The sequence below is a fragment of the Schistocerca gregaria genome, chromosome X (assembly GCF_023897955.1).
Source record: "Schistocerca gregaria isolate iqSchGreg1 chromosome X, iqSchGreg1.2, whole genome shotgun sequence".
Taxonomy (NCBI): Eukaryota; Metazoa; Arthropoda; class Insecta; order Orthoptera; family Acrididae; genus Schistocerca; species Schistocerca gregaria.
In genome coordinates this window covers 638,791,180-638,852,127 of record NC_064931.1, presented here as the reverse complement: position 1 = coordinate 638,852,127, position 60,948 = coordinate 638,791,180, and the positions used below count along the sequence as shown (strand labels likewise).

Below are 60,948 nucleotides of genomic sequence, written 5' to 3'. Positions count from 1 at the left end.
CACCGTCAGTCCAGGTGTGCAGTTCCGCTGTGGCCACTGGTGGGCACATGGCAGTCAGCATGTTAAACATTCATATGTGAATGGAATGGGATGAAGCCCTAATAAATAATACAGTGGGAGATACCCTCAGCCGTGCACTTCATAGTGGTTTGTAGAGTATGGCTGTAGATATACATTACAAGACCAATATGTACAAGCACAAAATGGAAGATAAAATGTAAATATTATTAGCTGCAAAAAATAGGAATAAAATGTGAAAGTTACAGAAAGAAGAGAGAGGACAATTTCAATATACCAGAACAGTAATTTACAAAAATTAATCAGAATTGAGCATGGCCTCCAAGTTTCTAAAACAAAATATTATTGAACTAAGAGATTTATTAAAGTGTACAATTAAAAAGTGAATATTCCTTCAAACCTCTCCAGTAAACTCAATAGAAATGTAAAAAATTTACTGTCGCACTGCCTAATCTTTGCTCACAAAACTGAAGACCTAAACATTCTACTAACAGATGAACTCAGTGGTATATTAATATGTTCCATTGTAGAGCACTGGTTCTTCATCAGTACAACAAAGTTAATTTCACTGTCAAACTTCAAATCATGTGAACACTACTCCAGAACCAATGATAAAGGTATTTGTGTGTTGGTTTGTTTGTTTCATGCTCTATTAGTTTGCCTGTGATAAGCTCACAGAGATATAGAGTGTGTTAATTTATATTTTTGTTTTGTTACATTTTATATGACAATTTGTGTGATTTGACCACCAAGTTGTCGTACCATATGTTGATGTGAACAACGATACCTCAAATTAAATCCCACCTTAAATATTATGAAGGTATTTAAGTAAGGATAATAAACAAAATGGCAGTCTAAGTAAAGAAAAGTTGTCAGAGATGTATGCAGTCAACAATGTCAACAAAAAATGTAACATATTGGTCACCGTTTCCACATAAAAACAGTAAGGTTAAATAACAGTAAAAGAAACAAGAATTGGATAAGACCAGCTAAAATAACCTTCTTCAAAAATAGAATACACCACAAAAGCTGTGTAAATAAAGTAGGGTTTCTCCTTAATTACATGAATACTATAAAGATTATACATGTATCCTAATAAGGGAGATAGAAAACAAGGCAATACACAAAAACAAGAAACAAAACACAACAGTGAAGTAACAAATCCTGTAGCTGTAGTGACCACTTTCAGCAAATTCTTTACAAGCATAGCTGAAGAATTGGTTAAGAATCACCCAAACACAAAATATCAGCCAGTAAACTAGAAAATCACACATGCACAGACTCAATATTCATTAGTACAGTCACCAAATATGATTTTGTAAAAACCCTTGGATGTTAAAAAAAAACTTATGCAATTGGCATTGATGTTATTCCAGCAACTGTCATCCAGAAATATGCATAATTATTGAACCACTAACTCACCTCTGTGAATATTCTTTCCAGGCAGTTGATTCCCCAGAATCACTGAAAATCTCAAAAGTAATTCTTGTTTTCAAAAAAGTGAAAAAAACATGGAAAAATTATCAGCCTATCAGAGTCTTGTCCTCCTCCTCTAAACTAATTACAAAATTATACACAATAATCTTATGGGCATGAAGCATGAATTACTTTTGAGATTTTCAGTGATTCTGGGAAAGCAACTACCTGGAAAGAATATTCACAGAGGTGAGTTAGTGGTTTAATAATTATGTGTATTTCTTGATGACAGTTGCTGGAATACCACCAATGCCAACTGCATAAGATTTTTTTAAACCTCCAAGGGTTTTTACATGATCTTCTTTGGTGATTGCACTAATGAATATTGACTCTGTACATGTGTGATTTTCTAGTTTAGTGGCTGATATTTTGTGTTTGGATTATTCTTAACTGAACACTTGATGAGTATATCTCAATATGAGTTAGAAACAACAGATGTACAGAAACTGCTGTATATGACTATATTAATACGATACTAGATCTTTTGGATACAAAACAACCCACTACAGGCTTATTTCTAGATCTATCAAAGGCATTTTACACACTGAATCATAAAATATTGCTGATAAAAATGGAACAGCAGAGTATCAGACTATCAAGAAATGAATTTGCTTACACCAACCAATTGTCACAATAAATCAGCAACCAACAGAAACTAACACTGAATTCAAATTCCTGAGACTGAAGTTACAAGATAATTTGAAATGGAATAACCATACTGATCAAGTAAAGGCTAAAATACACACTGGCTGCTATGCTTTGAGTGTGCTGGAAGCATATAGGTACAGAAAACAGTAGAAAGTGCATATATACATACACAGGCTCACCTAAGATATGGTGTGATATTCTGGTGTAATTCTCCAGCTGCCCTTAGCACTTTTAGAACTCTGAAGAGAGACATGATCATCAATGGAAGCAAAACTAGGGAGTCTTGGAAACCCACTTCAGGAAGCTGGAGTTCCTAACACTACCCTGCATGTATATTCTCAAGACTGTCATATTCTTTTAAAAAATTGCACAGTGCCTACTGAATGCAGACTAAGGAAAACAATGAAATTCATAAATGTTGCACTAGAATAAATTCAAACCTGCGTGTGTTACATGCTAACACACTACATATACTTTGGCAAAAGGGAGTAGTCCACATGGACCTTCAGCTTTTCTATAAGCTCCTGACAAGTATAAAGTCTATTGAAGACAATACACAATACTGTAAAGCTATGAAGCAATAGTTGCTGTGTCAGTGCTTTTACTCTATACAAGAATACCTAGATCAGTAAACGTGCTGCATATGATTAAGTGTAACATATGAACTACTGAATGAAACAAATCTTGTATAAGCTTGTTGCAGTCTATTGTAAACTATAGTCAATCCAATGTATAGACACTTTCAAAAAAATTGTAACACCAAAAAATAATTGGTGCAGAATAATGAAATTTTGGGAATACATTTGTCTAGGTAACATATTTAAGTGATTAAGATTGGTAAGTCACAGGTTAACAGAAGTGTGAGATAAGCCTTGCAACTATGAAATGCTGCTACATTAATAACTGGTGTCACTGTCAGACTATTTGTTGTAACCATGCAGATGTACATGTATTGTGTTGTATAGGTGCTGGATGTCAGTTTGTGAGATGGAATTCCATGTCTGTTGCACTTAGTCAGTCAATACAGGAACAGTTAATTCTGTTTGTGGATGATGTTGGAGTTGTAGTCTGATGATGTCCCATATTTGCTCAATTGGTGACAGATCCAGTGTTGGGTTACAACAGCAGTATGTGGGCAAACATCATCCTGTTCACAAACACCCACTGGAATGCCATTCATGAATGGCAGCACAACAGGTTGAATCACTATAATCTAGACTGTCACAAATTTGCAGTCAGGGTTATGGGATAACTATGAGAGTGCTCCTGCTATCATACAAAATCACAACCCAGACCATGATTCAATATGTAAGTCCAGTGTGTCTAGCACACAAACAGGTTGTTTGCAGGCCCTCAACTGGCATCCTTGTCACCAGCACATATCCACCACTGGCACCGAGGCAGAACCAGCTTTCATCAGAGAACACAACAGACCTCCATCCTGCCCTCCAATGAGCTCTTGCTTGATGCCACTGAAGTTTCAAATGGCAGTGGTTTGGGGTTAGTGGAATGCACACTACATGGCATTTGGCTCAGAGTTGTCCTCGAAGTAACCAATTTCTAACAGTCTGTTGTGTCACTGTAGTGCCAACTGCTGCTCAGATTGCTACTGCAGATGCAGTACGACATGCCACAGCTATACGCCGAACAAAGTGGTCTTCCCTCTCAGGCAGTGTCAAGTGGCCATCGGGAGCCTTGTCTTCTTGCGACCATACACTCTTGCAAAAACCACTGCCAGCAATCATGTACAGTGACTACATTCCTGCTAAGTCTTTCTGCAATATCACCAAAGAAGCAACCAGCTCCTCATAGTCCTACTAAACGACCTTGTTCAAACTCAGTTAGGTGTTGATAATGGCATCTTTATCGCCTTATAGGCATTATTGACTAATATCAGCTCACCACATCCAATCTGAATTGTAACTAATGCTCATGACTGTTACAACATGCATTTAAAGCAAACCTGATTCGCATCCTCATAGTGGTGCTACTAGGGCCACTCTTATGTCACTGATGTGAAATTTGAGTAGATATCTTTCAGATATAGAAACATGCCTACCAACCATCATTTATGTCACACAAATCCTTCTTTGTGTTGCAATTTTTTTCCATCAATGCATTAACATGACTTTGACATCTTTAGCACAATATGTAATGTCAGATCACATGGATCAAATAAATAAAGAAAGACTATTACTTCTGCACTATCAAGATTTTGTGTTGTCTGTCAAAGCAATTGTATATTTTCCATCAAGGATACTAAGCTGTCATTCACAGATACACAATTTGAATAGATAGTGAAAAGTTTCATGTAATGGGCTTCTTACAGTAAAGATAAAAGTTTCAGCAGTGTGTTGCTACATCTGAGTATGCAAAGAAATGTACTCAGTTAATATGTAAATACTTTGTACATAGTTCATTGTCACAATACATTATGTAGATATACTGAGTGTACAAAGTTTATAAATACGAAGTCATTATAGGGCTTGAAGGGCATGAAGAATGTATCTGCAAGTCAAGATATCTGGTAATGTCTGATGTGTAAAATGTATTGGATGTTGACTGAGTAATACAAACCAGAAGCACCATGGTGATCAAAATTCATAAACAGAGTATAACATTATTATCTCGTATTACATTAATTATCTACATAATTACATAGCTCACAAGCCTTTTTATGGTGCAAGGCAGAGGGTACCATGTCCACTACCAGTCATTTCATTTCCTATTCCACTCACAAATAAAGCAAGAGAAAAATGACTATCTATACACCTCTGCATGAGCCCTACTTTCTCTTATCTTTATGATCCTTATGTGACTTAATTCACTTAATAATACAAAATTCTTCCTTATATGCATGATATCACTCCAAAAGTGCAAAATAAATGAAAGCGGTCCAATGAGGATACATACACAATAAATTTACGAGATGATATTTAAAATTATCTTTAATATGCAAAATTACAAATATATACATATATGATGAATACACATTAATTCCATAGACATAAAAAAATAAAATACTGTTAAAATGACTCATCACAAATCTACAACACAGTTAAAATTATTTCTACTTACATCAAATAAATGTTTATAACTTTCAAATAATCTTGTCACTGACTGACACATTTTTATCAGGTTCTCCCATGCTGTTGTAAAATACATAGTTTAAAATCCAAGCTGAGTAGTTTTACAGGTACATTCATGAGATCATACTCATTAGAGTACAGTGTTTGTGGCTGGTGATTCTACTTGGTAAATACAAAATTGTTTGATTTAAATAACGTACAGGCATTGACTACAACAAAAGTCTGCTTTTCAAGCACATACTGCTTCTGTACAGTATTGTTGCAGATTTCTGAATTATTTATGTTTGAGAGTGACACTGAAATATATTTCTGATTTGTTGTTTACATAATTTATCTTAAAAATTGTAATTTTTTTCAGTCATACCTCAAAAGCCTCTCAATTAACAGTATTGAAAATATCATAGACAATGATTAAAAACGTGTTTATTCTGTTTATTTCATAAATCATCACTTGCTCAGACTGTAGACAAATAAAGTGAGCATATCTTCCAACTGCACACTGAATTAATATTCTGAATTAATATACATGTGCAAACAATTTAAAGGGATACTTTATTAGTGAAAGCACCTGCTTTATGTGGGTAACTTTCTTTCATTATTATTAGAAAGTTCCACATCTAGGAACTATGTAATTGAGCTGCTATTTAATTCCTTTTGGATACTGAGTGCTGATGAGCAGATAAAAAAAACGGGAGTTCAGCTGTCTGTATTTTTCGTGTATTTATTTTTTATTTTTATTAGACAGAAAAAAATTTAATTCAGAATTTATGGATACAAATTAATTCAATACTACTCAATATAATGGAGACCGTTGGCAGCTTGTGAGGTAAATTTTACTGCTGTCAATACAAACTGTGGAAAAATTGTGTTTTGAGATTTGTCATTAGCTATATAATTTCACCTTGAAAACAAAAGTGAAAAGTTTCACGTACTGGGCTTCTTACAGTAAAGATAAAAGTTTCAGCAGTGTTTTGCTACATCTGAGTATTCCAAGAAATGTACTCAGTTAATATGTAAATACTTTGTACATAGTTCATTGTCACAATACATGATGGAGATATACTGAGCGTACAAAGTTTATAAATACGAAGTCATTATAGGGCACTTCACAGTAGAGACATATTTGACCCTGTATAATATAATTACTGTCTATATTAATTAAGGATCCATCTGTTTGATATGAGGTACTTAAATATTCCTGGCCATTTGATGAACATTATTGCTTCTCCAAGACAGGTGACTTAGAAAGGCACACGTGACACATTAAACAAAATACCTGAACTATGAATGATCACTCAAATGCTGACTTAAAAAAAAGGTAAAAAATTGCAGTTGTACATTTCATGCACTGCATTTAATAGTGCTCGGGCTCCTCTGAATATCTTTTTTCTACAGAAACAGTGTCATTTTCACAGCCAAATTCCTAAGCTGAAAAGACAATACTACTTTAAATTTTGATTATATTCTTCAGTAGTGGACCTGTTGTCTAATAACTAGTCAGCAGTTACACTACTGTCAACAATGAATTAAAAATTGTTCAAAAAATGAACTGTGCTGTTGGATCTCCGATTAACAAATTCAGATTAAATGACAATTTTACTGTCATATCAACACCAGTCTCAATGTGATCTGTATTTGGTATTATCTTCTAATAAAGTACAGCATGTTTATTTTTCATGTGTTTTCTACTAATTATAAAAAATTAGTTACTACTTCACAATGTTACACAGAAACGTACAGTCAGTAATAAATATACAACATTTAACATGTGATTGAAGTGTTTCTCAGAAACACTGAAGAATATGTGTAAAGATATTCACACATCAACAGGCTAAACCTTGTATTAAAATAATACCACAGGTGTACAGATCAAATTACATAATGTTGCCCTCTTTCTTTCACTCCTTAATACTGCTGGCAGAATGTGAATAGAGGATACATTGAGTAAAAATAATCTGTACAATACAAATGGAAAGCACTCTGGTAACAATCACATATTCAATTAAAATGAGTCATACTGAGATTGAATCTAAAAACAACTCTTGAATTATTACACAGTGAGGTCTTCCCAGTCCTCCACTTCCCTTACACTCACTAGTATGTGAGGAGAGGTGACCGCCTCCAGTGCTGTATGCGTCCTTGCACTGAGTGGGTTATTCTGCAGGTCTACCTCCTGCAAACTGGGTGCCTCCTGCAACCTTTCTACCTCTACATCTGCAACATTAAAGTAAAATAAATAAGTTACATTTTAATACTGAAATGGGCAGTGGAGGTGGTGGGTGGGGAGGGGGGGGGGGGTTACTTTGTAGTTGGTAACACACTACTTGGTAGCAACAGCATCAGTATCAGTATCATGTGAGCATTAAAAACCACAATGAAATTATTATTCCTTTAATATTTACAAAAGCAGTTGGTAATTGTGGCATTGAGAGAATAGGCTAGCTTGCACCTGGCATTTTGTAAGGATTGGCTGTCAGCAATACACATCAAAAAGAATGTATTTGAATGCACCCTATACTACTAGAAAAATAACAATTAAACACAATTTTAGTGCACCATTTTTACTAAAATGTTGATTGTTTCACATTTTAAAACTGTGACTAATAAGTACAGTACTGTGTAAGAATGTTCATTGACAAAATTCAAGAAATGATTCTGGTGTGCCAAGGAAAATCTGATTTTATTTTGCAGCGTGGAGTGTAACTTACCAATAATGTAGTTGTTGTGCGCACTCAATTTCACCAGCTTTGGCATTTTGTACACAGCATGGGGTAGCGTTGTGAATGAGTTATGGGAAATATCCAAATGAATCAGCTCATTTAGGTCCGCCAACTCATCTGGAAGCCTGCTCATCTGATTCCTTGCCAAGTTTAGATCTGTCAATAATAAAAACTCATTAAAATTAAATTCTTTGGACACTACACCACTTGTAATGCATACTTAGTTTTTTAGTTGTCTTTGTCAGTAGTTCAAACAGTGCTTCAGTCATTAAACAAACTGAAATAACCAACAACCAAACTTAAAGCACATTAGGATGCATGTAAAATACATTATCTGCAAAGGCAGTATGTAATGATATGATGGGCATAAAATTATGAAAATTTAAAAGCTAAACCAATATTCTAAGTAATAATATATTCATCACAGCATTGAGAATACAGGCTAACTGTGGCAGCAGACAGAAGATAGGGCTACTAAATACTAATTACAAAACTAAGTCATTTTTGTCATCAGACATCCACAACACTGAAAATGCTTTCCCACTCAAATGTGACAAACATCAAAGCATACTTTGGTTGTGATTTTGTGCACAAGTTCATATGCTGTACTTAGTGTAAGGTGTATTCCATTTTACAAAACTTCAACAGACACAAAATGGCTAGGCCAAATCTGGTGAATAAAGAGAATAATCTATGAAAAGTAGACTGTAGTTACTGAGTAACAGGGATTAAGCTTGACTGTAATGTAACATCAACATGCAGAGTTATTCCTAGAGAACACATAAATGTTACATAACTGCTTTTCATTTTCATGTTTCTTAATGGTTCTGTGCTGATCTTCATGTAAGGGAGACTAAAACTCACCCAGTTAGCTGTGCAGTCTAATGCATTGCTTTCTGGGCGGGAGGGCATGCCGGTCCCCAGCGTGAATCCACCCAGTGGATTGGTGTCGAGGCCCAATGTGCTGGCCAGTCTGTGGATGGTTTTTAAGGCGGTTTTCCATTTGCCTCGGTGAATGTGGGCTGTTTCCCCTTATTCCACCTCAGTTACATTATGTCAGTGATTACTGTACAAACACTTTCTCCACATACGCATACACCTTAATCATTCTAACACGCAACATTGGGTTTACACTCATGTGGTGTGAAATGTTCCTGTGGGGGTCCACTGGAGACCGAACCACACAATAACCCTTGGTTCAGTGTGGGATGGCAGTGGCGTAAGTGGACTACTGTAGCCTGTTCTGTGGTTGTGAACCACTGAGGGCTACAGTGGAGATGAAGCCTCTCTGCCATTCCTTGGTCCCCAGTTCCATACAATAAAATACAATACAATACAAGGGAGACTAAAATTCTGTGACTTATGCAAATCTTCATCATCAGTCAGTGTTCATATGATTTATTTGTTAAGTACCTAAATCCAACAATAATTTTTGGTCACCATGCTGCTTAATAAATAGGTAATCAAGTTATCACAGATATACTTACACAAGTCTACTAAAAAGCTCCATTGCTTTGTACATCACAGTCAGTAACTAACAACTAGCATTTCAGCCTCATCTACTACATTCAAGTGAACGTGTAATACACCAGTAATGCACCAAGTTTGTACATCTCCACTTTTTCTAAAATATGTAACTCATATTACTTTTCAAAGTGAGTCAATGACTCTAGGTTGTTCACTGGTGCTAATTATTCCGTGGTATCTGCAGTATGTGCCATTGACACTGTATATTTCTACAACAGTAATTTCTAGTATATATTTTAGACATTAGCTAACATAACCACAGACAATGTATTACTGTGCTATAAGTTTCAATGAACAAACTCAGTAGTCATGAGATGAATGGGTGTTCAAACCAAAAAGGTTGAAATTCTGTATTTCCCTAAATTCAATCTTATTTGTGATCAAGCTATTCCAGACAATTTTGCATGATGATTGCTGTGATATACCACATATCACAAGAGGAAAATGATTCAGGCAAAATTATGTTTAAGTTAGGTGCAGCTCGGTAGCCTATTTAATGTTAGACAAAATATTTTTGTAATATCTTTGGTCAATATTATTTGCTATTCATTTCCAAATCTCTATAGTCCCTTATCCCTTGGCTCAGTGCCTCTGATATCTACTTGTGGATCTATAACCTTTTATACCACGTTATGTTTGACAGGACTTATTAAGGCATGTTTTGTTAAATACACATAGGGGACTGTTTCATACAGCAGAGTAAGGATACAGTCTGTACTTTCAGTTGTGCTGGATGCAAATTGTGGATTCTGATTATTTAACGTGTGTCAGAGAGCCGACTCGTACACAAGATCATTAAAAAGTGTTGATTGGCGACTCCATGGCATGTTGTGTGCACCACGACCAAATAGTGGATAGAAGTGGAAGGAAAATCACCATTGGCCGTATTTTGAGTTTATGTGATCGCTCTAAGCCTGTGGTTATAGCTTGATACCAGTGCCTACCAATTTTAATTGTATATTACAACACTGAGGATGGTCACTAAGTGACCGACAATCGATTTTTCTGACAATAAAACAACAAAATACGGCCAATGCTGATTTTTCTTCCAATTCTATTAAAAAGTGTTTTGTTGAAAAAGTTTATTCACTACTCTTTTTCCATCATACATTCAGGTTCTTGCAGTTACTTTGTTCCCATTTGGAGCTGGCCGATCAACAAAAGCTTAATTGTAAATCAATCGATGCGAATTTTCCTGGACAAAAAAAATTGAATAAACTGAAACGTCATTGTCAACAGGCACAAATCAATTTGGTGTTGGAGGGTTGGTGACACTGCAAGAGGATATCAGTACAATACCCAACTGATTGCCTAAGTCAGTTATAGTCGAAAACAATCAGAAAAAGGCTGCATTTTCGTCATTTATGTTCTAGGTTAACTGCAACATAGAACTTTTCTTACTAACTTCGCTATAATGTCAAAGCGAAAGCCTGACCGGTACCACGTCTAATGTGAGGAAGAAAGATTTTTAAACTGAAGGAAGTTTAATTGTAGGAATTGAAAATATTTGAAAACAACGTTAAATGTTTCGTTGTATATTGAGGATAATCTGTTGGAAATTTCAAAACAAATAATATTAGATTTTGTTGGAATGTTGATAAAATGACGTCACAGGCTTGCAGTATACTCCAATCCTGTGACGCAATTCAGTCATACTAACCAGTTTTAGTTTTGTAGATCACTGGTGCAAATATAATTCTACCAACAATTTTATTCTCACGTAAAAAATAATGTCAGTTTTTTTGTAAAAAAAATTTGAAAGTGCATAACTGGATGAAATTGGAGAGTATATCGATATAGGGCAATTATCTCGGCAGTTGTGTGTGATCTCGACTTATATAACTGTTCTGCACAGCGTCCTTAGATTGCTTTCGTAAGGCAAACAAATAATGTTGCGTCCTTTGGCATAAGAACACTGAACAGAACCTCGATTGGTTTAGCTCTAGTATGGTGCAATGCACCTGCCTTTTAAAATTAGAACCTATTAAACATCTGCCTCTTCCGTCGACAAAGACGGGACGAAAATAAACGGGGCTACTGCGCAGTTGAGGCACTGCAGGAAGCGCGTGCTACATGTAGCCAATGCTGATGCGCTCAAGACACTGTCGTTCTTGCTACAAAACTATGGCCCCGGGGAAAGAGCCATGTGTATGCTCACGTGTTTATTTCAACACATCTGTTAGACTAGAATAAAATGTTAGATAGCAAATTTGTTCGTGGACTTCCATGCCACAAAAGAGGTCAGTTTCTGTTGGTCATATTTGTGTCCTGTAGCCATGGTACGAATACGTTATTCATTTCTACAGTGTCCGAATTCATGTATTTTCTTTCCTATGCACTTTCTTATACAGTGGAATTCTGTAGCGCCATCTAAACTACATGAGATTAACATTGTTGATGTAGATTTGTGTACGATTTTTCACTACGTACCTGCTCGCTTTTCTCGGATTTGGTGAATTTTCAAGCCATCTGTTTCGAAACAGTGGTTCGCAAGACGGCCAACCTTAACATTCTGGCCAGGCTCGACGCCAGTTTCTAAAAAAATTGATCTGTGTCCTGCGAACTCCTGTGCCGTTCTTTACTTAAAATGACGTTTTACTGAATCACATTTCTGTCACTTTATGTAGTTACATTCTATCTTCCACCTTTTCCGGGAGAATACGTGCGCATTTATCTTCCGCCAAAACTCCGACACACAAACATGCAGACTGCTACCGCATCCGCGGTGACCTCGATATCGCCAGCACCTAAGATACGAGACAACGCCACCTGCCGCTGGATACGCAAATACTAGCCGGCTAAATCAGGGCTCTGCTTAACCTGGTTACAGTGCCTTAGCCCTACTCACAGCGCTTCGGTAATATTACACCAACCCCAACTTGTGACACACTTCGAGACTAGCTACACTGACACTCATCCAACGGGAACATTTAGCTTGTCAGCAAAATCGTCGCCAGAGGAAACACACGAATTACAAGCGACACACCGATGTGTCACAGCCTCTAAGACCGGCCCATAGGTTATTGGCCTTACAAAGATGTCAGCAGTTAAACTTGTTTAGTGATAACTACAGCATTTCAACATTTGTCCTGTTTCACACCAGATATACATTATGAACTCACTTAGAACACAGAAAACAATAAGTGCAATGATTACACGAGAACACGGAACTATAGCATGCACGACAAAAATAGCAAAAACAAGATCTTCAAGAGATGTACTGTAAATGACGATTTAAAGTGCTATTGCTACGAATTGGCACAGTATCTTGTTCATCATTAGTTGCGGGCCTTTTTCATGAATTCAGACGTTCACCAGAAAAAAATAATGAACTTCCAAAAATTGCTCCTACAATTAAACTCTCACTTTGCAATGAAAGTATGCGTTGAAATGAAGATTCAAAATGTATACTAAACAGGGACTCGAGATTGAATTTGATTTTCGTCGGCACTGATCGATCATGTCATTTCCTCATCATATTGCCACAGAAGTGAATCCTCGGCACCCACATGAGTGCAGAAATTGATGACAGAAATGCACGCCATATACAAATGGATATGTCACTTGTTTCGCTTTCGTTATAGGTGAAACCTTCCACCTACATTTAAAACAACAGAATAAAGAAGTGGGGAACCTACGGATGTGATTATTAAATCAGTACCCACAATGCTTAGACACGGAATTAAACGCTACAATCTAATTCTTTATTTAGAACTGTTGAGCCATGTTATGTTTCAGTGTGTATCGCTGCATGACGAGATTAGTTGTCACTTTTCGATATAGGAATTTACGTGTAGTGAACTATAAGATTATTGTGGAAGGACTACCTAAAATGTAGCACAAACAATAAATAGACGACACATTCGTCAATTTGTAAATAGTATTGAGGAACAGCTATTTTTATCCCAGAATAATTTTGTAGCACACATTTGATTCTCGAACTAAATGTATTTTACTTTTGTTTCCGCCTGTTCCAACGGTCGTTTGATTTTCAGTGTTAGAAAATATCGTCAAGCTCCATGACCACAGATGTTTCGTGTATTGTAACAGGTATATTATGATTATCTAAAATTTGCAATGAATTACTGTATCCGAGTTTGATTTTAACAGCGCAGTACAATTTATTCTTACTTGAAGTGAAGGGAATTTTAACAGTGGGGCTGGTACATAAGACATGAGGATTTATGTAGTTGATGTTACCTTAAGCCAAGCTGTTGTTGAACGCTGTGCCAGTTTATTATTATATAACCAGTTTAGTACTCCTGCATACGTACCCATTCACACTTCGAAGATGCACACCGAGCAACGAGGCGCAGTGGTTAGCACACTGAAGTTGTATTTGGGAGGACGACGGTTCAGATCCGCGTCCGAAAATCCTTATTTAGGTTTTCCGCGAGTACCCTAAATCACTCCAGTCAAGTACCGTGATGGTTCCTTTGAAAGGCCACAGCCGATTTCCTTCCCCATCCTTGAAACAATCCTAGCTTGTGATCCGTCTCTAACGACCTCGTTGTCTAAACCCTAATCTCTCTCCCTTCCTTCCTTCTTTCTTTTTCGAAGATTCAAAGTGTAAATGTACAACTTTTGAAATAACCGCAAACTTTGGGTAAAACAGGGTACCAAAAGAAATAACAAACGTGATTTTTTTTTAAGCTATAAGTACAAGTTTGTGTTTAATTTACAAAAAGACAGTCATTGTGCTCATCACACAGTAAATAAGAGGTACACACAAAAGAAAAGCAAGTGAGGACACAGCACCCGCAAGAACAGAGTTAAATAAGCCGATTTGTTGCGACCAAGGCTGCTTACCTGTGATCAACGAGAATTTTACGGCGAATTTGGGCGGCAGCTTGGTAATGACGTTGCTAGACAGGTTGCAGCCCTTGAGCGCCGTGTGCCTCATGAGGTGGTACACAGCATCGGGCACCTGCATCAGCTGGCACTCCGAGAGGTCTGCAACAGATTCGCCTCCTGCGTCAGACTCTTTGATATCACAACCACACGGAGCTATGTGGAGACTATTGTTATTCCCAGGAAACTCAATAACGTTCCTGCATTCGGAAGAGCTGCACATAGACACGCAACACATCTTTTCGATGTACCGGGTGATCAAAAAGTCAGTATAAATTTGAAAACTGAATAAATCACGGAATAATGTAGATAGAGAGGTACAAATTGACACACATGCTTGGAATGGCATGGGGTTTTATTAGAACCAAAAAAATACAAAAGGTAAAAAAATGTCCGACAGATGGCGCTTCATCTGATCAAAATAGCAATAATTAGTATAACAAAGTAAGACAAAGCAAAGATGATGTTCTTTACAGGAAATGCTCAAAATGTCCACCATCATTCCTCAACAATAGCTGTAGTCGAGGAATAATGTTGTGAATAGCACTGTGAAGCATGTCCGGAGTTATGGTGAGGCATTAACGTCGGACGTTGTCTTTCAGCATCCCTAGAGATGTCGGTCGATCACGATACACTTGCGACTTCAGGTAACCCCAAAGCCAATAATCGCACGGACTGAGGTCTAGAGACCTGGGAATCCAATCATGACGAAAGTGGCGGTAGAGCAAACGATCAGCACCAAACGACGTGCGCAAGAGATCTTTCACGCGTCTAGCAGTTTGTTCTAATAAAACCCCATGTCATTCCAAGCATGTCTGTCAATTTTTACCTCTCTATCTACATTATTCCGCGGTTTATTAAGTTTTCAAATTTAAATTGACGTTTTGAGCACTCGGTATCAACGCCGCGATGAGAATACTTACCGCATGCATGAATTGTTCTGTTTTTCAGAATTGTTAATGAGTCTTTGAGCAGTTTGTGGCTCAATAAAGATGGAAGATAAAGCAATATCGCAGACCTGTAATTCGCATCAACGTTGTGCCATCGTACTCGTACACTGGTTCAAGGAACAGAAGAAACTTCTGATTGCAACTCAGCTAATTTTCTCGACAGTAATCGGAACACGATCATTAGCAGGGAGGCGAAACACACTTGTCCTTTTACATAGTCGCACTGTGTTTCTCCCTCTCGCGACAGCAATATAAACGCAAGACTATGGCGTACTCTTTAATTTTACAACTGCATTTAAAACAGATATCGTGAAGGGGACGTGAATAGAACAATCGTAGTACCTTCCCCGTCCGTAGGCTGAATGGCTCGAAGGAGTTTATAACTTAATTTCCGCGCCAGCCTTCATTGCCCTTTCTAGCTCACTGAGTTGGTGGTTGTATTTGGGAGAGGCATTGACCGAGCTAATCAGTCGAGCAGTGATTTTGTTTACTGCCTTCTTTTGTGCTGTCCTGCTACTGAAGATCCCAAATCAACCGAGGTGAATGCCGAGATGGTTCCTACTAATATTCCAAGACTAACACCATTTCCTATTCCTGTCTTTTGTTAAAGTTTGTTATCTGTAGCAAATTATTGTGGTCTTTCTTTATTATTATTGTACACCATTATAAATGAGCAATCAGCCAGTCTTATTGCCAAACAGAGAATCTGGGTTCAGTTCCTAATACTACCAATGATCTGTCCTTAGTGCGAAGAAGAACAGAATGCACTCAGCCTCGTGTGGCCAGTTGAGAAGCTACTTGAAGAAATACAGGTTTCAACGATAGGAAAGTTGACAATAGCAGGGAGAACCGTAGCTGAGGATGACACGGTGACTGTCCAGCTTTGCGTGGTCTTAACGTCTGACAATGGAGCTACAGAGACTCTTTTTTTGTTGTTATTTTTTTATTCTAGAATTTCGTTGTTAAATGTGTTGTTTTTAATTTTTCCTGTTAGTGGGTTCTGATAATGTTATGACATGTCGTCTGACATTGCGTCACTAATACAGAGTTATAAGTGAATAAAGTTTAAATAACTGTCTATTGATATTTATAGAAATTTAGAGCGCCGTCCACTCATTTCATAGTAAGAAACGAGAAGTTTTGGCACCTATGCAACTCTGCGGTTTCCCAAACCGTTATTTATCGGCAAGAAAGTGAGTGTGTGCAAGCAAATCAAAATTATATTTAAATTTAAGTATTGTCAGCCGTGATCTGAAGTGACCGATGGTTGACTAAATGCTGGATGATGTCTTTCCGAAAAGAAAAAATGTAAAGGGCATCGACTTAAAAAAATGCTTATCCATAGGTTACACAGAACTGTTCAGGCGAAACGTTCTTGTGAAAAGATCAATCAGAGAACTGGAGTTCACATCTAAATCGAAAATCTGCAGCTGATCCATTATTCGCATTGGTGAACATTAGGACATAAAGAGGAAATATCTACGTTAATTATAAGCAGAAGGTGGAACAACTAACGCGGATGTAATAAGTTCGTTTAGCAATTTCCTGTGCGTATTTTACTGAAGTGAGAAAATGGTACGGCAAAAATAATTACAAATGCAGCTGCAGCCACGACAAAGACAAATAGTAGTAATATCATTACAAGTAATTCTTATACTTTGATGAGCACTTGCGAGACAAACTATACGACAAATACACTGGATACATGGAATAGATTTCAGTGCATAACGTGTTCATCAAGTGTGAAGAGTCACACTACTGGGCTTTGTGCTTAATCGTTCCATGATCTGGGACATTCTCTGTTTTACTCTCCTGATTAGAAATTTCTTCTACGTTTTCTTTGTGACTGCATACGGTAGCAGTACTGTAGACCGTAAGTAAGCTGTTATGAATTACCGAAACTGCTTTTAAAGTTGTTGCTGGAAGAGTGTAGGCCTACTAGCTACAAGGAAGTGTGAAGCCACTGAAGAGCATTGCGTGGAGAGGGGCGAACACCTGCTTATATATATATATATATATATATATATATATATATATATATATATATATATATATATATATATAAATCCAATGCTTATAGCGACAAAAGTGTTACTGAAACATTTGAAAGGCTCATATTTTACAACTGAAAACAGTTATAACGACGCTATGGTATCACAGCATACTTGAAAAATCAGAAAATTCTTATCAATATGATTAAAGTGAAAAAAAACAACAGAGCACTTTCTGTATTAAGATTTATTGCAATATGTTAGTTAAACACAGTGAATAGCGCTGATTTGGGAAAGTGTACAGTTCTAGTTGCCAATTCACTTTCATTTTACTGGACACTATAATTTTCTCAGGCCGCAGACTTACAGAAGTCCGTGCTGTGAATTTTTGTTCTCAAAATAACACAAGCCACGTTGACACACACTGAATGTTCAATGCATTTTCCTTGTATTTCTTCGCGTGTTCTTTCGAGAGTTAGGTGGTAGTTGCGGCAATTAATGAGCACAAACATGAAACCCACACCGAGCTGAGAGTAAGTCTTTTTATTTCTTCTGTGCACCTACCTAGTGTGAGAGACTCTTTAGCTTCATCGCACCTGCGCACTACCTCAACGACGGCGTTCGCCATCTCAAATGAAACACTTGGCCTCGTATCAAGACATCACGTGGTCTGCAGCTAGTGCTGCCAACTGTTGTGAGTTTCCATGAGAACTGGCGCTATTGTTAGGAATTCGTATATCCTGAAAGTGCCCTAGAAGTAATATTTGTTAGACAGTAGACGCACGTGAGAGAACTAATTAACCTGACCCTACGTCTTCGTCTCTCGCAAAGCCCAAGATCGCTATCTGAGATTGCCCTAGATAAGTCTGTAAATGATACAAGAGTCTTAAAAAGCATTTCTTTTTAGGAATGAAAGAAAACAAACGAGAAGAACATTTCTGTGATTGAATCTAAATTCAAAGACGATATTTCCGATTCAACTAATTCTGTAGTAACAATAAAATTCTACATCCAGAAATAATTATCATTTTGTTAATAAGATAGAATAAAGATGACAAAGATGTACGCAATAACTGGAAATGTGAGCTACTAGGTTGAAGTATTTGAATTTGTTTCAATACCACTCCTCCATACCAGAAGGCTTCAGTAACGGCACCAACTACAAAAATAACTTTCTGTACTACTCAGTTAGACAGACTATCGATATCAGGCCACCTGTATTACAAGAGAAGTGGATTTCGGTTTCTAGGTCGAATTTTTTTCTACTTACTAAACTGATCGCACTGGCTTTAAAGCCATGTTTTCTAGCAGATGTGGAAGTACCGGTGTTACCTATTAGATCCTTCAACATTATGCATTATACTATGTCTTTGTTGTTTGGTAATTTTAAGAAAAATACAACTCACTTTTAAGTTTCGTTACAGCTGCAGGTATGTTACTGTGCACATTAGTGCAACATTGGTAGACATTTTCTGTCAATTCTGCACCATACATGAGTTATTTGGCCTCACGTAACTCATTAATTTGTTTGTACTTCTACTAGCTACAGCATATCCTCGCGGTGCAGTGCGTTTGGAATGTTTTCGTGTGGTCCAAGTGTTTCGTTCTGTTCTAGGCTCCTTTTTGTTTTTCTGTCTCGTATCACCTCTTGCATTCCTTTCATTACCAAGTTTTCTGTCAATTTCGTTTTTTTATCTGTTAATGCACTCTTCTAAGGTACTTCTTTGACAGCATCAAAGGCATCTCGTGTTTCACAAGTCTGCTTAAAATTACCTGTAGTTTCTTCTTATTCCTTGTGCTTCTTCTCTCATCGCCGTTCTTATTCTCTACTTTCTTCGTCTTCTGCAAGTTCTCCCTTTTTCTCATACGAGTATCTCTTTTTAATGAATTTAGTCATTCTTATTCCAGCATTTAAACCTATAGGGTGTTCTTCTTGAAACCAACGTGGGCTCAACCGCCACAGTCGATCTTTGTCTCTCCTCCACCCCCTTTTATAACGTAAGCACCCATTTAGCGCACTTTAGTGATACATATTAGCGCATTTCTTTGTCCATGGTATTTAATCAATTACGCGCTACTGATGATACTCTTCAATCGCTTCAGAGAAATCAGGCCAGGTAATCGGCTTCCAACATGAGCACGCGGCCTTTGTACGTTGTTCTACATCAGTTTGTTTCTGAACGAAATATACTGGAGTGCCATCTGTATAGATGGACAAATATTTAAATTAAATTGCGATTCTGTGGATACAGATCATCTACTTTTGGTTTTCTATTTGAGCCTGTTACAAAGTCCTATCGCAGAAGACATCGTGTCGTACATACTTGCCATAAAATATTGTTATGAAGCTAAGGCATGCTGATATAGTTTTAATTGTCTCTAACCCACGATCTTAGTTAACTTTAAATCGTTCTGCTTCAACTGCGATTTCTCATCGCACCATCATGTTGCAGCGTAGTCATATTTTAGAAAGAAAATTATTTGTACCTTAATTTTCCACGAATCGTTAAACAAATTTGCTATCTGATGTATTTATAACACTGGATGACAGTTCTTGGAACAAAGTTAGAACAGTTAGATCTATTATGAGACATAACCTGACTCAAAGAATATTGAATCTCATGTTGTCTTTTTGATCACTTTCATTTTACAGCCGACGTTTTCAGCAAATAAGCCTCTTATTGTACACAGAACGTCTTTGAAGTGCCTGAATTTGGAAGGGTAGAACAGAGATCTGTGGGTTTGTTGGAACTATAATTTCGAGCGTTTGCGTTTGTTGGAAGACGAGTACAACTACTTGCACCGCTGACAGGCAGATTTAGGGCAACGTTATAAAGAATTCCTCCAGCAGCTTCCGCTGTTGTTTAAAATAATAGATATTACAAATAGTATTCGCCATTCGCTTCTTCCACTGATTCAGCGGGCTGCCGCCGTCATAGATAAGATTTGCAGCATGGGTATTGCATTCAATCGAGCTACAGAGAGTGCTGAGACCAACCTTACAATGAGTCATTGGTACGGCAAATATTTGCAATTAATCAATGTCTAATGTACTATTCTTGGTTTGCATTACATAACAATTCTTTTTCTGCATAACTAGGAGATGCATGAAAAATAAAACTAAAGCACGTAGACGATTACTGTTACGAAAAGTAACCTAACTCGCGCGCGAAACTGGCGAATTATATCCCTTTCTTATTTTCACACTCTCATTCACCCAGTTACCAATTCCCTATATCGTTGAAAAACATAGTGGTTACCAGCGAGCAAGTGACATGGTAAGGATAACACATCCACTCTGTCAAGAAGCCGATAATGAGAGGGGATTCTGAAAGGTAAAGAGCTCTGCTATGACAAAAAGTAGTCTTAGTATGATACTTGGGCATTTTTCTTTCAGGGAAATAGGAGGCTGACAGAAAACCAATTCTATGGCTCAGTAAATTATCTAAAGGCTTAAATACAGAAGAAACGAAAAGAGGATAGGCTGAAGGACGAGACCGATGGGGGAGAAAAAGGTGAAGAAAACCCCTTAGGTGAGCGCTTCTAACGGTTAATGTTAGTCGAAAAATTTGCGGACCGAAGCATTGTAGAATAATATAAAATGATTCGATGAGACCGAAATAAAATTTTTCGGAATTGGTGGCACCCAGTGAGCAGAATACGAACAGCAAGGTGGGAACAATACTACTTCTCAGATGAAAACTAGATGTTAGTCACTAATGATTTTGGTGTGTATTTCGTCATAAGGTGCTGTAAAATCAAATTTATCGCTGATATTGTAGATAAGAAAACATAAAAAATCGGATAACATAAAAGTTAGTAATGCAAACACATTACGTACTCCAGTATGACAATCAACCAAAACCTACGGTTGTAATTAACAACTAATGGTTGACAGCGAATATTCCCAAGCAGCTTTAAGTACCATTACAAACATCCGACCTATTATTTACAGAACTTTGAAGTGAAGGTGCATAACGCACAGTTACAAACAAGGGAGACTAAAATACACTATGTTACAAGCATCGCAGGAAATATCGCTTCACCCATGTGAGCGCCTCGTCGCCACTACGACGAAGCTGGGGGAGGTCTTCAGTGCAGAAGGATAGAGCAGAAAATATCTAACGTGGTGCTGTTATTTTATGTTACTGCTTTTAATTATATACTGACTGGAGCGCAAATATCAGACAGACTTTTGTGTTTTTTCCACTGTTCTTTAGTTTATCAAGTCTTGTGTACGTTTTTGATGCAAAACATGCGTGTATTACCTTTTTTATTTTTGAAATGTTTTGCAATTTTTTTATTTAGTAAAGAAAATAATTTTGGTTTTTTGTTGCCATCAGCGAGAGTAGGGAAATGAGTCTGTATACAGGCGAGCTGCGCGGCTGGCTCAGAAGTAACTTATCGGCCTGCGACAGCATCAACAACCTGTTCCCATCTTACGTTACTCTACTGCTAACTTCTTTCATCGTTATTTGTTACACTAAATTAAAACCCTCTGTTTCATTTGTTCCTCAAAATTTTGGAAAGCACTTACACCTACATGGAAGTCTGAATTTAGATTTCACGAGATATTTTATCTGAGAAAGTGAAGCTTAACATTATTTCTAAGCCAAGGAATTGTAAAAAAAAAAGAAAAAAAAAGTCCGAATATATCAGCACTCTTTGCTTAAAATTCTAATAGCTAAAAAAGCCGAGGTTCCTTCTATAAGTTTCTTATTTCAGATCCAGAAATCAAGACAGAGGAATGCCACCCTTGGCCAGTGTGTATTGAAGTCAGTGCCTAAATCTCTAGCTTGCGTGCTGTGCTCTGGAACAGAAAGTTTGCCGTTGGCCTTCCCGAGCCGTGTCACAAGTGTCTCGTCCGGGCCCCAAGAGCAATACGGGTCCCGCAACGGACTTGTGACGTCACATTAGTTGCCGTGCCCGACATTCATGTGAGACTAGGGTCAGGCGGGAAATCAGTATGCCAATGAAATGGTACCCAATAAATTCTTTACCTTTAGCACATGTTATCGAGAGCGTGAGTCTATTTAAACGTGCAGCTACGATATATTAAAGTGGTCTCAAATAATAGCTTGATCCCCCCTGAAGACGCGAACTGCAACTCGTTGGACCTGTAATGTCACGTGCTGTGACATAAGCAATGTGCCGGTGTATCTCATTGGTCCCGGTCTCGTCTAGATAAATATGGAGAATATTTGTTCAGTGCACTTTTGTGTTTGTAAACTAACAGGCGACTGTCGACTGAAAAATGCCTATGGGATAAAACTAGGAGTCGACGTAAAATGCAGCCATCTCGAGAAGCACAAAGAAGGATGACGTCGTTATCGTCCCCACCCTGTTGCCAGCTGTGTCTTATGTCCTTACTTGCAGAGAGCTTCGGAAATCAACACACGATACTTGCGTGCAATCTGTCGACCAAACTAGTTTTCCCTCCCCAAGGCTGCGTTCACGGTGGCACCTACAACGGTCGCCAGACGCCGTCGTCAGAGACCGACCGATTACATCAGCCGACTGCTTGTCACTTCCTTAGACTTTGGCGGCGTCAAGGAGGTTAGGTTAAGTTAGAATCTATTAGTCATGTAGCTTAGAATTTATTTTAACATCCTTAACAGGGGTGGATGACACGACACCTCTCTGGAGACGAGTGCTACACTTCGGCTTTTGCTACTAAAAAAGAAGCCGAATGCACGTGAATGAGTTATATCTGTCTCGAAAAGCACGTGGCGAGTACCGCACACTCTTTCATCACTTACTGGGATAACAGGACAAGTTTTACGGATATACGAGATGAAGAGAGAAACGTGATATTACGTTCTCGACAAGATTCGTGTTAACATTGAAAAACAAGATTACAAACGCCCTGTACAACTTCAGATAAATTCAGAAAACCAGGCATCTGTCAGATAACTTGTAATGACTGTCAAATAGTATATGTGTGGCAGACATGCATAACTTTTACATTAAATTACTCTGAACATCTAAACCATTGAAAAGTGGAAGCACATACCGGTACTCCACATTTGAAAACCACTTCATATAACAGAATCATCATCCTACTCTCGCAGACACACCAGTAACAATTCGTAGTCAGCTAAACAGGTTACCTACGTACCGCAACCAAGAAAAGATCTATTGCAGCAACTTTAAGCACAAGACACGCCACCCTTCTCACTTGAAAAAATTGTTTGTTGAAGTAATTTCCGATAGCAGCAGAAACAATTCATAAAAAGCTAAACTGGCCAGTACCACAACCCCAAAAAGATCCAGTACAGTGACATTAAACTTAAGATACGACACACTTCTCACATGAAAAAAATAATTTTTTGAGGGTAATAATTTACCCCTAAAACTTCCGATAAAGATTTTGCCTACTTGTGGTTTCCAGTGAAGCTACTATATCAGTCCATAGAATCCGAGCTATATCCCGCTTCTGATATTCTTCATCCTCAGGATGCCAGAAATTTCTTCTTTATTGGACTAAACCTATTAGTTTCTCACTGCCCATATTTCGTATGTGAGAGCGTCGGCCTATCCGATCGAAGAAAACAGATTTGAATTTCATCGATTGTCGTCCGAAGTCTGTACATTCTGGCGATGAAATCGTATGTGTCGACGAATTTTTCTTCCGCGAATGTGGTTTAATATGGTAGAAGCAACGTCATCAGTGGAATCTTAAACGTTCATTCCTCAAGGCAGTACGAAAAATTTCCGAGTGTAAAATAGGACGATGCTACGAAGTTAGATAAGAGATGTACTATGAGTTTTTCTTCAGAATGGGTACAACAAGGTTTTTCTTCATAATGGCTCATTGTCCACAAATTGATTAAATGACGGCAGCATGTTCCCAACTTAGACAATATGTATTTAGACATTTTCTTTGTTCTCCAACTAGTTTCGTCGTTTCAAATCACTGTCGAGTGTCTTACTACAACAGTTCAATTTGCAAACCAAAACGAAAGGATGTACGTGTTGTGAATACGCTACTATTTCCATGCGTATGGAACCTCGTCCTAGTTAAGCACTCAACAATGACTTAAAAATTTGAAACGAGTTATGAAGTGAAGGAGAAGTCGAAGTGAAAAAGGGTGCCTTCATTTAGTACTGTAAGCTTTCATCTGTCTTTCTGCCAAAGTAGAAAGAAAAATCTCTAACATCCTTCGTCACCGACCCATCTAACACAGTTATTGGGCATTTAAACATTTTAACTTCTCAAATAGTTTCCCCATATTTCTTCTCCTGTCTCAGGATGTACGCCTATAAGAGACGTACTGGCGGACATATGGCTGTGGGGGCGTGTAGTGAGTCGGGCCGGGAGAGCGCACTCGGTAAACAAACTTACCCTAGAAAGGTACCAGGTTCGTGTCCCGGTGTAGTACCCAGTTTGAATCTGCTAGGAAGTTTCAAATCAGCGTACACTACTCTGAAGAGTAAAAATTCATTCTGGAAACATACGAGGAGTCTTAGAACATTCGTTACACCTTATTCTGGCAGGTCAAGTAACTTTTATTAGATGCTGCTCCACACTTAAAAGTGACACAAATACATGACACTGTTTTATAACACAGTCACCAAGTCTTCGTAAACAACAGTCGGGAGGTTCTAAAAATGGTTCTGTTCCTACACGACAGGAATTCGCTCTTTGGTCACGGAGCCATTCGTGAACCTCATCGTTCGAAAATTTATTTCCGTACAGACGTTCTTTCAGCTTGCCGAAAAGATGGAAATCGCACGGTGCGAGATCTGGGTTTCCCGATCAGCACCACCCAAGTTTGTGCCGCCTTGGTGAAAATCGTTGGCACCATTTAACTAGGGCTGGGCGCGACATTACATTTTGTCCATATATCTCAGTATTTCGTAGTGAATCTGAGTGAAAATTAGACGTTTTGTCCACAAAAATCGTACTGTACCGCGTGCTGAAACTTTGGATTACGTTTCCAGTTGCCGTGCCATTTCACGCCCGCACTGCGATGCACCTGTTATCCGTATCGCAGCAGATATGTTTCTGCAGGAAACACGGAACCTGTACTCTCTTCTGGCAATGCGGCACTCTTCTCGCGCAATGGTCTTAGCGTGGGACGACATGCGTAACTTACTTTCTGAAGTCTCCACATATAAGCTGATGGGCAGTAGATTTTAGAAGAGAAATATTTCACGACAAAAATAATCTAATAGTGATGTGAATTTTGAATTCAGGCACTACGTTTTTCCTTCAGTGTGGTACGGTAAACTATCATTAAAATTTTTCTTTATACTCAAACATGTGTGATGGGGAGTGTGTTGGGTTCTGGCGTTTTCTGCGGGCCATTTGGCGTTGACAGCTTAGCACGTCAAAAGCGCACCGCTAGCATTCGAACGTGAACAACGGCTCGGGCTTTCAGGCCTACCTGATGCAGTGAAATTTGTGTGGAAAATTAATTCTTAAATAAATATGTTGTTAAGTAGATAGCAACGTAATAAAAAAGCTGAAACTATATCACACGCTGTGACTTTATAGAATTGTAGTAATACTTGCATTTGCGCGATGGGTACCTTTCTCCACATTGATTATTTCCCAAATGTGTACGTATGGCCGCAAGCGAGCGCAGCGGAAGCCGTGGAGCCGCTGGCGGTGCGCGCAGAGCCGTAGACGCTGAGAAAGCTTGTCTCGCTTCCGGGAGCCGTAGCCTTCTGGCCGCGGAGGTCACTTTCGTTAGCAGCGACCACTCAGCGCGGTTACACTCAAAAACTTCGCCATCTGGTACACACTTCCTTCCTACGCTACTCCAGAACAAGCAGAATGGCTGCTTTTCAACGTTAACGGGTCACTGTGTCACAAAATTTAGGTGGAACGACCGTATTAAACTAATAGCAGGAAAGCCAGATGCCATTCTGAGATTCATTGGAAGAATTATCAGGAAGTTTAGTCCATTCGCAAAGGAAGTAGGATACAAAACAATCTTTCGACCGACACTCGAGTGCGGTTCCTCATTCCGGTGGAACTTATAGGAGAAAATAGAGAAGATTCGAAGAAGAGCACCGCGTTTCGTCTCGGGTTCGTTTCGTAAGCGCAAAAGTGTCATAGAGATGCTGATCTATCCCCGGTGGCAGTCGCTACATGAGAAGTGTTGTGCATCACAGTGTGTTTTATTGTTAAAATTCAGAGAGTGTACTCTACTTCAAGAGTCGACCAGCATATTGCATCCTCCTCGCGAAAACATCATGACGGTAAAATTCGAGCTCATATGAAGGCTTCACCAACATTTTTTCGTGTATCACTTGCGACTCGAACAGGAAAGGGGGGAGTGACTCTTACAGGAAGTACCCTCCATCATGCGCTTTAAGACTGCTTGCGGAGTCTGGATGTAGATTTCATACTTACAGACTTTGACAGCTTATGAAGTCGACATTCTCATAGAAATGTAGCTCCCACATGAGCAGGATAGCAGCTCGTCAGTTCTTTGTTCAAAGCACGCGTGAGCTTCATGAAAGAGCTGCGTAGCTTAAAAGATAAGAGTCTGTCGAAGAGACACACCGATGTCCATCGAACAAGTGGTATACCTGTTTCAGTTAGGTTGTGTCCAAATTCCTGAGCTGCTTACCGCAACACAGCTGTTCGTCGGTTTAGAAATAAACAAGTGTTAAAGTAAGAGAAAACTAGATGCGTACAAAGATGTACATAGTTCTTCTCCCCACATCCTATTCGGGAAGAATTTTTATTCATGAATTTATTCTTTTTAGACTGCTTTTATGGGATGTGAAATCAAGCTCGTACTTTCTCAGGAAGAATTTCCCTGCCATGCCCGCCTAAAAAGAGTTGACCTGTTCCAGAAACAGCAAATAATAATAATGAAAAAACAATGACCTCACCATTGAAGGAAATCAAACGAAGGTCTTTCTTTCCCGCGATGCGGCAACCAGCCCGCTTCCTAGGATCTACTTTCACGTTTGGTAGCACGCTTTCGTGGCAGCATTCATCCTCTATCTATATCATTACGCGTTGTCGCGTCAGTCTGCGAAGAAATGTCTAACTGTTTTTTGTGTTACTCGCGTGGCGTGCCATTCTTTACATCGCGATTACATGAAACTATGGAATTTCTACTGATGTGGCTAACGAAATCACTCACGCAGTCTCGGAGCGGTTTCACAAAGCCTGAAAGTCGAACAATCTTAAGCTGAGAGACACTGCGGCCGAAGGAGAACCGCTAAGGCGGCTGACCTCTGCTTGCCTTATAAGAGCGGAGGTTGCCCGCCGCCGTATGAGCCATGTATGTAAACAAGGACGCCAATCCTTCCGGCAGCAGCAGCAGCAGCGCGGGCCAGCACCTTCCATTCATTTGCAGGTAGCAGACTACTATTGGGCTCCCTTCCCTTCGTGCCACTATCCTTTAACGAGCATGGGTCGCAACTTCTTTTTATTGTAAACTGAGCTAAGCTCTGAGCACTCTGCTATCATGCGAGCAGTATGTAATATGCTCTATGTAACGTGCACATTCCTAATATTTCATAAAAGTGATTATTATGCAGTACAGATTACACGCGTAAATTAGTTATCTTGTGGGAAATTTTAGCAACCAAGATTACTTATGCGGAGCCAAAACTGCTTATATTTATGATCAGATAGCTGGCAAATTTCTAAATTTGAGCCCCAAGACAACGTCCGAGTACCGTTGTGTGACTGTCAAACTGTGCGGTACCGCCACCGTGGCATTTGACACATTTTTTATTTATTTTTTGCAAACATTGCGAGACGGTTTATCACAGTACTCTGTTGTGCGAGAGGTCTTGAAATCCCGTAAGAAGGTAAGTCGTTACCATTCAAAAATTGTAGCAATTTTAAAAAACAATCCCAATAGTTTATGAATTAAATATTAAGAATGTTCGTCACTATACTCAATCGTGGTTCCTAAACCAAAAAGATAACTGTGTACAGTTAGGATGATATGCAAACTATGTTTCTTACAGTTACAATACAAGTGTGACTCCGCAAATTTTCCTGGCGTATTAATTGATCAATATTATTGTGGGGACTGCAGCCGCATCATATAATCACCTTGACACAGCATGCCAGCGGTCCATCTGCCCACCATCTACAGGTGAGAACGCTGTTTGCTAAATCTCGGCGGAACAGCGGCCATTTTTTACGTCACGTCCAAAAGTGCCTGCACAAAAAATCGTCGTTGCTGCCCCATAACACTAGCCGTGAAAGCTGGCAGAAACGATGAATTGCTACGGAGCATGTGCCTGTCAGCCGATTCAAAGAACGTTGTTTTTTTAATATAAAACTGGATTCCACATTTCACTTAAAGGCTAGCCCTTGTCTCCTTTTATAATATTATCTGCCAGACTAATTTCAGTCGATTCCCTTGAGGCATACCACAACAGTGAGACGGAGGAGCAACTGTCTGTGTCTCATAATACGTCATTTTGAGTCCCCCGCGTAGACAGTGCTCTGTTGCTACAGATTTCTCAGGTTGTAGTAATTGTGTGGCTGTGGTGAGTACATCTGTAGTGAACGGTGCAAATCATCTGGCCTATAAGGGGTGAGTCAGGAGCAAGAGTAAAAACTTCATATCAACATATGGCCTTTTCTTAACCGTATCCGACACACAGCTGTTTGAAAATCACGGGCCTCAGTTGCATGTTCTTCTTCAGCAACACTCACATGCGAATGCGACCAAGGCGACATTAGGCTACGTAGTGTTTTCTTTACTGGCCATTTCAATGCACGCTTCATTTACGTATGTTGGGGTGACGAGAACTGCAAGTGTCGCCGTGGAGTCATTTCTTGGCCACCGAGGTCAAGCGCTCTTACTCCATTAGATCACTGTTTGTGGCATCAGCTGAAGAGTGAAGTCTACAAGCGCAGCGTGGATACAAAGGAGGAACTTCTCGCTCGTATTTTACACGAATCAGTTCACATCATCAACACAGCAGCTGTCTTCAAGAAATGGAATATGCTCTGCAGTTGAAGATGGACTTTTTGAACATCTTTTGTGAGGAAATGTACGCAATTAAACAAAACATTAGATCATAATGTTAATTTTACTGTCAGGTGCATTTGTCTTGTTCCGACTGTTTTTATTAGTTTCCTTGGAAATGTTAGGAACAGGACATATGTTCTTATGACGTTTTTTGTTCAGAATCACTAATACTATCACTCCTCAAATCATTTAGCTTTCCCCTGACTCACCCTGTGTATGTTTCCCCAAAGTGGTAAAGGATTCTGTAAAATCTAAACTTCCTCAGCCCTAGATCATCTTTAACTGAGCCAAGGAGTGCTCTAATCATGGCTGGCGGACGAAACACACTTCTAATGCTGTATCTGTTTAGCATCCTTCCTATCTTTGACGATATGCTACGAGCATATGGTAGGAAAGCAACCATTTTACAGCAAAAAAAAAAAAAAGAGAGACTTTGCCACCGCTGAAGGTACTGATCCATTACACTTCTGTGTGAAGTACACATGGAATTTAGCATAATGCTTGGGCCAATCTAACTTCGCCTTAGGTAGTGATTGGAGTGTTGTTACAAGCCTATGAAAAATAATGTAAGTATCCCGAACGATTTGTGTTGCTACTGCCGGAGAAATTTCGCAACAGAGTAGGTAATTCAGGACAGTGACTATCAAAGTACTGTAGTATTTCTCAAATTAAAAGTCGCGATATCGGGGGTCAGAGCATTGCGCCTAGCACGGCCTGAGCCGGTCACCCCTCATAAGGAGTTGGAGGCTTTATCCTTAAGTGGCAACAGAGTCTCCTCCGGTTGTTGGAGGTCAGGAATGAGTTGCACGCTTCCGGACTCTGTTGGTTTCCTTCACCTATCGTTCTGCGCCGCGCGAGGCCGCATACACTGGCCGGTACCGTCGCTCGGTGTGGGACAGAGAATGAACGATCCACTAACGCAAAATTATTTTCATGTACCACGGCCGATTTTTATTTTGGGACAGCAAAGAATTTCAATAATATAGTTAAACAGTGTAGATTTTACACTGCTCCGGAGTGTACTCTCTAGCGAAGCTTGGTGCCAGATGTAACCTGACAGTCACCCTTGTTTTTGTGAAAATACCTGCACAACAGTGAAAAAGCCTGCTCTATGCAATAATCAAAGAGTTCAAAAAGCAACACACAGTAATGCAGCAAACATCCGACGACACGCGCACACTTTCATTACAGTGTGTTCAGTCTGTTCTGTAAGTGTACGGTATAGCACGTAACAATTACAGAAGTGTTCCCTTATTGTTACTGTTCAAAATTTCGACCACCGTGCTCACGGCATAGTGTATAGCGAGGCACCATCGACTGTCTTACACGCTCAAGAATTCCAAGAGTTTGGCCTACTGCTTCCACGGCTGCGATAATCCTAGCAATCAGGACCGTGCGACTATCGACCACGCTTTTCACATGCCACCGGGCCAAAAAGTCCACTGGTGTTAGGTACGGTGATCGAAATGGTAGTGGAACAACACCCCCCCCCCCCCGATCAATCCATTGTCGTCCAAACGGAATGCAATAATCGTGTAACGAGCGGCCGGTGACTGTGGGTCGTTATATCAAAACACTCAGAAGATATCCCAGAACAGCCTTTGACAGTTTGTCGGTGTTCTAATTCACCCGGTATACTAGAAAAATATCAGATTGTTATCGTTTTTCATTTCAAAGAAGATAAAAATAAAACCTAAACGTGGAGATAACTATATTATTGAACAACGAAAAGCATTTTCGTTTGTTATAACTAGCTGCAGTGCCCGGTGCTGTCTGGGATGTTTAATATCTGCCACATACAGTGATTGGCCATGTGCCTTGTTGATGCACGCTGCATGGGAAACAGCAATCGCTTTCAATCGAAAGGCATATTGAAATCACTGTGTGTCAACAGAAAGCGACGAATGAATACGTCTTCACTTGTGGCATTCATAAAAATCAGGTTCTAAGCTTCCGGTTCTGACTTTTGCAAATATGCACCAATTTCAAACCAAAAGTTTAATAACAACAGTTACATCATAGATTATGCTTTGGTTCCTATTTTTATGTTACAAAAAATATATATTTGTAATGCATAAAGTACCTAAAATCTAACTGTAAGATACATACTTTTATGATTTCAGTACACTTAATTTTCTACACGAAGTATTTCGACTCTAAAAATATGTGCGTATGTTTAATGAATGAGTATATTTATTAATATTTAGTACAAGTTAAGTTATCAGCGGTGAAAAGACCCCTAATTACTTAAAAAGACATACGAATGTAGCAGTTTCTACATTGCTAGCTGCGGAACTTTGATATAACGAAAGTCTGCCGGTACTATTCCAAGACGTGTATTGTCGCGATAGGAATTACAGTCAGTTTTCCACTATATATTTCGTTTGTTAAGCATTTAATTTTTCATTAATTTTCTCAATGTAGAAATTTGAAATAAATCAGCCAAGAACTTTGAAGTAAATCGGTCAAGTACTTTTCGAGGTTTTTGGTACTAACGTCTCATGTTAAAATATATGTACAGACATGTTCGTCCAAATGTTCATTCGGGAGTCCTACAGAAATCTAAAGTAAACCGTCCAAGAACTTTTAGAAAATTTTTGGTAACAACCTTCTCCCTGTACGTATTACATTCATATATGTTTCAAGTCGGATTGTGAAACCTTATGTAGACAGCGAACTTCTTGAAGGTAAAGAATGGAAAATTTCATCGAGATCAGAATAAAACTGTAGATTTTTACGAATTAAAAATGCTATTTCCGTAGACAGTAGCTCTAAGTTCCCCATCTGAGAATAGCGAGAAGTTGGGCAGCGCTCCCGCAGTCAAGCAGCACTTCCGTGAGGGAAGGCACCGGCCGTGGAAGTGCGGTAACAGCCACGCAGATGTGTTCCGAAAGCGAGAGTAATCACGCTTTGGGTTACGTACGCAGAGCAGAACACACCAGTGTTTAGAAAGTGTGGAATGCTGTAATTCAGGTCGAAACTGCTCGCAGGAGGATCTCAGCCTGACGGAAGCCTGGCCACCTGGCTTCATTCTCGGCTTTCACTTTCTTAACAAGCTTCTCGTCGTGAAAAAAACGCCGCGGGAGGCGCATCGGTGACGAACTTTCATTCTCGAGATAAGATAGCTGACTAAGTTTCTATTCTCAGGTGTCCACAGCGTCAAGTCGTCGCTGTTACGTAAACGTGGAGAGCATTAAGCTTTTGTTTTTGGTATTGACTAGTTCTATCGCTCTTCGCTGACCTGACTTACTGTTATCGAGCTGAGGGGTCTTTATTGTCCTATGTCGAACAAAGAAGTTATCAATATGACACACTTCTGAAAGCATTCGTTCTGGCTTATATGCGCTCTCTACCAGCTTTTGTCTTTGTTTTGCATTACTTAATTGCTGATAGATGTAATTAATCAAAGCAGGATGGCATGTTATGCTGTAAAAGGCTGTCACATGACAACGAGTCAGACGGGAAAAAGGTAAGTAAACTGATTATAATTTCAAAAGTGATCGCCATAACTGTTAACACATTTATCCCACTGTGAGACAAGACGGCCAGCGCCTTCATGCAAAAGTGTTCGCTGTTGTCTAAGGAACCATGATTGTAACCAGCGGTGCATCTCTTCATTCGAAGCAAATCGATTGTCATAAATGAAGTGTCATGAATTCCTTTCTTCAGGAATATAAAAAAAATTTAAGGCGCAGGGGGAGATATCGGGATTGTAAGGGGGATGTGCAAGGGCTTCTCAGCGAAACTTTTGTAGCATAGTTAAAAAAAAGAAGAAGTCTGGGCAATGTGTGGGCCTGCTTTAGCAGTTTCGCTGGAAGCTTTTATACATCCTCCATCTAGTCCCGATATTTCCCATGCGATTTCCAATTTGTTGGTGCTCTGAAGAAAGACATTCGTGGCCGTCGATTTGCTTCGGAAGAAGAGGTGCACACCTGGGTAAAATCGTGGCCACATTGTCTCACGAAGGGATAAATGTAGTAACAGTTACAGCGAATACTTTTGAAATATTAAACAGTTTACATGCTCTTTTCCATTAGTCTCGTTTTTAATTGACTGCCGAGAGAGAGAGAGAGAGAGAGAGAGAGAGAGAGAGAGAGAGAGAGAGAGAGACGAGAGTGTAACAGATGCTGTATACAGTATCTACAGGCGCTTTATGCTAGGATAATGGCCTTAAAAAACTTCCTCCATTTTCCTTGTATTAAGATAATCAGAAAACGTGAGGTTAGCGTTAGAAGGCACGGGCGTGATTGTTTCTGTTGAAGACCGCACTTGAGTTTCCGGCGATCCGTATACAGACGTGATACACTTGGAAGTGGTCTTCTTTTCAGTATGTGCAGACTGTAGGCTTTTAGATCTAGTCGACATCATGCTTCAAGAGCTTCACTAGCTGAGAGACACTTAGTATAGAATTTTGTCACAAGGATCCTCCGTGCTGATGTGTTCCTACTCTGGTGGTTGTACTCCAAATAAAACTGCAATCAGATCTTTCAAAACAAGTGCTGAAGAACTTCACTTCTCATTACTCTACAGGGCAGACGACAGAAAAAGCCAGTACATTACGTACATCGAAATTCGGGGAGGGCATTTCGGTTTGTCGGCCAATTTTCAAATGAGCGAATACTGCCATGTACAGGTGGAACACAGCAGTTTACATTTAACCAAGAAATTTATCCTTGGAAATTTAAAACTGTCGAGAGTTAAAAAAAAATGTTTAGGGATTCACGAAAATCGGGTCAAGTAATTGTAATCCATATTTTACAATAAAGTAAATAATAAGAATGCCGAAAACATTTCATTTTATCTTTAGCAAGACCGACAAGTATCAAAGCTGGAGTTTGTCTCTCTTAAAGACAGTCGTGACCATTGAACAAAGCTCCATATTTACCGACAGCAAGCAAATACCTCGAATGATGAGAAACCTGCCGCACAACCCGGAAAGTAGGTCGTGTTCTGTATGCATACCAATCTATGTCACGTAACTTTTATCAAAAGTTGAGAAACTCAGGTTTTTTCCTCTGTACAAGGAAAGATAAGCTTCGTTTCGAAGATTACTGAGAGAACATCAAACTCAGATTGTATCTTCATTTGTTCCACTGATACCCGAAAGTAAACGCATATGTTTGACCCACTTTATACTAGTAAATTATTATTGAATATATTTATTTGAACAAGAAGGCTGATGGTATCCCAAACACGACCTATAGCGTGATTGACCCATCGTGATTCCGCAGTGTGTTTTTGACACCTGTCTTGGCCTAGATTGTATTTGAGGAGGCAGACGAGCTCCATTCTCAAAGACAATGGAGAATTGGGCGTTCTGCCATTTTGTAGCTCTCGGAGTGGTCCAAGAAGAGGGCACACAGGACCGAGACGTAGCACCCATGTACTCGGGAGATACTTGGCAGGAATCCCAGTGCACCGTCCAGATTTAGCCTTCCTGCGATTTATATAAGCTACGAAGCGTGTTCGTCGCGACGGCTCGACAACAAAGAGGTGCTCCTTGGCGTCCCAGACCTCAGACAATATGCGAGCAGATAAGCGTCGTCTCTGACGAGCTGTGCGCATCTGTCAACTCCACGTGCTTCTGTACGTTCTTAGCAGAGAAACTGCGTTTAATTATTAATTATATGCGAAAGTGCCAAAATGTCGTCATCGGCACGTGGAAAGGCACGCATCATCTGACGGGAGGCGAGAACGAGTCTGAGTGCGTGTTGTTAATGACTGATAGGCTTGCTACTGAATCACCGTGTTTATGAACGATATCTCCATCAACAAATCTGCTGTGTCGTAATTCGCCCACGAAGTTAAGACATCGGCGTGAGTGAGCTATAAACTGAAATGTGGGCTGAGACGTGAGCAGGACAAAGGAAATCGTAAGGACAAGTAAGAAACAAAGAGTCGCTCGTTACTGTGTGAATATAAATAAAGAACCGCATTGACAAGAGGACGATTAGCGTACAAAGTTCCGCAGACGTCGTGTCTAATAGAACCGGAATTCCAGCTCATTTGAAAAAAGACTGTGAATGGGTTCGGTAACAGGCTTGTTCAAAGAATAATTTCGGCATTCTCTGTTACGGTTCCAGCGTCTTAATTACTGCTTAGTCTCACTATTTCCCATAATTAGACTTTTATAACTTCTGAGAAGTACCTGTGGGTGGAAGCAGTCGGTCAAATGGAAATATATATTTACTTCGCGGCCGGTCGGAGTGTCCGTGCGGTTCTAGGCGCTACAGTCTGGAACCGAGCGACCGCTACGGTCGCAGGTTCGAATCCTGCCTCGGGCATGGACGTGTGAGATGTCCTTAGGTTAGTTAGGTTTAATTAGTTCTAGGTTCTAGGCGCCTGATGACCTCAGAAGTTAAGTCGCATAGTGCTCAGAGCCATATTTATATTTACTTCGGGAAGATTGGCGCATTACCTAAACAAAATGTGAGCATACTATGTTTAAGGAAACTGGTGCAGATGAAAGCGATGACTGTGGCAGACTTTAGAGCAACGCTTGTATTGTTGATGACGATTTAAAAATGGGCAGGGTTATAACCAGGCGCATTTTTCTCTGAACTACACCAAGGGGACCGCCGAATTCAGTGTTCCAGCCGATAGATCCCTATCAACAGTCCTTTACATCACCCCACGAGAGCCGCAAGAAAGCTTGGGGCTTAACCCAGATCGCTGGTGCTAGGTTTGTTGATCAAGAACTGAAGGCCATCACATGTTCTCCCATTGCAGACAAAATACAGGTCTGAGAAAATTTCTTTTTGTCCCAGGATTTGAAACTGCTATCCCAGGGTCCAGTGCTGTCGCATTGTGCTAGCTGGTTCGAATAAGAGAGGGAAAACTGCAATTTCTTGGGAATAAGTTGCTGCGGGACATGTCTCTGTTGTGACCGCTGAATACTGGTACTCGTCGAACAAGAACACAAGCAGACTGCAGACTACTAACGAATTGAGTGACTGGAAGATTTCTTAAATAATAGAACCCAGGATGTTGTCCTCGACCGTCAGTGTTCATCAAGTGCCCCAGAGAAGTGTGATACTATCGTTCTTGTTCTCTAAATACATAAATGATCGGACGAATGGGGTAGGCAGCAATTTGCGGCTGTTTGCTGATGATGCAGTGGTGAAAAGGAAAGTGTCGGCGTTGATACAAAAATTCTACTTAGTGTGATGAATGGTAGCTAAGTCTTAATGTAGAAAAATGTAAGATAATATAGATGAGTAAGAAAAGCAATCCCGTAATGTTCGAATGCAGCATTAGTAGTGAGTTACTTGACACAGTGAGGTCAGTTAGATATCTAGGCGTTACGTTGCAAAGCGATAAGAAATTGAACGATTGGAAAATTGTAGTGGTGAAGGCGAGTGATCGACTTTGGTTTATTGGTACAGTTTTAGGGAAATGTGGTTCATATGTAAAGGATATTACATACAGAACACTGATGCGACCCATTCTTGAGTACCGCTCGGTTGTTTGGAATCCCCACTAGGTGGAATTAAAAGAAGTCATCGAAGCATTTCTAGGCACGCTGCTAGACTTTTTACCGCTAGGTTCGATCACCAAGCGAACTTCACTGAGATGCTTCGTGAATTGTTGTTGTTGTGGTCTTCAGTCCTGAGACTGGTTTGATGCAGCTCTCCATGCTACTCTGTCCTGTGCAAGCTGCTTCATCTCCCAGTACGTACTGCAGCCTACATCCTTCTGAATCTGCTTAGTGTATTCATCTCTTGGTCTCCCTCTACGATTTTTACCCTCCACGCTGCCATCCAATATTAAATTGGTGATCCCTTGATGCCTCAGAACATGTCCTACCAACCGATCCCTTCTTCTAGTCAAGTTGCGCCACAAACTCCTCTTCTCCCCAATTCTATTCAATACCTCCACATTAGTTATGTGATCTACCCATGTAATCTTCAGCATTCTTCTGTAGCACCACGTTTCGAAAGCTTCTATTCTCTTCTTATCTAAACTATTTACCGTCCACGTTTCACTTCCATACATGGCTACACTCCATACAAACACTTTCAGAAACGACTTCCTGAAATTAAATCTATACTTGTTGTTAACAAATTTTCTTCTCCAGAAACGCTTTCCTTGCCATTGCCAGTCTACATTTTATATCCTCTCTACTTCGGCCATCATCAGTTATTTTGCTCCCCAAATAGCAAAACTTACTACTTTAAGTGTCTCATTCCCTAATCTAATACCCTCAGCATCACCCAATTTAATTCAACTACATTTATCCTCATTTCGCTTTTGTTGATGTTCATCTTATATCCTCCTTTGAAGACACTATCCATTCCGTTCAACTGCTCTTGCAGGACCTTTGCTGTCTCTGACAGAATTACAATGTCATCGGCGAACCTCAAAGTTATTATTTCTTCTCCATGGATTTTAATACCTACTCCGAATTTTTCTTTTGTTTCCTTTACTGCTTGCTCAATATACAGATTGAATAACATCGGGGATAGGCTACAACCCTGTCTCACTCCCTTCCCAACCACTGCTTCCCTTTCATGTCCCTCGACTCTTTATAACTGCCATCTGGTTTCTGTCCAAATTGTAAATAGCCTTTCGCTTCCTGTATTTAGAGAACTGGCATTTGAAGCTGACTGCAGAATGATTCTACTGCTACCAACGTACATTTCGCGTAAGGCCCACAAAGATAAGACAGGGCAAGTCATGTCTCGTACGGAGGCATAGGCAATTGTATTTCTCTCTATTTGGGAGTGGATCTGGAAAGTAAATAACTAGAAGTGATACAGAGTACCCTCCGCCTTGCACCATACGGCAGCTAGCGGAGTATGTACGCATATTTAGATCTAAATGCAAGAAAATTGATTTGAGAAGTTCTGTGTGGACAAATCCGCGAAGTGTATTAAAATAGTAATACCGTTCATTTTAGTTGAAATTATAAAAAAAATCACATCAGGGAAATTATTAAAGTAACCTAAATGTAAATTCGGAACTAGTACAATCTACTGTCTCTTGACTGTTGTGAATCTGGAATTATAGTGTACATGTAAGCTGGAGTGTGTTTGTTTGTATCGGGTCTAACATGACGCAACCTTGCACCGTCGCGTCGCTTTGTTTGCGAAGCGGTTCGCGGAGGCGGTACGTCACCAGCAAAGGCGCAATTGCCAGCAGCGTAAGGTGAGCGTTATCTGGCGCGGAGCACCGGTTTGACAGAAAACAGCTGTCGCGCCGCTCCTTTGTGCGGGAACAGCTGTGTGCGCACGTGGCCGCGAGCTTGGCGAACTGTCAAGTTCCGCACTGCTATTTGCAGCGAGAAGGGCAAAGCGGCCTCGCAGCCACTGGCAACTCTGTGAGCTGAGAACACAATGCACGAGCTCCTCCAAACAAAATGCGTCGAACGCTCACAACAAACAGAGCATTTCCCTCGTTGGTGAAGACACTGGGCTCAGTTGCGCAGTACACAATCCCGACGTTGGTTTACCTAAACAACTTTGGGTTAATCTGGAAACAGTTTCCTCCCACCTCCTGTTCAAGTGAGCTTGTTTTCCTAATGTCTACGAGACATTAAACTCTAACCCCTCTTTTCTTCTCCCGCTCCTCAAAGTGAACTTTGAGAGTACTAATATTGGGCAAAGCTGGGTCAGAACTTTGCAATAATTATTGCATGTAGAATTGACATCGAGTTTGTTGCGCATTAGCCTATAACTTGTATTAAATAGTGCATGACGTTCTTGTAATAGCACAATCTTACCGGTGAGTAAAAATGGCAACAAAGAGAAAAGTCTGTCTTTAATCTAAAAGAAAAAAAGAGACGATGAAGTCGTTTGCATGATGACTATGCACTGTTAAACTACCACAGGAAGTGTAATGCTGTCAGTTTTTAAACTCTGTAATCACGTAGCTAAAACTAGGGAATTTGTTGCTGTTACAATACCAACGAAATAAATACAAGAACGATAAACATAGACGTTATAGAAACAACAGCTAAAAATTATATTAGTTAGATGTCAAACTATTTCGCAGCAGCTGTTAAAATCAACTATTATTGGTTTCTCTGTCTCAAGCTTACTGCAATTAATTAAAGAGAATTTCACACCATACGCGTTTCGCTTTCATTTACAAAGCATCTTCTGTGGCCGGAGTTTCTGCCCTTTGTTCACATATGCTGCAAACCACTGGTTCTTCCCTCTCTGTTAGCGGAGACTGATAAAGAAAGAAACTTCGTTACATTATAAACTTGCCAGTTTTTACCCTTTTGCACTTTCTCTTACGCTGCATCGATGTTATTTACACTTCGCCTCACTTGTGATATAGAAATGCAGTTATAGGCGTTGTGACTCAGCACAATATTGCAGTGTTTATGTTTGTTCATTTTTTTGCTGTAGCTATACGAAAAACAAAGGAGCAAACATAAACACTAATACTGTGCTGAGTGAGTATGCATACAAATTCAGTTCTATTTCCAAAGTGAGATGAAGTGTAAATAGCTCCAATGTAGCGTAAGAGAATTTGCAGAATACGTTAAAAAGACGCAGAAACATTAATGGCCACAGAAGATGCTTTGTAAATAAAAGCGAAACGCGTCTGATGTAAAACTCTAATTAAATACAGTGAACTTAAGACCGAGAAATCAATAATTTATTTTCTGGTTAGTAATTGGATTTATTTGGTTTTTCCACTATACATATCGAACCAAAATATGTTACTGCTAATGGTACATAGCGAACGTTATTTTCTTTTTCAGTGTATTAATTTGTCACCTACAAAAATGACAGAAATCTTGTCTGATGCAGCTATCGCACACGAAATTGCTATATCTAGCAGACACTGGGACATATCTGTTCAGAAACAAGAAAGACAAGATGGAAATCCGTGTTTCCGTTTCTGAAATGACGATTAATAAAAGGCAAGAGACTAAAATGTAGGTAACTTTCAAACAGCTTGAAAACATGCGGAAACAGCTAATTGAAAGAAGGGAAACTTGCAGTAGAATCGATACTAGCACTACAGCAACAATGGTAGGCGATGAAATTGTTACGAAGTGCCCTCTGCCATGCATGCAGGTGTTAAGTACTGAGTACATTGGTAAACGAGTTAAACTGCGAGAGCGAGTGTGGCATTAAGAAGTGGAATTACGAGTGAAATGAATAACCGATGCTAAACAAAGGAGAGCATGCTGCACAGGTTAGATACTACGCCATAGATCACGCCAAGAGTAGGCGGCATCGAAAGGCACAGCGGTAAAAATGACAGGAACGAGCGATAGTAAACAAAAGAGCGTAGGTAACTTTCAAACAGCTTGAAAACACGCGGAAACAACTAATTGAAAGAAGGGAAACTTGTAGCAGTATCGATACCAGCAGTACAGCAACAATGGTAGGCGATGAAATTGTCACGAAGTGCCCTCTGCCATGCATGCAGGTGTTAACTACTGAGTACATTGGTAAACGAGTTAAACTGCGAGAGCGAGTGTGGCATAAGAATCGGAATTACGAGTGAAATGAATAACCAATGCTAAACAAAGGAGAGCATGCTGCACAGGTTAGATACTACGCCGTAGTGGCTGGCATCAACAGGCACAGCGGTATGACAGGAACGAGCGATAGTAAACAAAAGAGAGAAGGCTAGAGACTGACCCAGATTGTTGTTCTCCTGCGCCTCGGTGCATCTGCCCACGACGCGGATGATTGCCCTTCCAGCCATGCGGGTGCAGTGCATCACTGCCGCCTGGTTGGTGATGTCTGCTCCGAACTGCGGGGGCCTCATGTTCGCGTCGGCTGCTGTTGCTCGGTGCTAGGGATCTGCGGCGGCAGCGGCGCGGGCGCGCTTAAATACGGACGCCCCCCCACCCCGCCGGCGTCGCACGTGCGCGGCGGCGCCGCGCACATCCACCATCATTTCGCGAACTCAAAATACGCGGACCAGTGGGAAAAACCAATTGTGCAAGAAGCGGAAGAAACCCTCGACTACTCTTTGAGGTTCGTCTAGGCCGAATGTCGACAGCCGAATTGCCAACTCCCCTTCGGTCAGAAACGGGGACTCACAATAGTGGCGTTTCGGAAATGACCGTTCTTCTACTTATAACCGTAACTGCTACGGGTAAAACCGTAGTTCTGAAGCTGAAACTGAAGACTCAGGTGCAATTCCGGTGACGTTGTGTTTCAGGGGATTCGGCACGTGGAAGTGATCGCTCGACACGCACTCGCCACAACAAAGCAGAACAAATTTCCGAAGGAGACGCATAGACAGAACAAAAGTTCCAAATGGGCTGGGACAATACTTCAACCGACACAGACTGTCTATAGTCATTTACAATTCACCATTCTCAACGTTTTGAACACCATTCAAACATCCTGGCAGATTAAAACTGTGTGCCGGACCGAGACTCGAACTCGGAACCTTTGTCTTTCGCGGGCAAGTTATCTACCAACTTTTTTTTTTTAAGTCTAATTTTGTTCGCTTTGGTTCGTTGCATCTGCTCGGGACGGACGTCGTAAGACATCCATTGAAGTTCGTTGTTGATCGAATAGCTCAGTTTTTTTTATTACAGAGGGCTGGTAACCCTCTGACCGAACACGCTGAGCAACCGTGCCGGCGCAACTGAGATACCCAAGCACGACTCACGCCACGTCCTCACAGCTTTACTTCTGCCAGTACCTCGTCTCCTACCCTCCAAACTTTACAGAAGCTCTCCTGCGAACCTTGCAGAACTAGCGCTCCTGAAAGAAAGGATATTGCGGAGACATGGATTTGCCACAGCCTGGGGGATGTTTCCAGAATGAGATTTTCACTGTGCAGCGGAGTGTGCGCTCATATGAAACTTCCTGGTAGATTAAAACTGTGTTCCGGACCGAGACTCGAACTCGGGACGTTTGCCTTTCACATGCTGGTGCTCTACCAACTGAGCTACCCAAGCACGACTCACTTCCTGTCCTCACAGCTTTACTTCTGCCAGTACCTCGTCTCCTACCCTCCAAACTTTACAGAAGCTCTCCTGCGAACCTTGCAGAACTAGCGCTCCTGAAAGAAAGGATATTGCGGAGACATGGCTTTGCCACAGCCTGGGGGTTGTTTCCAGAATGAGATTTTCACTGTGCAGCGGAGTGTGCGCTGATATGAAACTTCCTGGTAGATTAAAACTATGTGCCGGACCGAGACTCGAACTCGGGACGTTTGCCTTTCACATGCTGGTGCTCTACCTACTGAGCTACCCAAGCACGACTCACGTCCTGTCCTCACAGCTTTACTTCTGCCAGTACCTCGTCTCCTACCCTCCAAACTTTACAGAAGCTCTCCTGCGAACCTTGCAGAACTAGCGCTCCTGAAAGAAAGGATATTGCGGAGACATGGATTTGCCACAGCCTGGGGGATGTTTCCAGAATGAGATTTTCACTGTGCAGCGGAGTGTGCGCTGATATGAAACTTCCTGGTAGATTAAAACTATGTGCCGGACCGAGACTCGAACTCGGGACCTTTGCCTTTCGCAGGCAAGTGCTCTACCAACAGAGCTACCCAAGCACGAGTCACGTCCCGTTTGGAAGGTAGGAGACGAGGTGTTAGCAAAAGTAAAGCTGTGAGGACGGGACGGGAGTCGTGCTTGGGTAACTCAGTTGGTAGAGCACTTGCCCGCGATAGGCAAAGCTCCCCCGAGTTCGAGTCTCGGTCCGGCAAACAGTTTTAATCTGCCAGGAAGTTTCATATCAGCGCACACTCCGCTGCAGAGTGAAAATCTCATTCTGGAACCATTCAAACAGCTGCATCATGGGACCACCAACGGCGGTTGTAATGTAAACAGACAACTAGTTTCGATCAAGCTACCATCTTCAAGCCACGAATTAACACTACAGCAAGTTTATTATTATCGCTCGACGCAAATACAGGGTGAATCAGCAGGAAAGGTACCTGCTGTCAGGGGTGATAGTATTGGTGATATTGAACAAAAACTTCGAATGAACTTATGCCATTTTCTTAACCGTATCCAACATACAGCTGCAGAATCACAGGCGTCAGTCGCATATCCTTAACCAGCACTCACATACGAATAAAACCAAAGCGACCTTATGCTAAGTTGTGTTGTCTTTACAGACGATTTCAATCCGCACTTCACAAAGGAGGAACTTCTCGCTTGTATTTTACTTGCGTGTGCCCAAATAGAGGACCGTACGAATGAGCTATCACCCAACACACCAGCTGTCTACAAGAGCTGCAGAATGCCTTGAAGTTGATGGTGGATTTTTTGAACATATTTTGTGATGAAATGTACACAATTAAACAAAACATTAGACCACAACGTTTCATTTCCTGTCACCAGCATTTGTTCAAATGGTTCAAGTGGCTCTGAACACTATGGGACTTAGACAGAACAGAACAGGACATCACACACATCCATCACACACATCACACACACCGCAGCGGTCGCGCGGTTCCGGACTGAAGCGCCTAGAATCGCTCGGCCACCGCGGCCGGCCCCAGCATTTATCCTTTCCCCCTTTGTATTCATTAGTTTCCACGGAAACTAAAGAACAGGATATATGTTCATATGACGTTTTTCGTTCAGAATCACTAACACTATCACCGCTGAGAGCGTGCGCCTTTCCTCCTAACTCACCCTGTATACATCACAGTAGATTTTGGTGTTTTCGTAATACCGTTCTTTAAACACTTTGAAGCTGTGCAGCAGTGTCTACAGAAAATGTTTTATATTATGAATGTAAAAACAACCGACACAGATGTAATATTCTACAATATCTATTATTTTAAAAACCAGTTTTTGGCTGTTGCCTCATCGTCGGGTACAATGTAAAACTGTTTAGCGTTGATAAAATGCGTAACACGTTAAAAATGACCTACATGACAAATTACGGCTGTTCTTAATAGAGAAATAGGTTGAACAATGTATAGTAAACATCGGTGACGTGTTCTGAGGAGGCGCCTGCACAAAATAATCGTGTCCTTAATAAGTCCAATATTATAAACGCGTGTAATATTTTACATGTTGTAGAATTGGACCTGCTAAGGACTAGACCATCTTATTCAGTCACCCGCTTGGAACATGTCATCATAGTTTACTACACAGGGGGCCTCAAAACTCGACGACAAAGCTGCAGATATGGATTCCTCATACAAGAAGAAGAAAAAAGTCCATTAAATATGGGCTCTAAAATGCATACCTTAATAGCTATGAGCACCCGTTCATCTTCGATACTGTGAAACAAATCTCTTCTACTGTAGACTTTTAGCTTTCCACATTGTGGGAGGAGGAAGGAGGAACCAAAACAAGGAAAAAAATGTGTAGTAAACATATGCTCTAAAATGAAAACCTTAAGTGCTATGTGCACTTGTCTTATAGACGAGATGTGTTTCACAATAGCGAAGATGAACCAGTGCCCATAGCCCTAAAGGTACGCGCCTTAGAGCCCGTGTTTATGGAATATTTTTTCCTTGTTTTGGTCCACACTACATCCTCACAAAATATGGAACGGGAAGGGCTTGCAGTAAAACAGTTTTGTTTCACAGTATCGAAAGCGAAGAAATGCTCATAGCTCTTAAGATATGCTATTCAGGACCAATGTTTACTAGACTTTTTTTTCTTCTTGGTACATGAGGAAACTATTCCTGAAGTTTTGCAGTCGAGTTTTGAAACACCCTGTATACTGCTCAATTTATTTTTCTTCTCAGAATAATTGTTGTAATTTTTCATGTAGTTCATTATTTAATGTGGCAGATTTTGTTTAAGCTAAATAGTTTTACATCGCATTTTACTGAAATAATTCCTCTCGTTTTAATCTTGAAGCAAACCACCTGAGACACTCTGTAAATGCGCCGCACTTACAATCTTTGATCCCACAAAAATTTCATAGTCACACATATTTATCGTTGTACCTGACCATGACGTAACAACCAAAAACTGGTTCGTAAAATAATAAATACTGTAGAATATTACACCGGTGTCGTATGTTTTTTCATTCACAATGTGCACAATATTCTACCGAGAACTAACGGAACAGTCAATTAATGATTAATGTAAGGTGTTTTAGTTTCTATAATAGACTTTTTTGTATCACGTTAGTGCCATGTTTCGTCTACTGTTATTATGAGACCGTTTACTGAAGATGAAAATAGCATCAGAATAAGAAGTTCTGTGCACAAAAAGTATTACATATATCACGATCATCCTGATGGAACGCTACCAAACTAACACTCCAGTATTTCCGTGACTGTGGGATACGTTTCCTGCTATTTCGTCCTTATGCGAACTTATTTCCAGCAGTGAGAAACGCTGTTCCTACAGACGAAGAGTGGTGTGAATATATGGTGGCTATTGGGTGTTGTCTAATGTTGCTGGAACTTTTCAGGTGCAGATTACGACGTGCACCGGAAACTTAACCGAAACAATTCGGAATTTGAGAAAGGTCAAATCATTTCTACCAGGTGGCTATAAATAAAGTGCAACTACACGCGGAGGTCGAGCGTGGACTGTAATTATCGTATGGCAGCGAAAACTGATAGATATGCTAATCGTTAATGAGGAACCGATTTACATTGTAAAGAAGTTAGTTCCAATTTTGGCCTCCAGGTGCAAATCTGGCGCTGTATAGCATTTCGTCGGTGTCTCCGGTGCTCATATTGAGCAAACTGTGCAAGCAGCAGTTAATAACGAAATCAACACTACGCTTTTGTTATGTCCCGTTCCTAATCCATTACATATGGAAACATTTCGATGCGACTTTCTTACATTCATAGCTCCAGATATGCATGTTGTGGCCAAAACTGGAACCAATTTTTTCTGCGTAAATCGGTTCCGCATTCATGTGTTAGAATATCTACTACATTTCGCTGCCATGCGATAATTACAGCCCACACTGGATCTCTGTGAGTAGCTGCACTTTAATTATAACCACCTAGTACGAGGGACAAGGGGAATACCATACTGAGAGATCGCACATACAGTTGGCTCTACTGCATTGACTTTTGAACTAATGCTGACGAGATGGTCAACAGACTTGCATGATATGAAACCAGAGACAACTGGGACATTCAGCGATGAGTCTTGCTCAGTAACGGTGAGATTGACGTCAACGTATCCGTAGACGACCTGGTCAAAGGTAATAGGAAACAGAGATTCTCGAGACGCATACCTCTCCAACTTCTGGAATTATTATATGGGGACTTAGGATATGGCAACAGGACCCGATTCAGTAATTGATGACGTGAGGCTGGATGCTCGGCAGCACGTGTCAAGAATGGTACACTCTGTTGTAACCCCCTTCATGACAGGAAACGAAATGGCATATTCCAGCAGGATAACGCAAGACCTCACACCACAATCCGAACCACAAACTCCTTGAAGAATGTACAGAAGCCTGACTGGCCCGCATGGTTCGTTGATTTCTTACCCGTAGAACACGTGTGGGATGCAATAGGAAGAAGTATACTTTCATACCAGCCTTTAGCTAGCATTCGTCATGAACGTACATTACATACGTTTCAGGCATGGCGAGAAATTCCTCAAGATGACATTCGGAGGTTGTTTGCTCCCATGCTACAATAAGTACAAGATTTGTGTTTGTCGTTTAGAAAAGAGCAGTGTGCAAGATATACTCATGCCGTGGGTTCACACCTCATTCTGAAGTTGGTGATGGACATCATTACCGAAGCGAATGGAAGAGTAATCATTTAATATCCGTTATGTAATGAACATCTCCAGAACGTCTGATAAACAGTGGACTGGTGCTTGACAGTGCAGCACTTTTCACATCTGTCAGTGTGTATTATCCTCAACAGTTTCAACTGCGGATGGTTTACTGACTGTCTGTAATAAGAAAACTCTCTGTTAATAAAGGAAATAAATTCCTTAAACGAGTCTGCGATCATTATGATCCTTCGTCAAGAGAGCGTTTGGGTAGCATAATGTTTAACTTTCGTCAAGGAAGCGTCTGGGTAGCTTTTTTTTCTTTCATTTATCATACCAGTGACTAGCTTTGTTCACTTCAAGGGCATCCTGAGAAGTAATGCCTCCGAATTTATTATGTAAAAGTTCAAAGCTTTCTAATGAAAACAAACATTATTAACATTCTACGTCTTTATACTTCTTGTCTACATATTTATTTCTCGCAACAATCACCCTGGTGGCGAACACATTTCTTCAATGGAGAGTCCAGTTTTGTGATACTGTCACGTAGAGTGTTTGACATCTTTGATGGAGCCACAACCTCACCTCTGTTAGCACCGCTTCATCACTTTCAAAGTCAAGTCCTCGAAGGTGTTCTTTAAGTTTTGGAAGCAGATGGGAATCGTATGTGGCCAAGTCGTTACTGTATGGAGGATAATCACGGACAGTGAATCCAAGGCGTCGGATTGTTGTAGATGTGACAGCACTCGTGTGTGGTCCGACATTATCATGCTGTTTCTCATGCACCGACATAGTTTCCTTATATACACTCCTGGAAATTGAAATAAGAACACCGTGAATTCATTGTCCCAGGAAGGGGAAACTTTATTGACACATTCCTGGGGTTAGATACATCACATGATCACACTGACAGAACCACAGGCACATAGACACAGGCAACAGAGCAAGGACAATGTCGGCACTAGTACAGTGTATATCCACCTTTCGCAGCAATGCAGGCTGCTATTCTCCCATGGAGACGATCGTAGAGATGCTGGATGTAGTCCTGTGGAACGGCTTGCCATGCCATTTCCACCTGGCGCCTCAGTTGGACCAGCGTTCGTGCTGGACGTGCAGACCGCGTGAGACGACGCTTCATCCAGTCCCAAACATGCTCAATGGGGGACAGATCCGGAGATCTTGCTGGCCAGGGTAGTTGACTTACACCTTCTAGAGCACGTTGGGTGGCACAGGATACATGCGGACGTGCATTGTCCTGTTGGAACAGCAAGTTCCCTTGCCGGTCTAGGAATGGTAGAACGATGGGTTCGATGATGGTTTGGATGTACTGTGCACTATTCAGTGTCCCCTCGAAGATCACCAGAGGTGTACGGCCAGTGTAGGAGATCGCTCCCCACACCATGATGCCGGGTGTTGGCCCTGTGTGCCTCGGTCGTATGCAGTCCTGATTGTGGCGCTCACCTGCACGGCGCCAAACACGCATACGACCATCATTGGCACCAAGGCAGAAGCGACTCTCATCGCTGAAGACGACACGTCTCCATTCGTCCCTCCATTCACGCCTGTCGCGACACCACTGGAGGCGGGCTGCACGATGTTGGGGCGTGAGCGGAAGACGGCCTAACGGTGTGCGGGACCATAGCCCAGCTTCATGGAGACGGTTGCGAATGGTCCTCGCCGATACCCCAGGAGCAACAGTGTCCCTAATTTGCTGGGAAGTGGCGGTGCGGTCCCCTACGGCACTGCGTAGGATCCTACGGTCTTGGCGTGCATCCGTGCGTCGCTGCGGTCCGGTCCCAGGTCGACGGGCACGTGCACCTTCCGCCGACCACTGGCGACAACATCGATGTACTGTGGAGACCTCACGCCCCACGTGTTGAGCAATTCGGCGGTACGTCCACCCGGTCTCCCGCATGCCCACTACATGCCCTCGTTCAAAGTCCGTCAACTGCACATACGGTTCACGTCCACACTGTCGCGGCATGCTACCAGTGTTAAAGACTGCGATGGAGCTCCGGATGCCACGGCAAACTGGCTGACACTGACGGCGGCGGTGCACAAACGCTGCGCAGCTAGTGCCATTCGACGGCCAACACCGCGGTTCCTGGTGTGTCCGCTGTGCCGTGCGTGTGATCATTGCTTGTACAGGGCTCTCGCAGTGTCCGGAGCAAGTATGGTGGGTCTGACACACCGGTGTCAATGTGTTCTTTTTTCCGTTTCCAGGAGTGTAGAACCATGTTACACGCCACAATTCGGAGCCCTTTAGCGGCAGAGGATTGCATATATGTAGACGTGAAGAATAAAGTAGCGTTATGTTAATAATGTTTGTTTTATTTTTTTAAGAGTTTTCACATAAAAATTCGAAGGCACTACTTTTGTTGGAACAGTCTTATGTTCGAGACTTCAGCCCTTATGGTTTACAATACTGAATAAATACTTCGGTACGACTGCAACATCCAGCACAAGAGAACTAAGTATACGGAATATTGGTGGATGCGTATCTTTGATACGAAGAAAAAAGTTCCACAATGTTCACGAATGCGAACAAGGTATTATTGTGGAAAAATAACAGGAGTACAATTTTTCCGCAATTAGATACGTCCGTGCATCGAGCAACACTTCTGCTTTTCACTTTACCCAAAGGGGACTTTTAAATACTAATTAAAGCTTTAGTTGTACAGAACTGTTAAAGCTCGTAGGTGAACCACCATGGCATTCTTCGCTCTCCGCCTTATCTGACAAGATTTAACGACAACCGTGAACAACCCATGCCCCGACAGACATTCACATTATGGTTCCTACAGAAAAAATGTCAATGCTAGACCAGTAAGTCATCTAACGTGACACGATAGAATCCAAGAGCATTATCTCTGGTGGGGGGGGGGGGGGTTGTTACAGTAGCAAAAAGAATACTGTTAAACGGTCCTGAGAGCTTTTTACCGCAAATGCAGCAGTCATTTCTTTACCGCTAGTAGTACTACAGAATCGCTTATCGTTTCAATTCTCTACACACATATAGCACTAATACCACATTGTCTTTAGTTCTGTGAAGTCACTACAGCTGAACAACCGAGTACATTTCTTGCACTAGATTGGGGACAAAATTAGAATGATCCTAATTTCGTGTGAAGAGGTTTATGGGAATCACAAACACTGTGAGACAGATTTGAGGTGAACTATCACACATACGTCTTCATCGTGTTACTGCTCCGGTTATTGTGCTAGCAGGTACTTAAAGGTAGTTTTATAAATCTCTGCCGGCCAAGCGGTTCTAGGCGCTACAGTCTGGAACCGCGCGACTTCTACGGTCGCAGGTTCGAATCCTGCCTCGGGCATGGATGTGTGTGACGTCCTTAGGTTAGTTAGGTTTAAGTAGTTCTAAGTTCTAGGGGACTGATGACCTCAGAAGTTAAGTCCCATACTGCTCAGAGCCATTTGAACCATAAATCGCCAGGCACACGTCTCAGAAACAGTGATAGACTGTAACATGCTTGGAAACCTGCATTACGAATTATGAGCCTTTGTGAGGTGTAGTTCAATTGGTGAACTAGCCTACCTGTACCTTCCTTCTGTTACATTTTATACACCTAAGCAAATCGCCATTTCGTATACGGACGCTGTATTAAATTTTTGTTTACATTAGAAACACACTTTTTGTGCTACTAGTATTTTTCCTGTGGTTCTTGGTATCGCTAGCTAAACACGTTCATAATCACAATTCTTGTATTCTAATGTATACATATTGTTAACTGAAAACTTAAATTTTACAAACACCACATCCCATCTCGAACTTAAGCATTTAACATTTTAGTAAGTAAATATCGAGGGAAAGGTATAAAACACTTATATTTGTAAGTAAGTATAAAATGTTCTGTTATTATGCACTCTTATTCTGGATATATTCAGATGTGGAAAAGTATGAAAATGTGTCTTTGTGCTGCACCATGTGGAAATCTTTGGCACATGAAGGAAAATATTAAAGCTCTGATAATTTTAAATACTGAAAATGAAATGAATGCTACAATGACTTCTTAGAAAACTATGTGGCAAGATGGGTCCATTGTTTTTTATTACGTGAGACGCTCAGAATATTTTCGCGTAACTACTATTTTTCTGGTCACTGTCAGCCAATATAATCTCCCCTCTGAAGAGCCCATGTAGTCTCATAGTTGCAAAACCGTAGTAATGTTGTTCATTTGGAAACAGAACAAAATTTACTTGTAGAAATAAGACGTCTGTACCTACTACTTGTAGTTGCAAGCTTTTTTCAAAACATTTATCCACGAATTCTTTAGTGGGTTTTACTGATTACAAATTATCCTACAGTTAATCACTATAGCTTACTTCCATTCTATCGCAACGTTGAATTCCTCTCTTCCGCCTGTACTCTCTCATTTAACAGAAATTGAAAATGAACGCGTGTGGTAAATAAGAATAGTTAAGAAACTACTGTTATTATTAGAAGTGACAGCCTCAATGTAGTATTCACACGTTTCAGCTCGGCGTTCAGTCTGAGCTGGCATGCGAAGCGATGAAAGTCAAGTAGCATATTTCGGGGATTGCGTTCTTCCCAAGAATGCTCTACCGTTCGAAGTGCATCACGGTAATACAAAAATAAACTTAATGTGGCTCTACTGTTCCAGTCCATGAGAAAAACAGTTTGATTGGACATAGATTTTCCTGAACAAATGAACACTATGGACTCAAACAACTGCGTTACAAATTATGCTACAGTTAATCACGATAGCTTACTTCAATCCTATCCCATCGCTGAATTTTTCAAATACTCGACGAGATACTGGTCTTCTCCGTTTCAGTTCGGCTCATAACAGGATTTTAAGTTTGCACAATCGCACTAATGATTGTCTTCTTTTAAAAAAAGAGGAAACGCCTTGCCGACGATGTCTTAATGAAGCACCGAGTAACAGCTTAGTTGAAAAATGGAAGCGGCAGTGTTCTGTTGGAAACGATTCCGACATCCACCAGCATTCTCTTAGAGAAACCACGTAACTACCTTTGGATATATTTTCGTTAATGGTGTTCTCGCGCGAATAGATGAACGGATATCTGACATTTCCGAGAACTATCATAATGGAAATGTTTTTGGGGAGTCGTCGCGCTCAGCAGATCAGTGACGATACGTAACCATATTGGAACTGGAAATATTTCTTAAGCAGGTTTATTTCGCTCAGCTTAGACAAAGGAAGGCAGCATGATTCTTACCTTATTAAGACAATTGTGAACTGTGTTTCTAATTTATGAAACGTGTTGCTTTGATATTAAATTGCAAATTCGTCTTCATCATAAAATCCAAAACACTTGCTATTCGTGTGGTTGACTACCTTGTTCTCGTCTCTAAGTTGGACGCCATTTGAGTGTCCGACGTGGAATAGTGTTTAATCTCTGACTGTGATAATCGTTTGTAGAACGTTGAGTCAATTTTTTTGTTGTTGTTGACAATGATGAGAGCGGAGGTATAGCGTGAAACCCTTTATACACACGTCTTTCGATCTGCACCAAGGGGGCCAACAAAGCTTAACGTCACCCTCCGACGGATTGACTACCATTAGGGTTGTAAGGTACCATGGCTCTGTGAAACTCTAACGAGATGATTTAAGTTAATACTTGAAGTTTGGTGCAAAGTCTGCCTTCCAGGAACGTTACGCCACTATCCTCCCTCTCTTTACTGTGAAATACCAGTGATGAGAATTTCTTACTCTATCAGTATTCGATTTGGCTACCTCTGCTGACAGGTACCTCTACATAAGTTTGTGTGAGCGATCTTTATCGTTTTCCACTTCTATGTTCCATCAGCAAATGGTGGATGGAAGAAACAACTGTCGGTAAGTAGTCATAATGATCTCAAATAGCTCCATTTTAATAATCAAAGTCGTTTCGCCAGACACATGTGGGAGGAGACTCTTCTTGTAACGTAATGCCAAAGGCCTCTCTCTAGCGGCTACCATTGGACTTGAATGAGGATCTTCGTGACGCTCTCCCGCTAAAAAAAAACGAATCCGTGACGATGTGCGCTGCTCTTCTCTATCCGCGTCATTAACTGTTCTTGGAAATAGTACGAGAATAGCTAGTAATACTCAAGGATCGGTTGGATGAGGGTTTTGTAAGCTGTATATTTCGTGAGTAAATTACACTGTCTGAGTAAAAAAGTGAAGCGCCCAGAAGACATGGTCGGATTCCAATTAACTTCTCACACATGCACGACATAGGTGAACATGTAAATGATTGGAGCTACAATTCTCTGTGGCAAGTAGAACGACCACCAGAATGTTTTAGTGTTGTTCGTGTTTAGTGTTGTTACCAAGCTTGGTAGCGTATATAAGAGGCGACAGATGTTGAGTGATCACGGCGAAGGCCACGGAGATGCTGCGTACTTGTATGAGATAAAGTCACCAACACCTGTCAGAGACTGAAAGTGGCCACATTTTATGTCTCCATTTGGTCGGCTGGTCGAATCGTGCAACATCCAGATTTGTGTGGCATTCGAATGGGACAGTGGCCCGATGCTGGACTCCATGGAAACGTGGGGGCAGGCACAATTGTCATCAAGGTTCCAGTCGACCACGCCTTACCACCACAAGGGAAGACCGCCGTATGGTGGACCATGCACATCGTAACCTCCCCGAGAGGCACAGCAATGTTACTCCTGTGGGGAGCCACCGGGTAAGACTTCACGTCAATGCTAGTACTGACTGACAGAACGCTGATGGCACAGCTGTACGACACGGTCGTTCTGAGTCGTCATGTTTTACCTCTGCGACGATATCGTGATGCCGACTTGACAGAAAATCCAAGGAACTTCTCGTCTTACGTCAAATCAGTAAGTGGATCGAAACAGCATATCCAAACTATCTGGGATTATAATGGCATTGAAACAGAGGATGACACGCGTAAAGCTGAAATACTAAACACTTTTTTCCAAAGCTGTTTCACAAAGGAAGACCGCACTGCAGTTCCTTCTCTAAATCCTAGCACGAACGAAAAAATATCTGACATCGGAATAAGTGTCCAAGGAATAGAAAAGCAACTGAAATCACTCAACAGAGAAAAGTCCACTGGACCTGACGGGATACCAATTCGACTCTACATAGAGTAAGCGAAAGAACTTGCTCCCCCTTCCTACAGCCGTGTTGCTCAAGTCGCTAGAGGAACGGAAGGTTCCAAATGATTGGAAAAGAGCACAGGTAGTTCCAGTTTTCAAGAAGGGTCGTCCAGCAGATGCACAAAACTATAGGCCTATATCTCTGACATCGATCTGTTGTAGAATTTTAGAACATGTTTCTTGCTCGCGTATCATGTCATTTCTGGAAACCCAGAATCTATTCTGTAGGGATCAGCATGAATTCGGGAAACAGCGATCGTGTGAGACCCAACTCGCTTTATTTGTTCCTGAGACCCAGAAAATATTAGATACAGGCTCCCAGGTAGATGCCATTTTCCTTGACTTCCGGAAGGCTTTCGATACAGTTCCGCACTGTCAAATGGTTCAAATGGCTCTGAGCACTATGGGACTTAACTTCTGAGGTTATCAGTCCCCTAGAACTTAGAACTACTTAAACCTAACTAACCTAACGACATCACACACATCCATGCCCGAGGCAGGATTCGAACCTGCGACCGAAGCGGTTGCGCGGTTCCAGACTATAGGGCCTAGAACCGCTCGGCCACTCCGGCCGGCTCCGCACTGTCGCCTGATAAACAAACTAAGAGCCTACGGGATATCAGACCAGCTGTGTGGCTGGATTGAAGACTTTTTAGCAAACAGAACACATCATGTTGTTCTCAATGGAGAGACGGCTACAGACGTTAAAGTAACCTCTGGCGTGCCACAGGGAGTGTTATGGGACCATTGCTTTTCACAATATGTACAAATGACCTAGTAGACAGTGCAAGAAGTTCCATGCGGCTATTCGCGGATTATGCTGTGGTATACAGAGAAGTAGCAGCATTAGAAAATTGCAGCGAATTGCAGGAAGATCTGCAGCGGATAGGCACTTGGTGCAGGGAGTGGCAACTGACACTTAACATAGAAAAATGTAATGTATTGCGAGTACATAGAAAGAAGGATACTTTATTGTATGATTATATGATAGCGGAACAAACACTGGTAGCAGTTACTTCTGTAAAATATCTGGGAGTATGCGTACGGAACGATTTGAAGAGGAATGATCATATAAAATTAATTGTTGGTATGGCGGGTGCCAGGTTGAGATTCATTGGAAGAGTCCTTAGAAAATGTAGTCCATTAACGAACGAGGTGGCTTACAAAGCACTCGTTCGACGTATACTTGAGTATTGCTCATCAGTGTGGGATCCGTACCAGGTCATGTTGACAGAGGAGACAGAGAAGATCCAAAGAAGAGCGGCGCGGTTCGTCACAGGGTTATTTGGTAACCGTGATAGCGTTACGGAGATGTTTAGCAAACTCAAGTGGCAGACTCTACAAGAGAGGCGCTCTCCATCGCGGTGTAGCTTTCTGTCCAGGTTTCGAGAGGTTGTGTTTCTCGATAAGGTATTGAATATATTGCTTCCCCCTACTTATACCTCCCGGGGAGATCACGAGTGTAAAATTAGAGAGATTCGAGCGCGCAAGGAGGATTTCCAGCATTCGTTCTTCCCGCGAACCATACGCGACTGGAACAGGAAAGGGAGGTAACGTCAGTGGTACGTAAAGTGCCCTCCGCCACACAGCGTTGGGTGGCTTGCGGAGTATAAATGTAGATGTAGATGTAGATGCCATTTTCCAACAGGACAATGCTCGCTCACACATGGCACGTGTCTCTGTAAACTATCTGCTTGATACTGAGGTACTCCCGTGGCCAGCACGATCACCATATATGTCCTGGATAGAACCTGTGTGGGATCTCTTCGGACGTGAACTCCATCCTAGTGCCAGTATCCAGAATATAAAGGACCATTTACAACACTGGTGGGTCGCCTTGCCTCGGGACAGAATGAATCGGCTTCCTAACCACATCAGTACATGCATTCAAACCAGAGGGGGTGCAAAGTCATATTGATAAGTAAGCTCCTATGGCCTAGTTCTTTGTAAATTTGACTGGAATCTGCCATGGATTTCATTCTGGTATCTTCCTTCCCGAAAACGAGTTTCATTCGGTGGTTCCACTGTACATTGCTCTTGGTGCATGGTTCGTAAATTGTACGGTTCTGCCTGCACTGTATGCAAGTGATTGATCGCCAATGATATGATCGAACGATAATGGGTATTTCCACCCATATATGCGCAGTACACTATTTTTTATGTTGACGGTCAGTCACCCAGTCTTCTACATCTACATCTCCATGATTACTCTGCAATTCACATTTAAGTGCTTGGCAGAGGGTTCATCGAACCACAATCATACTATCTCCCTACCATTCCACTCCCGAACAGCGTGCGGGAAAAACGAACACCTAAACCTTTCTGTCCGAGCTCTGATTTCTCTTATTTTATTTTGATGATCATTCCTACCTATGTAGGTTGGGCTCAACAAAATATTTTCGCATTCTGAAGAGAAAGTTGGTGACTGGAATTTCGTAAAAAATCTCGCCGCGACGAAAAACGTCTTTGCTTTAATGACTTCCATCCCAACTCGCGTATCATATGTGCCACACTCTCTCACCTATTACGTGATAATACAAAACGAGCTGCCCTTTTTTCCACCCTTTCGATGTCCTCTGTCAATCCCACCTGGTAAGAATCCCACACCGCGCAGCAATATTCTAACAGAGTACGAACGAGTGTGGTGTAAGCTGTCTCTTTAGTGGACTTGTTGCATCTTATAAGTGTCCTGCCAATGAAACCCAACCTTTGGCTTGCCTTCCCCACAATATTATCTTTATGGTCTTTCCAACTGAAGTTGTTCGTAATTTTAACACCCAGGTACTTAGTTGAATTGACAGCCTTGAGAATTGTACTATTTGTCGAGTAATCGAATTCCAATGGATTTCTTTTGGAACTCATGTGGATCACCTCACACTTTTCGTTATTAGCGTCAACTGCCACCTGCCACACCATACAGCAATCTTTTCTTCGCTTTGCAACTGATACTGGTCTTCGGATGACCTTACTAGATGGTAAATTACAGCATCATCTGCGAACAACCTAAGAGAACTGCTCAGATTGTCACCCAGGTCTTTGCACTCTGCAGGTTCCTGCATTTCACGATGATTGTCTAGCGCTGTGAATTCCTTATAAAAGGTAAAACCGAAGTCCACCGACAATAAGTCACAGGTTGTTGAGGGCTTTGTTCTTGATACTTTGGTAAGATGAACCCTTGGTCTCTGGTAAGTCGATACAGAATAATAATGTAATTTTAACTTATTCGGTTCATTGCCTCAGTGACTTTGGTGTCTGTGAAAACGGCCTCACAAAAGCAAAAAAAGCCTGTAATATGCACTCATCACAACGTAGAACACAGATACCAAAGTGGTGTGATGTGGTTGCCGCCGCTACAGGAACAGCTCAGTACAGCAGAGTTGTGCCGCTCTTGCGTTGTACTCAGTGAGCCAATTCGCGAGGTGTACAGCCGCCAATTTTTCTTCAGTAAACCTACCAATAATGCTGTGTATCACTGTTGACGTACAACTGACACTGTCGGAAAACAATCTCCAGACAGAACTGAATGCAAACTTGAGAGCAAAGAAGGAAGTGGTTCATTGCTTTGAGTGCATTTCCAACAAGATTGTTTCCAAACAAGACTCACAGCGCATACAGTCGACGTTTGCACTGTTGTTCAGATATTATCAGGGCAGTACAGATACCAAGACAGATAGGGGTAAGAAATGAAGTGAAATGAAAACACTCTATAACGACCCATAGGAGATCATAATATCTTACACCAAAATGCTCTGAAAATATTCCTGAACTACTTCTGGAATTAGTTCTGGTAGAATTCGAGTTCATCCTGTACACAAAATTTATAATACCGAGTGAGTGAGTAAGCTTTTATCTTGGGTGACTGAGTAACCTTTTATCGCAGTCAGATCTCTATCTTACGTCTAAGTAATACATTGGATCGCTGCAAATAGTTGGATCTGATCAGCAAGAGTATGGTTATCGACTGTTTTCTCCATTGAATCCAGCGAAGCAGATCAACACTACGACTAATCGTTAACGCCTTGCATATACTCTTTTCTCGAAGTAGACTGCATAACGTGATATAGGAGACAGACGATCTGGGATGACGTAATACGCATGTCTCCTTGATGATGATGATTGGTTTGTGTGGCGCTCAACTGCGCCGTCATCAGAGACAAAGTCCCAATTTTTACGCAGTCCAATCTAGCGACTGTCAGGAATGATGAGGATGATGATTGTGAAATGATGAGGACAACACAAACGTTAAGTCCCCGGATAGAGAAAATCACCAACCCGGCTGGGAATCGAACCCGGGAACCCGTGATCCAGAGGTAACAACGCTAGCCATTAGATCACGAGCTGCGGACGTGCATGTTTCCTTAAATACAGGGCGTTAAAAACAAGTATTGCATATTTTGACAGGTAGTAATATCGACGAAAGAAAAGAAAAATCTATTAAACATTGGTTCTAAAACGCATACTGGCTCTAAAACGCACATCAAGAGCTGTGAGCATTTGTTCACCTTCACTTCTCTGAAACAGCTCTTCTACTGCAAGTTCTTTGCTAGTACGAACTACCTACATAATTGAATAAACAAATGAATACGCATTCCTATGCTATTGTCCATGGATATATTATGCGGTAAACATTTGTTAGTGTTGTTACTGTGAACCGTATTCACAATTGCTAGTTTTTTAAGTGCAGTGCGTAAAACAGTCCGAATGTGTTTTGATAAGTTTGTGAAACTCTTAACATTGTGGTTTTATCTTTGCGTTTACCAACATAATGAAAGCCCATTATTCCACAGGGAAAATGACAGGCATAAACTTTGACGGTGGTTTAGAAGTGCAGCTCTTATAAAATAAGCAGCAGTTTACATTACAAGCTCTACTATTTCACAGTAACAGAATAATGTGTTCTCATTTGTTTACTGCATACTGTAGGTCGTTAGTAATAGCGCAGAACTTGCAGGAAAAGAAATGTTTGTCGCAGTAGGCTGGTTCAAATGGCTCTGAGCACTATGGGACTTAACTTCTCAGGTCATCAGTCCCCTAGAACTTAGAACTACTTAAACCTAACTAACCTAAGGAGATCACACACATCCATGCCCGAGACAGGATCCGAACCTGCGACCGTAGCGGTCGCTCCGCTCCGGACTGTAGCGCCTAGAACCGCACTGCCACTCGGCCGGCTTTGTCGCAGTAGTGCTTGTAGATCTTAACGCACGCATTTTACAGCCCTTGTTTAATGGATATTTTTCTTGTTTTGATCAATACTACCACCTCTCAATATATGGAATACTCTATTTAACGCACTGTATTTAGCGAGACACGTATATTCGATGCTCTTCTTGTTAATATTTGTACAAGCAACCCATATATTTGCACGATACAGTGATTCGCGAATAAATAATCAGCTAAACGATAACAACGAAACTGTGACGAACAATATATTGCTTATGGAGAGTTAGGTGGAGGCTAATCTTCCAGCTCCGAAATCGTTCTTGAAGTAATTTCTTGAAAATAATTGAGGACCTCGATTCTATATCTTTATGTTAACGTGATCCTACTGCTACTATCACATGGAGTAGATATCAGTCAGATCCTAACTAGAGAGAACGGTAAGATTTTTCGTTGAATATTATCACTTATAAATCACGCCTCCCAATAATCAGGAACATCCGAGTTATCTGAGAGCATGAAAGAAGAAACTCTCCGCAAAGCTGCAGCGTTGTTAGTTCCTCCTACCGCGCATTGGTACAAACGAGGAAGATAATTACAGCGCAGACAGATAATTAACTCGAGAAAGTTTGTCACCGCGGATAACGAACAAGGCGCTACATGGGCGAACGAAAGATCGATCTGTGGCCACTCTATGCAGCTGTTTTTCATTGTCGCACCAGTGACATTTATTTCACAAGAAGAAATTAGTAATCAATAGGATTAATCTATGTGATACAAATACGATGAAAGACGCTTTTGTGTGAGATAGCTGCACAATTATTCGATCTGTTTCTTGTCAAGATGAAATCCCAAAAATGAGATTTATTAATACGTCCCACTGAAACACAGAGCTTATCTGGCTATAGAGGTGCATGGACCCATTAAAACAGTCTAAACATTATTTTTCTCCATTTAGGATGATGATACCGCAGCTTTAATTTAATTTGTATTATTAGCAATTTTTTTTCACCAGCTGAGCGAAGATGTTGAAGGTCAAGATGAACTCAAGAGACCTTCAGAAGAAAATTAAATAGATAGGAAACTGTGGAAGTCGAGCAGCGGAAGACAACGACAGTCGCAGAAAAAGCCGCATATGTATATATATTTTAGATCACTTTCGTTTTCACGCTTTCCTGTGGAATAGTAAAGGTGCTTGTCACATTATTCTGGCGTTGCGAGGCGAGGTTAAGTGCTTCTCCTGGCTCGTACCAGCGCTGTAGTTTGTTGTAGGTATCTAACCAGTTCTTATACACATAATTTGGTAACCCGTCAAGATATCGCTTGGACAAATGTTACGCAGTGTTATTCTATGTATGAGGTACATGGGAATGAAGTATTAGCTTGTCGCATTATGCGTCGTTGAGTATGTTGTACGACAGTGTATGAATCACCGGACATGTTACTGAGTTACCAGCGTACACAAAGCCAGCTACAGGTTCAGTACGCTTTTATTTTATTGAATATTTTTTTTATTTATGATGGATGAAACAATATAAAATTATCACCTTTCCTAACATAAAATTATTGCGTCACCCAGCTTGTTTTGAGCGTATATTTAGATGCTGCCACTGAGTTAGTGTTTAGGGAGACTAGATATCTAAAGTCAGTCTCCTATTCTCCCTCCAGGACAGAAGCAGTGCACCCAATCTGTCTGCGTATATAGTAAGTTTTGTGTGAGAAAGAGTTCCAAATGTTTGCGTAGAGTGTATCTCCAGCGGAAAACGAGAACTAGGCTGGTTTTCATGTAGCGGCATGTGGGAAACCGCCTAAAAACCACATCCAGACTGG

At 40.9% G+C, this 60,948-nt stretch overlaps 1 protein-coding gene across 2 annotated transcripts; it reads right to left on the bottom strand.

Moving 5' to 3' along the window:
- Window positions 1-5,072: 5,072 nt before the first annotated feature.
- Window positions 5,073-41,090, bottom strand: LOC126297738 (leucine-rich repeat-containing protein 20-like). Of its 2 annotated transcripts, none has more exons than XM_049988887.1 (4): window positions 40,843-41,090; window positions 14,288-14,431; window positions 7,940-8,107; window positions 5,073-7,445 (listed from the first exon to the last, which is right to left on the bottom strand). In XM_049988887.1, the coding sequence occupies exons 1-4, from the start codon at window positions 40,970-40,972 to the stop codon at window positions 7,282-7,284; spliced, it is 606 nt and encodes a 201-aa protein (XP_049844844.1). In that variant the 5' UTR covers window positions 40,973-41,090; the 3' UTR covers window positions 5,073-7,281. The 2 variants fall into 2 exon arrangements, with proteins under 2 accessions (XP_049844844.1, XP_049844845.1); XM_049988888.1 differs by lacking the exon at window positions 40,843-41,090 and adding an exon at window positions 17,835-17,913.
- Window positions 41,091-60,948: the final 19,858 nt, after the last annotated feature.

Excerpts from the sequence above, each read along its gene's own strand:
- LOC126297738 (XM_049988887.1), bottom strand. The coding sequence starts at position 40,972 with ATGAGGCCCCCGCAGTTCGGAGCAGACATCACCAACCAGGCGGCAGTG. Across the intron at positions 8,108-14,287 it reads AAAATTCTCGTTGATCACAG|ATCTAAACTTGGCAAGGAAT; the intron begins GTAAGCAGCCTT and ends TATTATTGACAG. Across the intron at positions 7,446-7,939 it reads GCACAACAACTACATTATTG|ATGTAGAGGTAGAAAGGTTG; the intron begins GTAAGTTACACT and ends TTAATGTTGCAG.